Below are 70908 nucleotides of genomic sequence, written 5' to 3'. Positions count from 1 at the left end.
CTCTCGGGTATAATTAGGCCCGGTACGGTGACACAGTTTTGCATGTCAACATGCATAATTAGCATAAACGTAACAAACAAAATATTGACTCTTTGACTGGCTTACTCACTAACTGGTTGACTGACTAGCTGACATACGCAGTTAAGAGCTGTGCACATCATTATCCTTGCACACACAAAACCAGACAATGGAGAGCAAAGGATACAATGACACAGGCACTAGGCCAATTGCCTTGGGATGGAAGAGAGGGAAAGGGGAGAGTAGAGCAACAATTGGTAGGGATCTAAAGGCCGCAAAACGATGATTGGGACAATAATTCGTGGCATATATTATCTCTGAGCATGTGTGTGTGTATGTGTGTGTGTGTGTGTGTGTGTGTGTGTGTGTGTGTGTGTGTCAGAGCCCCAAAAAGTTGCCACAAAATGACAAAAGAAAACTTTCGTTGCGAAAATAGTTGGCAAATTAGTCGAAGCAACTGCAGAAGTCAAGAATAAAGCGAAAGAGAGAAGGGAAAGAGTTGAAAAAAATTCTAATTTTCCATATGAAAACATACAAAAAAAAAGCATAAATAAAGTTAAATATGCAAAGAAGCGACTCCGGAAAATGTTCCAAATGGCCAACGACAACTTGGCAACATTTAGCAAGCAAATTACAACAAAATTAACATGATAATGAAGTGGCACGACACAAAGCCTGGTCTGGGGTAGACTACAGTGTTAAAGGAGGAGCAGAAGGAAGAGAGTAGGGGGTGGGGGTGGGGGTGAATAACTGTAAACTGGCAGCTGTTTGCAGCTGACCAAATGACAATGACTTGCCAGAGAGAAAGAGGAGAGCGAACGTTACAAAAAAAGTCAACGACAATGTGCTCGAAAAAAATAGATATATCTCTATATATAGTATAAAGTATATATAGGGTTACACACACACACAGGCATAAGGACACAGAGATACTTTAGTCATATGACAAGCTTAATGTGCAGCAAGCTCTGTCTCTCTCTTACTCTATGTGTGCATAAAATACTTTTATATTTTTAATGATACTTGGCCAAAGCGGTAGGAAGTGTTTTGGTCTGCTGCACACACTCCAACACACACACACACACACACTCTAACACACACGTCCGTCTCATTTTGCAAGCAACGAACTTCGACTTGAAGTGTCCCTCTCTTTTAATATCTTCTCTGCCCCTCTGTCCCTTTGCCTCTCAGTCCTACATGACTTTCAACTCTTCCCTCCTCTTGCCTGCTGCCTGCCACATGACGTTGCAGCTTACTATCTTTCTCTATATATTTTTTTTTTTTTGGTTTTTGGCGCTGCTGCAAAAGTCGGAAACGTTTTTACGGTTAACAGAGGACATTTACATACACACACTAACACACACACACACACACACACACTCATGCAGAGGAAAGGAATAAGTGACATGCATATGCGTCTATGTGCACATTAAATTTTATTATTGTCATTTTCATAGCAATGTCCAAGCGAAGGGGATTTGACCCCTGCCCCTTCCCCCACACCACTTAGTGTTCCTTTGACTAGTAAGTTTCAAGTACTAACTGTTTGAATAAGTTCACGTATGTGCGTGTGTGTGTGTGTGTGTGTGTGCTGTGCCAACAGGCAGGCAGCCAAATTAGACTCAGCTCAACTTTGTTTGGTCACTTTTAATGCAAATAATGTCCGTCCGTCTGACTCCCTCTCTCTCTCTCCCCGCCTCTCTCTTTGTTAGTCATTCTCTGTCTGTTTGTAGAGCAGTTCATGTGTCGAAACATATTCATAATTAGTTGTCATTTCCATTTACTGCAGTTGCACATTCAGCTAACAGTTGCGATAGCAACGATGATAACACGATAAACAGGAAAGTGTCAGGCCAAAAAATTAAAAATCAAATATTATTAAGAGAGAACATTTTCAAAAATACAGCTGCAGCTCAAACATAACTATAACTATTAATTTGTTTAGTAAATTATAATATCTCATACTTCGTTTATCAATTTTCTTTAAATAATTTTCATTTTAAAAGTATTTAATCTCAAGTATAAACTTCTAACCAACTTCTTATCTCATGTAGAGAATGAAAGTTGGCTTAAGCACTTTATTATATTTCAAAATGAATTTTTGTACTGAACCGGAACCGAAAGGACAGAGCTATAATAGAACCTATTATCGAAATAGTTGTTTCGGAATTCAGAGCCGGAACCTATATTTCCCTTAGTTTGATTCCCTGATTCTACTGAAAACTTGCTTGAGAAATCTTGTCTAATTAAACTTCATAAGTAGCTTACATCAACTTCAAAAATGCTTTGTCAAAATCAATTAATTTAAATAAAAATATATTTAGTGGCAAATTAGCTGCCTTTCTTCTGTTTTGTCCTACCAGTAGCATCATCTTTTTCGGCCCCTTGGAATCGATGTATTTAGCTTTAATGGTCCAAGGGACAGTGGGTGTCATACATCATGTTGTGGCCTTGGCGTGCTCTCTAAATAGCATTTCATTAGCTCAAGTCCTTGCCGAGTTCCCAACGGCATAAAAAGAAAAACATTTATTTTAAATTTAATACACTACACACACACACACACACACACACAGACACAAATACACACTTTCGCACACATAAACACAAAGGAACAAAGAAAAGAAAGAGAGGCAAAAAATTGCAGGTCCGTTGCTTTAATTGGTTGATAGAGGGTAGCAATTTCTGTTTTTCTTTTATTTTTTGTGTGTGCTTTCTTTATTTTCTTTCTTTCTCTTTTTTTTTGGCAGCTCCTTTTTTGGCGCTGCTTCTGGACCGGCTTTAACCCATGGCAGGCAGTTGCTTCTGCAGATTGAAAAGCGCAAAGAAAATGCGCGAATTGGGGTTTGAGGCAGCTCGAAATATCAACACGCAGATGCCAAAAGTTGCCGCACATCAGCTCCTCTCCCCTCTCCCCTCCCCCTGTCCCCTCCTGCCTGCCCACACCTCAAATCAGCACAGATGCTGGCCTAGTTACCGCCTTTGTTTCTGACCGGATCCCGACCAGGCTCTTGGTTGCACAATGAATACCGCCACCGCCACCGCCACCGCCGTCGACGCCAACGCAGCTTTGTTTGAAATCAGCTCATTTTTAGCTGGTTGCCTTAGTGGACGCAGGACGAGGAGGGGGCGGTGGCAATGTGGCAACGTGGCAACTGGGGAGCCGGTTCGTTTGTGGCCTGGCCAGAGCCTTTGGCTCGGCTTGTGACCCGCTAACGCCACCAGGGGACAGGACGCACAGTTAGCACAACCATTCTCCTACTTTCTCCCTTTCTCTCTTTCTCTCCCTTTCTCTCTCTCTCTCCCTCTCTCTGTCTCTTATGTGTGCGCTGATGTTACGCTCGCTCTCTGGAGAGTTTTATCATTTTTTATTACATTGCTGGAGAGCGCTATGTATGCAAATGAAGTCGAAAGTTTCGCTTTGTATAGTTGCCTTTAGTTCGGGCCAGTTGGGAGTGCCAAATGAGTGAGGGTGTGAGTGTGGCCAAGTGGCAGCTGAACAAGCAGCAGTCGAAAACAGTTGGTAACAAGCATTGTTCAGTCCAACACTCTATGCACTCTCACTCTCTTCTAGGATACAATGCTAAAACATTCTTCTCTGGCTCTCTTTCGCTCTCTATCTCTATCTCTCTCTTTTGATATTACAAAAAAGTATAAATATAGCATATAGTTTATATGCTTTAATAGAAGAAAAATATTTTACAAGGGAAGACTGTCTTTAATCTAGCTCATTCTCTTTCTCTACAATCTTAAAATTTTAACAAAAACAAAATTTCTATACCGAAGTATAAAATGACTATCAAATTTTCAAAAATAATAATACCTTACATATGAAATTAGAAAACGTTTAGAATGTATATGAACATAAAAAGAAATAATTAAAATATCACCCACTTATACATTGGAAAATTAAAAAAATAAGGATAATGAAGGAAACCAAATTAAAAAAATTCTCCAAGTAATACAAAATATTAATTTAAAAAAATTTAGCTTTTGCAAAAATTTAGAGGACAAGTAATAATCATGACATTGTTTAGCAATATTAACAACGATTTGATAAATTTTATAAATTTTTTTAATAGTTAGCAATTGCTAGCTATCAGCTTTTTTTTAAGGGTATTCAGTCTTTGTTTTGATTTTTTTACTTTGCCCGCCCCTTTCCCATTTATTGATGCCATTACATGGATTTTTTTTGTGAACCGCCTTCGTTTTTTAATGAGCCTCCGTTCGAGTTGCAGCATTTTTTATTGAAACTTTTTTTATTTAGCTTGTTTTCTGGCTTGTTATGGGCTGTGCGTGATTTCACACGCTTCTTCGCAGTGCGTAGAGCGAGTGCGAGAGAGAAAGAGGGAGGGAGAGGGAGAAGAGAGAGTTCAGCATAAGCACTTTTATAGTGAAGAAGATATTTAATTTTGTTGCCTCCTTTTCAAGCGTCCTGCAACTTTACTCAATTTATTCAAAATCAAATGGGTTTTTCTCTTTTTATTTTATTTTATTTTATTTGCCACGCCCTCTGCACTGGCTGTTGTTCTTGTTGTGTATGTGTGTGTGTGTGTGTGTGTGTGTTTTCCCCATTGAAAGCCATTTCAATGGCCGTCGCTTTTCTCGCCAATTTTCTTTATGTTGTAGTTGGGGTCAGCTCATTGAATGTTTTTATTACGCCAAATGAATGGAAACTGCGACTGGACCCGGTCTACAGTTGTTGTTGCTGTTGTTGCTCTCTTATTTTCGCAGCGAGAAAGCCATAAAATTATATTACTTGTAAAGATTTTTCACAGCATTCTACTTTCCGCTTTTGCTGATACTTTTTGATTTTATTTCGCTTTGCTGAATTTCCGCTTGTAATTTTAATAACATTTTATAAGCAAGCTTTTAATGTTGCGCATTTTCTGCATTATTTTGTTAAATTTAGCTAAAATCGAGTGAAAAATTAAAAAGAAAAAAAAATGTAATAAACAAACAGAACGCTGATGGCAAATGGCAAACTGGCGACTTTCAATCAGCAAACAATTACAGTTTATTTCTTTCATATCAAATTATTTTTGGCAATCGAGCGTGAAGTCAAATAAGCAGGCTGAAGATCAAACACTCGACAGACAGTTGCCAGGATGTCGCTTCAGGCAACGCATCCCCCCTACCACAACCCCTCTGTGTATTTCCCTCCCTCTCCCTTCATCCACTCTTATAGCATTTGGACTGGCAAAAGGGAAAGTCATTGCAGGCGATTTAACAACTACGCTCGAGGATAAATATTTTATGAAATCGCATAAACAAATCAAAGACGAATCACAGACACAGCAACAACAACAGCAATAACTGCGGGAAAGTGGAAAAAAAAGCAAATCAAATGCGAAAGAGGGCAGCATATAAAATATATGAATGAAAAAAAAATCAAGCGCGCCGATCAAATATGACCACTCAACCGCGTTAAAGTACACACACACACACACACACATAGATAAATATATATATAGGCACAGAGTCATACGCACGTACACATACACTCATAAACATTAGCCCTTCGGCTAAACATTAAGTTGCCTTTTGCCAAAAATATTTGCACAGCTGTGGAGAGTGAGTTATGGAGAAGGGGGAAGGGGATGGGGAAGCGGCAGGGGCAGGGGGCATGTCCTGCCGAGGGTGAGCTAGTAATGTGTTTGTTATATGCTAAATCGCATAAAAAAAGAATAAGGAAAGACAGCAATCCAGACAGATATGCGCTCATAACAATAACAAGCAAAGCAACTAAACAACAGCTATAATAACAACTCCCTCCCCTCCCCCTTTAACAAACAACTCCCCCTTGAGAGCAACATGTTAGTTGCTTCATTCAATTCGCTGCCTAATGTCTTCCTGCCAAAATAGCCTTCGCATCAACAGTCAGCAATGTGAACCCTCAAGTTGGACTCCTTTTTTTTTTTTCTTTATTGAATTGTATTTAATAAAATATGTGAATATTGGCCGCGAGGGTGACTCCCTTAGCGAGGGTTGATCGAAACAACAAAGCGAAATTATATAAATAAATAATGAGACTGTTGTTGTTTGTGATTGTGGCAAGTCAAGTGGCAAGTATACATTTTTTTTTTTTCATCCACAGGTGAAAACTGAGTGAAAGGCGAGTCTATTAACAGCACCACAATACACATTATACTATAGTGTATAGACGGGCAATATATCACACAAGCAACTGACATAAATTGTGCACTCAAATGTCCGTTTGATCGGGCAACGTAACGACGTTTTCAACTGGGCTCAAACAGCTATCGCCAATGCCATTCCAATGTCATCCATCAATGCCAACACGTTTGCAACTGCGACTCTGCTGTCATCCAAGATATCGTGTGAGTGCCATATATATATATACGATTATAGTGTGTATATATAGACATATTGTAAATTGAAATTATTGCATATTGTAAAGTGGGGGGAGTGAGAGGGAGTTTGCTTATTTATGGCCAACTGCACTGCACTAATCGATGGCCACTAATGCAACTGAGAGTCCAAGCAATGCGACACTCAATACATTTCATCGCATGCTGCAATAACTTGGCCAAAATATTCAATTAAATGTTTGTCGCTTTTGCCAATTTATGTTTGCTGTCCATTCAATCGTTGCTCTCTCTAATGAGTTTTTGACATAGCTTACGGCTCTCATTACAATCCTCTAGTACGAGTATAACGACAATTCTATAAACTCGTAACAGCAAATGAGATAAATGAGCCGCATTTCTCAGCTGATATTGATAAAGTGCTCTGCAGTTGCAGTTGCAGTTGCAGCAGGTGCCACATAGTGTGGCACTAATTAGAAAGTGTGCAAGTTGATTAAGTCCTTTAGACAGCCAATATTATTGTATGCTCTTTAATTTCTGTAACTATTAACTGAATGGTTTAGTTTAAAATTATTTTCTTTTAGATATAGTATGTCAAAAGTCAAAGCTGCAAATTTTTACTTTTATTTATAAAAATTACCTAATTTTTTATTTATTAAACTACCAAATTTAAGTACGCTGTGAGATTAAATATACACTTTAACAGCTGTCCTTTCTGTATCTGCTGAATCTATCTTTTGATTGTTTCTAAACTCGTATATAACTTTATTTGTCGCGCTTATTTTTAGATCAGATTAATAGCAGCTTAATTTTAACTTCTCCTAAGAATTGGACATACTAGATTTTATTTTTTTATAACTAAATTTTAAGCTTACCTCTGCAAAAGTTTGAGCTTTCTATCTTTTAAGCGCTCTGATGTCAGAGCTCAGATAATTCTGCCCCTTATTTTGTGCTTTCAACTTGATGTAAGCCTTTAGCACCCATTTGATGGCAACAGCGTAAAATGGCTCTCAACACACATGGCCAAATTAGGTAATACGCGAAAAAGCAATAACAACAACAGCAGCAACAATAACAAGAGATTGGCTGAAATGAACTATAATCAAAGGCATTTTGTGTGGGCGCTGATGAAAAACCGCAGGTGAAAACACATCGACGGCAGGTTAATCCGTGAATAGCTGCGTCAGTCAGTCTGCCTGTCTGTGCATACATTAAGATAGATTACCGCACACACTCAAACACACACACACACACTTGTGTACAGTAGCAAATCAAGTGCTTGCAATGACAGCCATGAATTTGTATTAAAAGCAAAGCCAAAAGCTTTGAGAGTTGCCCAAATAACAGCAACAACAATAAGTGAGTTACGCTCAGTTTGCCAGTTAAATCCCCGAGTGGAGTATACACACATACACTCATACAAAGGGGGTTCGGAGAGAGGGTATCAAAGATTGGCTTACATGGGGGAAATTAACACGCCTAATGCGTTGTCTTTGGCATCGCACCTTTAAGTGCGCATAAATTATAAACAAGCTTCATTACGTTGCCAAATCTCGGAAACTTTTGGGGCGACGCCTGAAACTATGCAACGGATTTTGTGTCGCGACGCGACGCGACGCTAAGCCAAACAAGCTGAAAGCAATTGAAAGCAGTTAAGAGCATGACTCGCTGCTGCTGCTGCTGATTATAATAAATTTAACTAATAAAGCGCGTTAATGTTTAGGCATCAGTTAAAAGTGACAAAGGCAGAGGGCTTCTAGTTTTTGGAGGGTTTAGGCTGTCAAAAGATAGAAATTTTCTCGGCTGTTTTAATCGCTTAATTGGCACATTTGACAATTTAAAGTGTCAGCAACGCGGTTGAAATTGCTGGCACCAAAACTAATCCATGGCAAAGTCAGCGTGGAAATCCTATAATTCGATACAGTTTTCTCCGCATAATGATAACAATTAATTTCCAGCGATTTCAAATGTGCCACAAAAGGCGACTTGACAAAGTTTGCTATAAAATTGATGTGTGTGCGGTGAAATAGGTTATAAAATATGCAAGCTGCTTGTGAGTTGAAGTGAAAGCTAACACACACACACACGCATACACGCATACATATGTACAGCTGAATGAAAGAGAGAGAGAGGGAGACAAGAAAATGTCCGCAAGGCGTACAAAAGTTTTGCACATTAAACAATAAAAACTCATTAATAATGTGCATTTAAGTTTTAATTGAACTACTTAATAAGGAAGGGAATGGTAAGAGGGATGGTGGTAGGGAAGGGGCAGCAGAGGGGGTAGGCTTTAAAAAGACATGTAGCTGCTTTTTCTGCTTCTTCTACTTGTTTTTGTTATTGTTGTTGTTGTTGAAATGCCGTTGGGTCATGTCAAGCGACATGAAAGGAAATTGTTGTATGCTCTCATTATACATGGAAAATGGCCGCAAACAAATTGCACAGTTGCATCGCATGTGTGTGTGTGTGCGAGTGTGTGTGAGAGAGAGAGTTTATATTTGTGTGACTGTATTTGTGTTGTTTTCATTTTTATTTTTGTATGCGTCTCATGAATGCAGTTTGAGTTTATACTCAATTGAAATGTTGTTGTTGCATAGAAAGGTGCGTAATTAAAATGATGCTGCAGCTGCTGTTGTTGCTGCCACAGACAATTAAACGCATGCCACAAACAGTGCCACACAGAAAACTGTCGAACAATGAGGCAACAAGGTAAAATGAGCGATGAATTTTGTGTTTAATTGCGACAACAGACAAAAGTCTTTAAATTTATGGCCAGAAACGAGAGGCGAAGGGAGCAGACACGAGTTCTAATAGTCAAAAGAAAAGTGGCAGAGTTGTCAAGTTGCCGGAAATTGAATTCTAAAATATTTATAGTGGTCTCTCTCTCACTCTTGCTCTCTCTCTCTTTTTTTGGCTGTGTGTGGGTGGTTAAACAATTGAGTGTAGCATACTTTTTGGGGCAGGGAATGTGGCCAAGTGATTTATGCAGCATTTGGCAAATGGAACGCAACTGAAAACGAACTGAAAAACTGAATGAAATGCTACTTATGCATGCATGTCACAGTATGCGTATGTGTGTGTGTGTATGTGTGTGAGAGTATGTATGTGTCAAATTATACAATATGTATATAAAATTTGTTTGCTAAGCTCAACACAGGGCAATCAAACTGGCAAAAAAAACTTATTAGTGTGCGCATATGTTTGCCTCTCACTATGTGTGTGTGTGTGTGTGTGTGTGTGACTGTTGTAACACAATGTTTTGAGCCATAGATTTATTGTTAGCAATCAGTAGGATTTGCTGGCAGGATATGCGCCAGGACAGGACAGCACAGGACACGGTCGACATTGACTATCGAAAGTCAATTTCGGGTGCGTGTCACATGCTCATTTGTCCAGTTTATGGCCCAACATCATTTGCTCGACCATTTTTCGTCTATGATGCAGCAGGAGAGGGTGCTATGGGGAGGGGGAGGGGAGGGAGGGGGAGATTGGTAGGCGCCTTTTATGCCTTTCAATAAATTCACGCTTCCGGCCGCAGTGCCTAATACCTGTTTATTGTTGTTTGTGTTGACGTCGTTGTAGTTGTTGTTGTTGTTGTTGAAATTGTTGTTATTGTCGAACAAATGCAATTTTAAGCTGCAGCACATTGCATGCATTATAAATGAGCTAAAACAGCCGGCAATAGAAAGTTTAATTCAGTGTCCTTTTGTACAGGATACGACAACAAGCCAGGGATTACTTTCCACATGATGCCAAGTTGAGCCATAGGATCAGGAACAAACTAAGCCTTGTCTCAATTCAAAGCGCGTCATAATGACAAATCAAATGAGATATTTGCAACCAGCAGCATAAATTACAGTATAATGATATGACAACCCTGAACAATGTTTAAAAAGTAACTTCAATTAAAGTCAATAAAAAAAAAAAGCCAAATTTTTATTAAAATCTATTGTTTCATAAGATTTGACAGTGTTGGAAAACGGAGAAATGAGCAATTCAGGTGAAATAATAAAAAAAATTAATTTCACAAGTATTAAATTCGTTTACTTTACAGTTCAATGACTTTTCAACGGAAAATGATCGTAGAGTTCACTTTGAAGACAGAAAAAAAAATGATTTCTCCAAAGCGGGTTAAATCAAAAAAATTCTAACAAGTTGCGCGTATGAAAATTCATAGAGTTCCAACTGAAACACTTTATTAACTGGAAAACATTTGACAGCAAAAAAAAAAAAAAAAAAAGAAGTAGAGAAAAACTTTTTAAAAAAATAATCAAATTGTAGTTTTCAGCTGTCAGTTTCATGCGAATGCCATGTATATGGGACTTTGAAGAGGCGTCGCGCAAAATAAAAAAAAGAAATCTGTTAGAAATCCTATTTATATTTCGAAACAATAACCATTCAATTCGAGCTAACGACTGGGATCCAAGCTACAGCGCATAACGAACCAATTGAGCCGGACACGGACTCGGACTGGTATAGAAATAGGAGAAGGGAAGGGGACGGGGAAGGGGATGGGGGCAGGGTTAGGGCACCTTTTGGGGTGCAAGTGTTGTCGCATTTATTACCAGTGTTGCTGCTGTTGGCAAATATGTGGAAAAACAGGCATTGGCTTTAAACTGAAAGCATTCGAAATGGTCCTAGGTCCTGGCCACAGGCGCGACGACACAAACAAAACGTGCGACGCATACAAATAAACAAGGATCCAACAGGCACACACACATGTGAGTGGCACAGTGTGTGTGTGGGTGTGTGGTTTGCTGGTCAGCAATGTCGTCCAACGGAATTGAAACAAATGCCACAGCACTGGGCGTGCCTATAAATTTTTTACAAAATACGTGGGCATAGGTGCAGCTGTAGCCCTGGCTGCAGCAGACCATGGCACAAACAAACAAACAAACAACACAAAACCACGCACACACACACACACACACACACTCACACACAGCTATACAGCGAGTCTTCAAAAGGACAAAACTCGAGCATTGTTTAGGTTCAGTGTTTGGCTCGCAGACATCAAATGGCATTTAAATGCAGGCAGCATGTGCTAGAATGAAGCAAGCAGCAGAGCGACAGAGAGGGAGAGAGAGAAATAAATACCCCAGCAAGCAGCAGAGGGACAGAGAGGGAGAGAGAGAAATAAATACGCCAGCAAGCTACTCAAAGCAGTTCAACTAAAGTGTTTGAATTTCAACAAATTCTCTGCTTCAATACGTTGACAAATTTTCACAAAATTAATGATATTGTGTGAATACAGTTCTTCCCCCTCCACAGCCCCTGTTTGTCAATCAGTTTTGGCTTCATGCGCTGCCTGTCAATGCCAATTACATAAGAGTCAAGTCTGCCACAAATCACAACGTGCTCGCCGAAGCTTGACGCTCTCCAAGATTACCAATCTATCTATCTATCTATCTATCTATCTATCTATTTAACTGTCTGTCTCTTTTTCGCACTCTTTTGATATCACTGCATCTCTATCTGTGTTTGTGTCTCTGTTTCTGTTGCTGTCTCTGTTGCTGTAGCTAACTGCTTGATGCATGTGCTTGCAATCTGTTAAGGTTCATGTACATCATTTGTCCTGGCGCTAATGGAAATCCCTCAGTTGATGCCACTTCACTTCACTTAGCTGAGGCGTAGCTGCAGCTTCAACTCTTGATGTGCATTTGTCAAATAGTTGTGCTGCTTCAGCGACTCATGAAGTGTCCAAAATGTTGCACACCTTCTTCGCACGCCAACTTGGCCAACTTCTTTGGCAGTTGTTGCAACTCGTTGCCAAGTCCCCGGATAGCTGCACAAAAATTCATTCTGGCGTTCGATTAGTTGACGCGCAGTTGGCAAATACTTTGGGCCAGCACCTCTCCTCTCCCCCCTCCCCCTCCCACTCCCCTGTCTGACTCCTTCAAACTGGTTGTCACTTGGCATGTGATGTGGCCACGACTCGCAGCAGTTGCTGTTGCACGTTTTATGGCCACAGTGGCAACTTTATCCTTAACCCAAAACGTCAACGTCTGTTTCGTGTTCATCCTCGTTCTCATTCTCGTGTTCATCCTCATCCTCATCCCCATCCTCTTCCTGGTGACGTTTCTCACATGTTCGCTGCATTTCTGTTGCAATTTTTATGTGCTTTTATGCACTTGAGGCTGCTTCTGACTGCTGCCTGTCTATCTGCCCCCTCCCCCTCCTCCTCCTCCTCCTCCTGCCACTGACCTGCCTCACGCGTCAACACTTGCACCCAATGAACGAAAAGTGTTGCATCTTTTAGGCGTCTTCCCAATGTCTACTTATTTTTTCTTTTTTTTTTTTGAGAACTTATAAATTTGTTATGCGTCAAATTGAGCAAATTTTTAAGCATTTTGCCAAAGATGTTCAAGTTCTCAGTGGCGTTGAGCTCTTGATTGAGGTAATTCAGCAAATAAAAAGCACTTAGTATATTTATTTGCTAATTTTTAAAGTGTTCAAGTGTTTAAATTTACTATTTATATCAGCAAATGTGAAAATATTGTAAAAATATATGTATTTATATTGTAAATGCATGTGAGTCTTAATTAAATCAATAATATTAAATAATAATAATAACAAATTAATCGCTTATTATTTGTATTTCATATATGAATGCATATCAGCTCATTAGCTTTATTAAAGTACGCTCAATACATATAAAAAAAATTGAATAATAATACCAATTTCATAATTTTCTATTTTATTTTCCCTTTATATTTTAAAATTGCTATGAAAGCACATTAAAGCTCAGCTAATTAGTTTGATTATGCTCTCCAAAGTCTGTCCGATATGTTGCTGTGAAATTATTATTCTATATCTCACTAATTCGCTTATTCAACTTGCTTCAAAGTCAGTTGCACTGCATTCATTTGGCGAAAGTGTTTGGTTCATTAGAAGCTTTTAGCCAACTTTGCAATGTCAGCAGAAAGTTAAAAAATTGAATTATTATATTTTTTTTTTATATACATATATGTTTATTTTTGCTATTTAACTTTTGCGAACAGACGCTGAGAGACCAACATGAAGCGTTCTAATCAAGCATTTGACGTTGCACTATGCAAAGTTAACAGAGTATGTATAAGTGTGCAATGGAATGTATGTGTGTGTGTGTGTGTGTTTGGTTGTGTGTGTGCATAATCACTGCACATGAATTAAAAACTTTTCGGCAAGCGAAAATATTTTGCAGTTTAAAGCAATTTGAAGTCATTTGTAGCCAATTTACAAATGTCTGACTGCCTGCCATTGCATGTGCATGTGTGTGTGTGTGTGTGTGAAAGTGTCTGCTCTGTGTGTATGTGTGTGTGTGTATATATAGCTTCAATGCAATTACGATTCACATACACTTCAAACACGGCTTTTGTATGCCAATGCGCTTAGCCTTACTGTCGTTTAACATCGCCCTTTTATATCCTGTAAGTTTGCTAATGAGTCTAAAGGGCAAGCTGAACTATAAACTAAGCCAATTTGTTGGTTTAAAGAGATTTATTTTTATTTTAGCTTATAGTTTTTATTTAATGTAACTTATAGACTGCTTATGTGGTGTATTTAATGGGTAACTTTTAGTTGTGTATACCTTTCAAAGCATAACTTTTTTGTTTTGACTTAAATGAGTCATGCTAATGGCAAACCATTAGCAAAAATTTCGCTTGCTGACACAGACACATGTGAGCTGATTTGTCTATGTGTGTGTGTGTGTGTGTGTGATAATTAAGTTGCATTTGTTACTGTGTGTGTGTGTGTGTATTGGTGTGTGTGTTTGTTGACTGCAACTTTGCTAAATGAAAGAGAAATGCGATTTTGAAGGCTGTTGTTAAATATTTAAATGTATTCCTTGGGCCAAGGCATTCTAACTATTTCTGTTACCGTTATAATTGTTAGCACTGTTGTTGTGGTTGCTTGTTTTATTATTACTGTTATTATTTTTGTTGTTGTTGTTGTTGTTGCTATTACAGCCGCTGATTACACAGCGTTTACGTCAAAGCTTAATTGCGGAATACGCTAAAAATAAAATGGCTGAAAGTGTACGAGAGTTGTTTTTCAAGGCAATGCACCAGCAGGTCATTAGGCAGCCTTGACAAACGCTTTTAATACCCTGTAATTACTATAGGAATGTCTTCAAAGAGTTTATAATAGTCACTTTGGAAGTGAAGGTCGTGCTTTTTATTCAGAAGAAATATTAAGACGAATTTTCTTTAGCAAAAATATTTAATAGCTAAGGTTGACAGTCAAGGCTCTATATATAGTACATTCACTTCCAAATTACCTAAAATGGGTATCTGCCCAAATAATGGGATATATTGACATTTTAATTGAAGGCTTGGCCTAATTATATACTGTAAAAAGGCTTAAAACTCAACGACAAAAGCGATTAGATATTTTAAAATTATGTGTATAATAAATGACAACATATAGTAAAAGCTATTATTATTTTATAATTGTTTATTGATAAGGAAGTTTGAAAAATGACAGCATGCCAACAATATGGACATTCAGATGCACTTAATAATTCACTTTAATTTAACTTTTAATTGGGCTAATCAACACGCTAATAGCTAGCGCTATTAACTTGGCCAGAAACACACACACACACATGTTCTCTGTCTCTTTCTGTGTTGCTGCCTATTTTCATTGCGGGCAACATATTTTATTGCTATGAGTTTTGCAATGGAGTTGACTCCATAAAGTGCGACATAAAGTGTGGCAAAGAGAGAGAGAGAGAGACAGAAGAGGAGTGAGTGGAGTTAAAAGGAGAGAGAATTTATGTTGAGTGGCTGGAATGCCGTTGGCCGCTTGCAAAATTGCACTTTAATGACTAATTTGGTTTTTGTGCACGCCGCTGGCAAACAGTTGCCAGTTGTCAGTTGTCAGTTGTAGCGAGCTCTTGCATCGAGTTGGGTCCAGTTATAGTTCTAGTGTATGCAATTAACAAAGTGCCAGAGCGAGAGACAATATGTTCATGCTCCCACTCACTCACTCTTCCCATTTACTATGGCTGTCTTTCTCTCGGAGAATGTTGCACGTTTCCAAGTGTCGACGGAAGCGCACACTTGAGCAATGACGATATGACATTTCCTTAATGAAGCCAACAAACACGCACACTATCTATGTGTGTGTGTGTGTGTGTATCACTTTTCTCCCTCTGCTTCCGCTCTTCTCTCTCTCTTTCTCTCTGTACGCTGGCTAATTGTGTGCTTAGACAAAACCTACAAGACCCCGGGTCACACTGTGTGCGCTGTCATAAAACTTTATGGCAGCCCCAACCCCTATTTCCCCTTCCCCTTCCCCTTCTTCTTCCCTTTTCGACCACCTTTACAGACAAAGCTGAGCTCAGCTCATTTGCCCAGTTGGCCAACGTGGCGTATGTGTAATTATAATAACTTGCAAGGTTTTTGGCATCAGTTGTTCAGTTGCTGCATGTCATTTAGTCAGTTTATCAGTTTATCAGTTAGTTGTCCCCCCCTCTGCCCACCGTCTTCTCTTTCTGCCCACAAATTAGCTGTCAAAGCTTACATTTGCATTGTGTAAGCAGAAAACGCAACTCACCTGACACCAACAGCTCACTGGTGCTGTTGACCAAATTGTCCATAATTGGCTGAAACGTGTAGAACGTCAGTGTTTCCAATTTGTTGGCCTGCACATTGATTGACAGCAACGCCGGTGTGCCACGCAGCAGCCCATTGTCAATTTTCTTCAGCAAATTATTGCGCAAATTCAAAGTTTTCAAATTGTTCAGACCGTCCAAGGCACGCTCCGAAATGCGCTGAAAAAATACATAGAAAATCAAGAGTTTATAAACATAATTTCGACAATTGAAAGATATTAATTCAATATACCCAATAAAATACTTTTAAATTCTAAAGATGAAAATATTTTACTTTCTTACTTTTAATTAGAAATAAAATATGAAACTAACATCATTTTGAAATTTAATATTTTTTGTTCATAAAAGCTAGCATTTCTTTCAGATTCTCAACTTAAAATTGAGCTAGTTATTAAGCTGATTTTCAATTTTATTTTGCGTTAGCTTTTGATTTATATTTATTTACAATCAACTGTATATTTCGCATTTATAATATTTTTAAAACTTTCCGTTTAATAGATTTTTTTTTCTCTCAACGGTTAGAGCTTTGTTAAAACAGTATCAATTTCAAATTTTTGATATGCTTGTGCATTAAGCTTCAGATTTTGAGTTCAGCATTTAAATTTATTTATTCAAGCTTGAACATTGTTGTAATTGATTTATTTTGTAAATATATTTAAAAAAAAAATAATAAATAGAATAAAACTAGCTAAAATCTCGGTCATTTCAATGTCAGCACAAATGCATTTGCTTTAAAAATATACGAGTATCATGTTTAATTGTGTTTATGCAACAATATCATCTCTCTTCTTTTTTCACTTTTTCTGCCGTTCATCTTGCTAACCTCACATCTTTTTGCTTTTTGCCTTTATGTTCTTTTTTATGTTTTGCTTGGGCGACCGAGCAAGCAAAAAAATATTTGCTGCCATTTCTCCGCATTTCTGCGTATTATTTTCATTGTTTTTCCAACAGTTTTCACTGTTGGCCCCGCGTATTGTCATTGTTGTTATTGTTGTGCTCTCTGTCTTTGTTTGTGTATTTATTTATGCATATATACGAGCATATATGGTCATGTATGTCATATATACAATAATATGAACACACAAACAATACATATATCCACCATATGTAGATGCATGTTTTTTTTAACTTGTATGTTCCAATTCGTTTGTCTTGAATTTTATTATACGGCGCCGACGAAAAAAAAGTGTTTATTTTCGTGTAGTGAAAGTTGAGGAACATTTATTTATATGGCAATTCTGCCTTCCTGTTTGCCATTATTTAATATTCAATATGCTTTGTCTACTGAAATGGAAAAATTATGCATATTAAATGCCAACAATCCAAAGAGACATGTGCCGTTATTTATACCCCGATTTTCGTTCCCCTTTTCCTGCTGCCAATTGTGAAGACATTGAAAAATACGCGAACGTGTATCTCGGCCACAAAGTGAAAGAGCACACACACACACACACACACACACACACACACACACACACACGCAATTTATATAGGGAATGCCCCTAACCATCCTTGTGATATCACATATCTCGGTAGTTTGTTTGTTTGCCATGCTGATTGACATAAAAAAATATATTTTATTGCGATATTTTGTTAGTTTGATGAGCGACACTTGGCGTTTTTACGAGGCGCCGCCAATTTATCGGCTCGAACCAACACAAGAAAAAAAAATTGTTGTTGTAATTTATGTTCGAGTTATGTGGCAAGTACGTAAACAAAAGTTATGATCAAGAAAAATGGTGAACATGCACAAACACTTAATATAATCAGACGAATAAAGGAAAAACAAATTCGAAAATATTTATCAAACACAATTAATTTGTATAATAATATAATTAATATTGTTTGAAGCAAGCAATAATACCGAAAACGGGCTGGACCTTTGAAATTTGGAAAATTGAAACGGATTTACCAACTTTAAACTATCATAACTTTGTTAAAACTGGACCGATTTTCAAGCGGAATTCCATTTTGATTATGGTTTGGCGTCCAAAATCATTCTGCATTCAAATTTAATAAATTTTGAAAAAAAAAATATTTTCATCTAGATCATGGGATTGATGCTAAGGGTCCCCCCTTTGATATTTTGAAAATTCAAAATTTTAAATCTCAAGTTTTCACTTTTAATGAAGTCCTTACACCGTAATTAGTATAAATCAAGAGTTAAAACTTGATTTTGACACCTTTCATTTTTCTGTAAAAAATCATGCTGAATTTGACAAAAGTTTTGACTTGTATAGTTGCGAGGTCAAAGGTCTGACCAACTTCCAGCATTCATAACTTTGTCAAAACTGGACCGATTTTCAAACGGAATGCCATTTTGTTTATGGTTTGGCCTACTAAGTCATTTTGCATTCAAATTTAATAAGTTTTGTAAAAAAAAATATTTTCCTCTAGATCATGGGTTCGATGCTAAGGGTCCCCCCTTTGATATTTTGAAAATTCAAAATTTTAAATCTCAAGTTTTCACTTATAGTCAACTCCTTATATCGTAATTAGTATAAAACAACACTTTAAACTTGATTTTGACAATGTTCATTTTTCTGTAAAAAATCATGCTAAATTTGACAAAAATTTTGACTTGTAAAGTTGCTAGGTCAAAGGTCTGACCAACTTCCAGTATTCATAACTTTGTCAAAACTGGACCGATTTTTAAACGGAATGTCATTTTGATCATGGTTTGCCATCTTAATTCATTCTGCATTTAATTTTTTTTAATATCTTTAAAATAAATAATGTCCATTTTCTGTACTATAGTTTATTAGACTCAAATTAACTCACTTCGCTGTTTATCTATTTAACTCTGTAACTGAAACTTGCTTAGCTTTTTATGTTGTGTCAGAGAAAAAATACGCAAACCCAAAAACCCGAGCAGCTAAACCTTTTAACAGCAAATGATTTATGAAGTACGCAGAACAGACATAACACAAAAAAAATAAGAAATGAAAAGGAGAAGGAGAAGAGATGAGATGAGAAAAAAAGTGAAATGGATAACCCAAGAAAAACATGCAACGCAATTTGCTTTTATTGAAAACGACAAGAAAGCCCCAAAAGAGGCCAAAGGAATTTTTGGTAGCAAAGCAAAGTCAAGCCAAAAACATATGGCGACAGCGGAGAGGGAGAAGAGTTCCAGTTCCGTACCCGGAGACCGAAACAATGCGACACTGAGGCGATAACAAGCCCAATCATTATGGCTATGACTATGACTATGACAATGCCGGAGACAGAGGACAGAAGACAGAACAAGAAGCCACAGTTGGAGAAGATTGTCAGCATCAGCATCAGCTTCAGTACGAGCATCAGCGAAGATGCTGGCCAAAAACACTTGAGCCGCACTTGAGATGGCAGTGTGTGTGTGTGTGTGTGTGCGTGTGTGTGTGTGTGTGTGACACATATGCGAGTTGTCTGGGTGTGACATGATATGCGAGCACTTTGTAAAATGGAAAAATAAAACACGCAGCAAAATGAAAAGCAAAGACATTGGCGAGCTTCTAACAATGTTGGCCAGGATATGCAGGATTTGTGCTTATCGTTGTTAACCCACGCTTCTACAGCTGCCACACACACACACACCCAAACACCCATACAGTGAAAGCTAAGCGACATTTTTTATTTACACTGGCCGAGGCCATTTTTATGGCGAGACACAGACACACAGAAGGGTCCTTGCATATCAGATGGCCAAAAGGAGTGCCATAAATCCATTATTCCATGATTTGTTATTCAATATTTTGTAAGTAGATTAACTTGCAAGGCGCACATTTGTTTGCCACCAAAGGCGCTGAAAGGATAATGCCACAGCAGGACAACTTAGCTGTGTATCTTTGGCCGAGAATTAAGCTGTCTCTCTCTCTCTCTCTCTATCTAACTGTCTCTGTTTGTGGTCTAAGCCTTGTCTTGTGGCGCCCCGAAAACATAATTTACCAATCTATTTATCATATTAGCGCCTACTCGGCAAACAGCGGGCGGCAAGTGGCAAGTGGCATGTGGCAAGTAGAGACCCAAAACTGAACTGAACTCAGCTCAACTCAACTCAGCTGAGTGACCACTTAAATCACCACAAAAATGGACATTCGAATTGAATTTATGACACCCGGCAAAGTTGTTTGTATTTGTGTGTGTGTGTGTGTGTATTGCCCCCAAGGATGTGCTATTTATGACCTTGCCCCTTCTCCTACTCCCGCTCTGTTTCTTATGGTCAGTTGGCAATTTATGGCCACTTAAGTGAGCCATGAGATAAACTTGACCAAACTCGAACTTGAAGCACAATAAAAAATAAATATATATATTATTTTTAGATACACATTTATTCATCTATTTGAACTCACCTCGATGCGATTGTCATCCAGTTCGAGTTCACTCAGACTCCAGAGTTCGGCAAACACGGTGTCACCAATAAAGTTGAGATTATTGCGCGTTAATTTGAGTAAATTGAGATTTCCCAGTCCGCGAAAGATCTCGCTGGTTAGGACATTGATCTGATTGTGGGCCAAATTCAAGTAGGTCAAACGTGTCATATCCACAAAGAGTCCTTCGTGCAGCGTGCTTATGTTGTTGTTGTTCAAATAGAGACGCTCACAATGTGGCAAGTTGCGGAATGCATAACGATCCATCTCAAAGATCTGATTGTGCTCCAAGTTGAGTTCACGCAGTCGAACGTGATTGGCAAATGCATCCTGATCGAGGGCCATTATATGATTGTTGTTCAGTATGATGCGCTCGAGGAAGGGTAGATTGGCGAAGGCATAGCTCTTGACGATCTCCACTTGGGAGTACTCGATGACAATGCTGCTCAGATTCTTCAGGGGCTCAATGATCATGCTGGGTATATAGTCGAGACGTGCATTGTTCTGTATGACGAACTTGAGTTCGCGCAGACTCTTCTGCTGATAGAAGCGCGTCCAGGTCGTGTCATTCTGATGCAGTCCCTCCGAGAAGACCCAGCACTCGGCCTTCTGCACGGGAATGTGATTCTCATCCGGCGTGCAATAGCACATGAGTTTCATGTCACGTCGCCGTGTGCAGAAGCCGGTGCTGTCCATGGGTCCGTTATAGCCAGTGCTGCCTGTGGACGCACCGAATGCCGTTGAGCTGCGATAGTAGCCATTGTTGCTGCCATTGCTGTTGCCATTACTGTTGCTGGTTACCGCCGAGGTGGCAACTGAGGCGCCTGTGCTGCTGCCACGCCCCCGACTGCGACGCTCCTCCTTGTCCCGGGAGCGGGCGTCAAGCGGCGCGATGAGGCAGCAGCTGAGCATCAAGATGGCCAGAAGTGACGCCATTTTATGGCGCTGATGATGCGGCAACATTGAAGCCGTGTGCCTCACGTGGCACGTTGCGTTGTTGCCTGTAACGATGAAGCAAACCAGAATGACTCAGTCAATAAAATTTGTTTATCTGCCACAAAAAAGCAGGGTAAGCTTAAGCTAGAGTCATAAAACCAAGCACAGATGAAAAGTGTACAGCAAATTTCTCCCTTTTCACTGGAAATGATTGAAAATTTTGTAGCTACAAGTACGTTTCTTCCTCTCCCCCGCCCACCATCAATTCCTTTGATATTATTATTTTCTTATAACCAAAAGTTAAGAACTGTTTTTCACCAACTCAAATTGCGCACATCAAAATTTGTTGCCGCATTAAAAAGCAGCTGAGAAATTCGGTGAAACACCTCTTCAATTTCCGGAGTGTGGGCTTTCCCATTTATTTATTATCCTTAAAAGAAAATACGTCTTTCAATTGTGGAAGAAAACCCGTTTTCCATGCCATGCTTCAAAAGTTAAAACGCTCCATAAAAATGCTAATTAATGTTGTTAACTTTTTACTTTTCGCTCATATTTCATTTGTCTCGCTCTCTCTTCGCTGCTCCATCTCTCTTTCACTCGCTCCCACTGGTTTTTGGGCCTTTCTCATTTTCCGGTTTATTCGTTGAAAGGTTCATGACATTGCCGTTTTCTGTTGCTGTTGTTGCTGTTGTTGTTGTGCCTCCTGCTGACTTTTTGCTGCTTTCATTTGACGCTCTGCTGGCTTCCCGTGGCTACCCCCTCCCAATCGCTCCTCTCGGTGCTCCCTACTCCAACCCTTGGACTTGGACTACCCCCCATAAACAAATTTATTGCGCTCATAAATAACTGCAACACTGTCGCTGATTGTTCTCTCAATGGCAACGGCTTCATGAAGCGCCCCTCCACCCCTCCGCCGTTCCACCCTAGCTACCCCTTGTTGCCCCCTTGCCCCCTTGCCCCCTTGCCTCTTCTCAATTGCATTTCAAGTGTCATTTGGCAAAGTGCTCTCTAATTATGCTCGTATTTTTAATAAATTAATAAGTCACATCTGACATTTGGCATATTTTTCGGCTTGTCTACCCCTCAGCACCTCTCCTGCTCCGTGACAACCCTGCCCTCACTCTGGGATAATGAAGTGTAAATAAGTTATTGGCAGTTGTCAAGTGAGTCATCGTTATCGCAGTCAGGCAGTGATTTGCATAAAATATTGTCGCCTGGCTTAAAAGTGGGGCAAATGTTGGCAAAAAGGGGGGAGAACAGCGTGTGGGCGGTGTGGGCGTGGCATTGGCAAATCCCGAAGCCGAAAGTCATTTGAGTTATTGACTTTGGCATGCTTCATTACATTGATTTTTATTATAAATTTTAAATAAAACGATGATAAGTGTTTTGATTGTTGTTGCGTTGATGCTTAACGTTGGCTTAGCAACAACCAACAGCCAACAGCCAACAGCCAACAAACCAACAACATCCTGTCGTATCCTGTCCCTGCCTGTCACTGCCTGTCGTCTTGCCATGGCAAAGTTCAAGGCTCGCAAACTCAAGAGTTGGCTGTGTCTCACACCGCAGGATTAACTACTCAAAACACTTACAGCAGCAAGGACTTGATGACTTCAATTTAAATATCAAAGCAAAGTCAAAACTAAAATGCCATGCTCAACACACTCACACACACACACACACACACACACACACACACAACCACAAGAGCCGCAGCTGTGAAATGTAGCAGGATATGGGAATTTCGTTAGGTGGCATACTTTAAAGATATCCTTGGCATTTTTAAGTGTCCTGTCAAGCAGCAAATCAAAAAATCTATACACACACACACACACACACACATATACATTTCTCAGCGTGTGTATGTGTGTGTGTGTAATTAGATTTTCAAGTGAGAGACACACATACATGTGTACATTTCTATATACATAATTGTATATATCCAACGATGACAACAACAACCAATTACTCAACTGCCTGGCAGCATAATGGTAAGCGGGCAGAGTGGGGAGCGAGGGGAGTCAGAGCAGTTGCAAGCAAATGAAAAATCAATTTGTTGATTATGCATAAATCATAAGATTTATGCGACTTCTCACAGTATTCATAAGTCATTTATCAATGGCAAAAACTTTAGCCAGACAACAAAATGCGACCAAGCGCGACCAAAGACACACACTCACACACACACTCGCACACACACACATTGATTGGTTACACTTTACAAGTAATAAATAGGTTAATAAACTGCCAGAGAAATCCAATCGAAAATTATATAAATTTACTCGTGTAAAATTTAGAAAATGCACAGAATTTTATATGTGCTCATGATTGAAGCGTCTTATCAACGTAATCAAATAAACTGTAGAGTAAAGTGAAAACATATTAATGTTGTTGCCAAAGAAAGTATTTTCGATTTCATTTTTTCATTAATTTTACAGATATACCAAATTTTCGTAGAATTTTGGTTTAAAAATTAGAAAAAGTCAAAGCTACTTTTAAGCATATTTTAAATTCAAAAATATTAAGGAAAACGTATTGAATTATTATATTTGAATAAACATTATAAACAAATAAATTAAAGGAAAAGGTATAGTGGTCCTTCTTTATTATTCCTGATCAAATTTAAGTTGCTTCAACATATTACAAAATGTTTTTAAAAATATAAAAGCCGAAGCTTAAATGAAAGCCAATTAAAGCTTTTGCCATTACAAATTTCATTAAATTTCTTTCAAATGATTTAGCATTGTAATGAGCTATAGAGAAATAGGAAAGATAATTTAATTTTTTCAGATTTTTTTATGTTAAATATTCCAAAAATAATCAATAAAATACTTTTATCGAATATTTTTGGGACACAAATTGTTCGCCTAAAAATATGCAAAGCATTTATTTGGAATTTATAAATATAAAATATTTAAAAACAGTACTGTAAAGAGGAAATTCTTTTGAATTCTGAAGTTGAAAACTTGCAGCTTTGTGGTCTGATTATTATTATTATTGTTATATTATGGAAATGTTTTGGCAATATCATTTGAAGTGCAGCACAATCAGCTAAGGTAAACAACAGACAAACATAGCAATAACAACAGCAACAACAGCAACAACAGCAACAACAACAACAACCTTGACAACATGCAAAATTATCCAGCAGGCATAAAAGCAAAAATTGACACGCTGCTAGCACAAGTCCTTGATGTCCTTCCTTCCCTCTCTCTTATTTTCCCTCATTTCTCTCCCTGCTCAAGTGTGCAAAATTGCAACAAAAAGCCATTTGTCTTGCTGTTTATAATTTCGATTAAACTTTCAAAGTGCGAAACGCATATGTTTAAAGTGTGTGTGAGTGTGTGTGTGTGTGTGTGTGTGTGTGTGTGTGTGTGTGTGTGTGTGTGTAAACAATGCTGAGTATGTCTGCAGCAAAAGTGTGACGGAACTTGTCGACATCGACCCACTAGGAAATTGGAGCACAGCCGCAGCTAAGCTGTCAGCCCTGGCAGCGACCACACGAGCTTCCCCAAAGGAGCCAACAAGGAGACTCAATAGGAAAAGGAGGAAAGGAGGGAGTAGGGAGTGGGAAGCGTGTATTGCACATAAATTGTTGCCAATGCTTGAATGGAAATATTCTTAGCTTTAACAAACGTTCGATGCTCTGTTGTCCTGACTCGTCCTGGCTCGTCCTGGTTCTTGGTCCTGGCACTCGTTATGGCCCTGTTTGCTGTTTGCAGGCAGACAAGACAGGCAAGAAAAGTTTGCTTATCAGGCCGCATTGAATATAAACATAACAGCCAGCAAGTGGAGGAGGCAGCAGGAGGCAGCAGGAGACAGGAGTAGGCAGGAGTAGGCAGGAGCAGGAGCCAAGCAGACGCAACTGTGAGTGGATGAGTGTGAAATGAAGTTGTGCAAGACGTTGGCTGCCTCAATGAAGACAATGCCAACAGTCAGGCTAAAAATCTGATCTCGTTGCTCTCATGGCTGTTACTGACTCTATCTCTCTTCTCTCTCCCCTCTATCACGCTCTTGCCTAGCTGCCTGTTACTGCTGCTGTTGTCTGCGTGTGGAAATTGTTTTCAATTTTCGTTATTTGACAAATGGTGACACTTCCGCTGTGGCAAAAACCCCGGGCACCAGCAGGACCCTAACAATATGTCTGCCAGTTGGGGGCGCCTCGAGTTGCGTCTGTGTGTCATGAGGTTTTGTCAACAATAAGTTTATACGTCAGACAACGACTCGTTGTTGTTTATGACAAGCCCGTGTGCTCATCATCATTTCTCTGCCGCACATTATGAGAGAGAGAGAGAGAAGACTTCTCTCCACTGGCGATGTGAATAACTTTAAGCTGTGACATGGCACACATGGCCAAAACGGACGTGCTTGACTTTGACTGACTGGTCGACTGTCTGACTGACTGACTGGTCAGACCGTACAGTAACTATTCGCTGACAAGTCTCTCTCAGTGTCTAACCGTTTATTTGGTTGCAAATAAAAAGGGACAAAACAGTTGACGGCATTCCTTTTGACCAAAGTGCAGTCATGTCTCGATCTGAGTCAGACTTTGGCTCCTCAGTCTTGACAAATGGCTTACAAAGCTGAAGGCCATCAATCAAGCGAGTTATGACGTTCGCACGTTCCAACTTTCTACGTTCTTTGTGTCTGTTTTTCTTTTTGATTTATCTTATTTTTATTGAAATGTACAAATTTGATTTCTTTTAGTTGTGCTTGATGCATCTTCAACTTGATTTGCTTGCGTCACTGAAATGGATTACAATTGCCACTTGGCAGTGTCACATGTCAACAGCAGCAGTTTCTACTTCTCAGATACTCAATGAGCTCAAGAGCAGGGAACTAGACATAACTCAGCTCTATGTGGCTTATGAAAGGGTTCTTCAGCAAAAAGAAGAGTAATGTTTCTAAGTTAACCACTTAAATAAAGTTGATCATTGTACATAGTTCAGTTGTGGAAACACTTTCAATTTGTCGCTATTTGTATTTTTTATAAAGTAACAAATTGTCTGGAAATAAAGCGAAATATTAAGCAAACAAATGAAATAAGAAATAATGCAGTATAAACCTGAGACCGCAAAGATTAATTTATTTTTTAAATAATTATTGCTATGAAATAAATTATTAATTAAAAGTATCATTAAAATTATTGCTTAGAAATGAAACGGTTGCAACACTGAAAAAAAGGAACAAATTATAAAATCAAGAACATTCATCTTAAGTTTTTTGTTTTTAAAATAAGACCATGTTACTAATACTAAGAATATTCTTCTAAATAATAAAAGTTCTTAATACAAGATTAAAAATATATATTCATATAAAGCAATAAACAAAATATTTAATATTTTGATTTTAATTTTAAGAACATTTACTCTTAAAATAAGAATTTTGTCGTATTTAAAATATTCTTAAGTCCAAGATGTGTTTTCTTAACCTAAGAATTCTCTGTTCTCAACCAAAAATCTTAGTTTTGCGACCAAAATCTTGATTTTAGAACTTTTTTTTTATCAGTCTACTGTTTAGATTTAATTTAGTTTAATTTAGGTAAATTTTTGAATTTAACTCAAAAAAGTTTTTTAATACCTCAGCAAAAATACGTCAGCTTTCAACGTTGCCATATCATAATATTCGCTACATATTTTATTAAATTGATGAAACATCAACTTGCCAACTGTTACGTCATATTACTAGTGATTATATTTATTGACAGGGTTGTCGCACTCTATAAATATCTCACAAATTGCTTGCCATTTACATGTGACAAACGCGCCAAGTTTTTTCGACTGTCATTTCTTAACCCTTTTGCTATTGTTGTTGTTGGTGTTGTTGTTGTTGTTATCATGCGAAAAAGTCATTGCCAGCTGTCACATTGCTTGATTCCCCTTCTTTGCCCTTCACTGGCAAATCATGGTCCCCTACTCTAGTAACTTCTCTATTGCTCCTCGCTAAAAAGAGAAGCTTTGTCAAATCTGCACACTTTGTATGAGCTGTTATTGTCGTTGTTATTGTTGTTGTTGCTGCTTCTCTTGCACACTTTCGACTACTTTTCAGTTAGGTAGTTTTGTTTTTTGTATTTTTTTTTTTAAGTTTTTGCTTTTAGCATACCTGTCAGCAAAATAAAATGAAAAGTAGTTTCAGTGCAAACTTTCGCTCATCGTCGCCTGCTGCCATATTGTTGACACATATTTTTCGTAGCTAAAAAAGTTATATGCCAACGCCTGCCACGCCCCCAACTGCACTTGAGTCACCTACGCCCCCTTATCCTTTACCACCTCCCACCATTACTGTTGGCTGTCATTTCCCTACATTTTTTCACTTAGATTTCGTGGCTCGGCTTTTATTTGCCTTTTTGCTGGTTTTTCGCTCAAGTGTAAAGCTTTAACTTTTGATGCACAATTTGTTTGCCAGTCTGTAATCCCCACTCCCCTCTCTTTTACCCGTCTCCTCCATTTGAGAGTGGCAGCTGTTTAATGCTGAAATTGGCAGCACCTGGGTAAAGTGTTGACGGCTGGCTCGACTGTCCTGGCAGATAAGTAGTCCTTGGGCTTGCCGCTTCCTCAACATCCCATTTTTCCTCATTTTTTTTTATTTTTTACTTTATTTCTTAGCACTGTTTTGTTGCTTTGGCTTAAGTCGCTTTCACCTTTCACAAGGAAGTGGCAGAGAGAGATAGAGAGAGAGAGCGCGCTGGGAAATTATTATTTTCGTCGTCGACTGCAAGTTTGTTGCAACTTTTTTGACGCAAAGTGAAAATTTGTCATGCTCGTTGAGCAGCTTTACTAAGTATGTTCCTGTTGCTGTTGTTGCCTGATATAATAAATTCTTTCAGTTTAGCAGAATTGCTCACGAACACAAACATCAACACAAACATCAACACAAACACAAACACTACAAATACAAGTACAGACTAAATATCTCGCAGGGGGAAATTGTTGCCGAAAATGAGTCGTTCTCATCGTTCTCGTCATCGTCGTCGTCTGGGAAAACTTTTAACTCAACTGTCAAATATTTTAACAATTTTACATAAAACATTATGAAGATACTTAGCAAAAGCTGCTACTGCTCTCTCTCTCTCTCTCTCTAACTCTCTCTCTATATATATTTCACAGACTCATTTACTGAAATTCCGGCTTAACATTTGCTGTCTTTGTCTGTCTTTGAAATCACATGTCTGAGCTGCTGATTTTGAAAGTGAATTTGAAATTTAGCCTTGCTCTATGATACTTAAACTCTGTATCTCTCAGTCTCCCTCTTTTACTCACTCTCCCTCTTCTTTTTCTTTTCATTTTCAATCTCCACTTAATTAGTTAAGCTCTCTAGTTTACTTATGCTCCAGACAAATGTGTGTACTTTTCCTCTATTTCACTCACCTTTTGTTTAAGTGTATAAAAAAGGCCGCGTCACGTGCGGGCCTCTGGAAAACCGTAGATTTTTCCGCTGACTAATAGGATGAGCTGCAAGAAAATGGAAGAAAAGCAAAGGTAAAAATAAATAATTATGATAAAATCGGCAATGGCAGCTATAAATTTAGAAGTACTTTCGTTAAGGCCTAAAATAACATCTATTAATGGGGAGAACCTTGTTGTGTACCCTAAAACAGGGTAGTTAATTAGTCTTATGAAATGGAAAACGTAGTGAAAAAGGTGTGAACAGTAAAGATAAAATATATACATTATTTTCTGTTCAATTCGTGGCAGAAGTGTCTTAGTTTTTAATTAATTTGACTAAAACTAATAACATTTCCTAACATCGATATAACGTGTGAAAAAGGTGGATCGGAACTCTATATGATACAGCTGTCATAGAAAGTATTTGCCGATGTATTAATATTAATACTTTTAATATTATTATTACCATTCACTTGTATATTCTTTTATTTTGTATTTTTGTGACTGGTGAGCTTGAAAAATATGAGCAGCAGAAATCTAATTGCGTTAATTTCCAAGTAATTGTAGCACTGCTGAGTTGTTAGGAGACCAAATGAGGCCCACGTAAAAACTATTAACACACAGAGAAAGGAGAGGGGTGGAAGGACAGGACAGCAGTTGAACCGAAACCACACATGTGCGGGGGCGAAGTGTAGGCGTGGGAGAGACACTGGGAGTGGGAGTGGGCGGGGAAGTGGGCGTGGGCGTGGACTGGTGCGCGTTATTCAAATAGTTTTATTTTCCACACGCGCCACATAATTTTCTGCGTGTCCATTGTCCATGTGGGCAACCACAATGCGAACGACAACAACAACAACAACAACAACAACTACAACGACGACGATGACGACGACCCGAAGCAATTCCCCAGTCTGAGTTTAAATGTCACGGGGCAGACGCTCATACATGTTAAATATATGAAAGGTCTTTTGTTATCGGGGCATGAAATGAAATAATTGCAATTGCTGCGCCTACAAAAAAAAAACAACAACAACAAAAAAGGCACACACAACCACCAGCAGCGACAAGTGGCGCCACTTCCTAGAGCGGGCAGTAGGCGTACTCGATTAAGCTCCCTCCCCTTTTAATCTCAGTACAAACACAATTTACATATGCTTCTAATGTGGTTTTTTTCTCCGCTCTCCTGCAATTATAATCGTTTTCATATCTATCATCATCGCAGACCATTTTTTTACTCATTGTTGATAATTATGCCCGCATTATTTGGTTAATGTCTTTGGATGTGGTCACCGTTACAGTACTTATTCGAATTAAAGTCTAGGAATTTAATAAGCTTTATGCTTTTGCCACATAATGATACGTTGCAATTGCCTCACCAAGGGATTGCCGCCTGGAGTAACAGTTAAACTGTTGTTGTTTTCGTCATATCATAGCATTGGAATCTAAGTGATTGCCGTGACGAATGTCAAACAAGTTCAACCTTATGGCGGCTGCCCGGGGCAACCGACTAACTGAAACCAAAACTCAAAATACATGACAATTCGTTATTAAGTGGGTGTACACATAATAAACTTGTACTTCCCCCTACCCTTTGTATTATCTCTGTATATACAACTCTTTTGGAATATGCCAACACTCAGGGGTGAAAAATTGATGGAATATTGTTGTAGGCAACTGCTTAATCTCTTTAGTCGATCAGCCTCAAGCGTTGTCAATTTTTTCATTTTCAAGATTTACGTCCAGAACTATAAGACACATGTTCCGAAGATTCATGAAAGATTTTTTAGCCAGAGGGCAAAAGGTTAATTCAAGCCAGGTCTAGACTTTAAAATGAAACGAAATGGTTTATGTTTAAAATTAATTTAAATTTTCTACTTTTATCAAAGGTGTATTTTTCTCTATTATACTTAATTTTACTATTAAGTGTGTTTTATATAAATATTGAAAATAATTTAAATTTTAAGTTTTAAATTAGTTTAAATTCTCTACTTTTATTTAAGGTGCATTTTTCTCTATTATAATTATATTTACTATTAAATGTGTATTATATAAGTATTGAAAATAATTTAAATTTTTAATTAGTTTAAATTCTCTACTTTTATTTAATGTGTATGTTTCTCTATAACACCTATTTCTACTATTAAGTATTGTATAAATATTGAAAATAAAATTGATATTAAAAAATGTGTTAATGAGTTGCAAAAATGCAGTTTAAAATATCCACTTTAAATACACTTGCCGGGGTTAACCCTTGCTAATTACTTTTTAGATAAATAGTCACTTTACCAGCTGCATTACTTTTTGAATTAGTTTCCCCCTTAAAACGTGTCCCAATCTATTTAATAACTCTCTAAACTCCCCTCGCTGCTCATCCTCTTTTTTGGTAAGTGTATAAAGTGCACAAGTTTCTTGTGGTAGGAAGCGAAAGTTGCTCAAAACTGCAGCAACGTTTCCATTTCATGTGTGGCAATAAAAATTTAATATAATTACGCACAATTTCCAGTTGAACTTTATGACAGAGTTCTTTACACACCAACACACAAATACACACACTTGAGGGTGTAGTAGAAGTCGAACTGACTTTTGACAGCGTTGGGTTTTCCGCTGCTCGCTTTCCAGCGAGTTTATGAGTCGCCGCCAAGACAAACATAAACACTTGTGAGAAGCGATGAAGGAGACTCGATAGCAGTGTGGTATTTGGGGGGGGTGAAATGAAGGGGGATGCAGCTGATTTCATAAAGTGTAACAAGCCAAAGCTTTGAGCTCAACTGCTGCGACAAATAAGCGACATTGGAGCAACAGAAGCAACAGAGGCAACAGCCCCCAAGCGTTGCGGAAAAGTTTACAAGTTGCCGGCGGGAGGATGCACGGCAAAAGGACGAGGGTAGCCGTGCGGAGGGGGGGGGCAGAGTGTAGGGGTATCCGAGTGTTGTGGCTGCTCAACACACATCAACACACACACCAACACACACACTCGCTGCGAGTTAAATATTTGTTTCTGTTTCACTTGTTTACATTGAAGACCCCAAAGCAAAGTCGACAGGAGCTGAAGTTGAAGCTGTAGAATATCTGTCGCCCAGGACGTGCATTCTCCACATTTGCCCCCAGCAAGTTGTTATTTCTTAATATTGAGTGCTGCCTCAGTCGCTGGCTCTGCCGCTGCCTCTGCCACTGCCTCTGCCGCTGCCTCTGCCGCTGCTCATGATGTGGATGAGGATGAGAATGGAACAAACACGAGCCGCGGGCATATGTCAGGCGACTTAACCTTTGACAGGGCGCCGCGGTCGCCACGAGCAGCGCTGCAGCGACCAGAGTTGCCACCACTTAGCCATAAATTGAGTGGCGTTTGTCTGCTGCCAATGTAATCAGATCATTCTGTACGCTTCAACAAGTACGCGAAACTTTTATTTGATTTGAAATGGGAAAATCTTTGATAGAACGTGCCTCAAAAGCCAAGCAACAACAAAGTTTTCTCAACTCGGCGTTGACTGGGCAATTAACCTGTTGATAACATGTTTACTCAAGTTACTGACACACAGTCGCGATTAAGAATTTCCATTTGGTGTTCTTATATTTGAAATTACTTCAAAATTAAGTAATAGTTTGCTTGTTTCTACCAAAATACAGAGCTAGGGAAGTTTTAGAAACTCTTGATAAATGACTGTTTAAATCAAAGTTATTAAAGCAAAGTCACAAAGCTATTAAATTGAAGTAAAGATGAGATTTTTTTTAATAGTTTTTTAAATCTTTCAAAATAATTCTAAAATGAACTATAGTATATGTAGTAAAATATATTAATTTATCCGAAAGGATTTTAAAATTGTAATTTTCATATTAAATAGGTACGAAAATGTATAGAAATTTCAATTTTAATATTAGTTCTGCAAAATTTTAATCTAGCTAAAAATAGACTGAAATAGTAAAGCATAATTATTCTATTGCAAACTGAACCTTTTTTTTTTAAAGATATTAAAAATAAAGGAATAAATAAGTTATTGGTTTCTTGTTATTTTATTGATAAATTATAATTAATTTTGAAAGAATTTCAACAGTAATTTTATAGTCACTTAAAGAATTTAGAAAAACAACAGCTAATGCGAGCTTATGACTAAAATGGCAGACATTTACAAATTTACTAATACCATGGCATTTACGCTTAAAAGGTTCAGTTCTTTGTTTCTCTATCCATGCTCTGCTTTCTGCCAAATGTGTCAATTGGCGTTAATGTAATTATGTAATAAACTTGTGGTATTGGGAGGGGTACAACTGAGGCATTTGGCCCATTACCAGCTCGAAAAGCAGGCAACAGCCGCTAATATTAATTAGCCAGCGAAATCAGGCAGAAGGAGCAGCAACATCAGCAACAGTAACAACAACAACAACAACAACAACAACAACAAAAATAATACAAGAACAATATGCTGGTCACATTTCTGTTTACATTTTGGCCGCTTAAATTTTGCTCGTGTCGTCAGCTGGCCATTAAAAGTGCTATGCTAAATGGCCATAACAACTTCCGTGTGGCACACACCTACATCTATGAGTGGTTTTAACACACACACACACGCACACCCACACAGACATACATATGACTAGCCCCACCCATTTGGACTCTCATTTACAACAATAAACAGCAGCATAAAAGCCATGAAACTGATTTTTCACGCCATTTTCGTTTACATTTTTTGTTGTTGCTGTTCTTGTTGTTTACTTTCGCCTTGGCCCAGCCAGGGCTGCCAACGCATGTGTAATTAAAATATAATAATTTTTGCCGAACAAAGCAACAGTAAAAAACACAAAAAATCCGAGAAAAAAAAAAGCGAAAACTGAGAAAACAGAAGCTTGAAAATCGTTGGCTCTGTGTATTTATGATGGAACTTTCAAGTGGGCAGAGGGAAGAGGGAAAAGCTGTTATCCTGGGTGTGTAGATGATGTAGAGGGGGGCGGAGCGGGAGGTGTACTAGAAGCAGGGGTAGCGTGCTTCAAGGCAATGATGATCATAATGATCATAATGATGGCCACTCCACACGCACCTGCCACAGACTCGTTGTCCTGTGTATAAGTAAATATGTCTGTGATGTCCTTCACCTTTGTTTTTGCTCTCTCTTGTTTTCTGCTACTCTGATATTATTCTTGCCGCACATTTGTTACGCACCATAAATGAAAATACTCATATAAATATTTCATATTTTAACACAAAAACCACCCACAAAAAATGACAACAAGTCGCCGTGGCAGTTGTTGTTGCAACATCTTGTGGCACCACACCTCACTCCACCCGCTCAAACACACTACATTTCACTTTTCAGTCGGAAAAATTTCCGCCCATTAAATTGACATACGCGCATTTGCCATTCGCATTCATTTCCTCTTTCCATTTCGTATGCTGTTTTTTTGTTTTTTTTTTATTCTTCTGTTGTTTCTTGTTCTTCTTTTTGTGCTTTGTGTTTCTTTTATTGCTCTGTGTTTGCACAAGTTTTGTAATATTTCGGGTTTATGTTTACAGTTGGCAAACGCATTAAAATCACAGATTTACATTTTTTTCTTTCTCTCGGCCTTCTGAATTATTTAGTGTTGTCGCCTGTCGCGCACTTCCTCGCCCCGCCCCCTTCCAGTAACCCGCCCCTTTTCCAACTCAACTGTGCCAGGCATTTGTATTATTGAATTTGAATTTGAATTTGTACACTGGCGACAGCTTCGAGGCTTATTGTTTCAAATGTCCTCGTCGCAATCTCGAGAATGTAAACTGTTGATAGCCTGTACACACTCACACACACACACACTCTTAAGAGGGGGCTTAGACAGTGTGTGTGCCAAGTTGAGCATGGAAATTATTTTTTAATAAACACAAAGCACTCACAAAAGGGGAACACAGACGCATCCGCATTCGCATCCGTATCCGCATTCGCATTGCTTGGACTGTTGCAGGATATGATGGGATGGGATGGGATGGGAGTGAGATTGGAGGACAGGAATCGTTTGTTTTGTTGCTGCCTCTGATCCGTGTGCTGTTCAGCGAGTGGCAACAGCGTCGAGCGCAAAATAAATAAACCCACTTTAATATGCGCTCGTTATATTATTTTCTTTTCATTTTCTCGATTTTTTTTCTTTTGCTTCTGCTTCTTCTTCTCGCTTTTTTTAACATTCCCTTTGCTTTGGCACTCACTCTGCAATTTTTCCCTTTTTTTCCCTGCTGTTATCATGTTTTTCTTTCAGTTTTTTCTTATTTATTTTTTTTTTGTATTTTTTTTTAACGTGTTGTTTTCCCACCCTCACCCCCTGTTATTCGTGCCCCGGTCGGTTTCGCTTGTTTGAAGTGCCACGCTCTATTTAAAGGCAAATTGTCTGTAGTCCTTTTTACAAATATTGTGTTTCTTTCTTTTGCATATTTATCCGCTGCAGTCGACTACCTCTGCCCCCCACCTCCCCCTCTGGGGCATTTTGTTGTGGCACAGCCAAAAGACAAACTCGCTGAAAAAAGCTACGCAGCTACAGCTCCGCGTCTAGACATTTTGGAATTAGGTAAAGTAAACCGGGCAAATAGCTCTGTCTAAAAATGCATAACCCCGCCAAGTGGTAATGGGCGGTTGTCCGATAAACTCGAGACATTTAAAAGAGAGAAGGGGGTGGAGAAAGGGGCATGGGGCAGCTGAAAACTGGACGCTTGAATTAGCGCTTGAAGCAAGTGCGCTAACCTGTAGAGCAGCTGCAGCTTCCCTCGCTCTTTTATTGCAGCCACAATGCGGGTCAAGTCACTGGGGACAGCTTCATGTTTCGAGTGGATATTTTTACTGGATTGCATTACGCTTATTACCAAATACTAAATTGTCCAAGCTGAGTGGTTCCATTTAACCAGAACCTCGCTTTGGATTTTTTAGTTAGAAAATAAAATTAGAATACAATATAATTAAAATATTCTGTTTTTGTGACATTTATTTGCTTCTAACAACAGTTTTTTATTGAAGAGAACGCAGTCATAAAAAGTGACTGTCTAAAATTAATTTTCATATGCCAATGAGTTCTTTTCTGAGAGTTTATAATCAAATTTTCAGATGTTGCATATGTATATGTACAAAAATCAAATCGCAACTAATTGCTTCTTTTCCATAACTAATATAGAACTTATTTTTATTCCCATTTTATTTATAGTTTGCTTTGGCTAACAGTGTATATGGTAACCCTAATGTGGATATCTCTCAGTTAATTTCAGTGTAAATTTGTCACAACTCAACACTCTTCCTCTTTTCTCTAACAGACATTAAAACTAATGTTTAATTCCTATTTGATTTATAGTCTGCTTTGGGTTTCGAAGCATATGGTTACCCTAATGTGCATATCTCTCAGTTAATTCCATTTTAAATTAAAATTAACATTATCAAATCTTAACTATTATATATTTTCACTAACAAACATTTAACTAATTTTTATTCCCATTGGATTTATAGTCTGCTTTAGCTAACAGTGTTTATGGTAACCCTAATGTGCACATCTCTCAGTTAATTTCATTGGAAATTTGTCACATCTCAACATTCTTCCTCCTTTTTTTCTCTAACAAACATTAAAACTAATTTTTAATTCCTATTTGATTTATAGTCTGCTTTGGGTTTCGAAGCATATGGTTACCCTAATGTGCATATCTCTCAGTTAATTCCATTTTAAATTAAAATTATCATTACTAAATCTTAACTAATTATCTATTTTCACTAACAAACATTCAACTAATTTGTATTCCCATTGGATTTATTGTCTGCTTTGGCTAACAGTGTATATGGTAACCCTAATGTGCATATCTCTCAGATAGTTCGATTTTAAATTAAAATTATCATTATCAAATCTTAACTAATTATCTATTTTCACTAACAAACATTCACCTTATTTGTATTCCCATTGGATTTATAGTCTGCTTTGGCTAACCGTGTATATGGTAACCCTAATGTGCTTATCTTTCAGCTCAGTTCAGTGGAAATAATTCCCAGCAGCAGGAATCGTACTACAAATACACAGATCCATAAGGACGCCTAGTTTCAATTACACACGCACTTGGCAAATGTCCGGGTATTTATTTCCGGTGGAAGGGGGATGGGTTGAGGGGGTGTTACGCATAAAGTACAGTCGCTCCTGCCACAGAGCATTCCCTCTGCAATTGTTGCGCCTTTTATTTGTTTGCTGCTTTGTTGTTCTTATTGTTGTTGTTTATGTTGTTGTTGCTGTCGTCTTCGTCGTTTCGTGTCATTGCCTTTGTTTGCTTTGCAGCCTTTTGCTACCCTACAACTCCCCCTACACACACACTTTCTCTCTCTCTCTCTCTCTCTCCCTACTTATTCCCTCCTGCTTTTGGCAGACTCGTGTTTATTTTCTTTTTTATATTTCGAGCATGGCGCGCATTACAGTTACACAAAAGCGAAAGCGGAGCAAAGAGCACGGACACGCTGTGGCACGCATGTTGCGTCCTCGACCAACCCCTCCTGAGCCTGGGTCGCCGGAATCTCACCCCTTTGGCCTCAGACAGAGCTCGACACTCGTTAAAGGTAAAAATTTATTGTGTCTTATTATTATTTTTTTATTGACAATACGTGACGCGTACGCCAAAAAGGACAATCGCTCTCAGTAACTGTGTGTCTGTGTGTGACTCTGTGTATGTGTGTGTGTTTGTGTGTGTGTGTGTGTGTCTGAGGATCCTCGCTGCGACGCATTCATAAAATGATTTTGTCCAATCGATTCCCAGCGCCTTTTGTTATTTTATAATTTTCGATTGTTTTGTTTTGCTTTGCATTGCTTTCATTGTTGCTGCTGTTGTTGTTGTTGTGGTTCTTGTCGCCTATCGCTTATTTGCTTTGTTGTAGCCTTTCGTTGTTATTACGTTTATAATGCCGTTTCTTTCGCCGCTGACAACGCGCTTTTGTTCACTGTGCTTCTCCCTTTCTCTCTACCATTCTCTCCCTCTTTCTTATTTTTCCACTGCTCTCTCACCTTCTCCCTTTCACTAGCTGCCCGCATTGAACAGAACTTGCTGTGCGTTTCGCTGGTCAATGCCATTAAAATGCGCTTAGACCTTCAACTAGCGCTCTTAATCATTGTTTGCTGTGGCAAGGACACAGCTATGTGTGGCAAGCAGTGCACGAGGAGGTGGTGGCAGGTGGCAGGTGACAGCTAAAGTGCCGCAAATCGAAGATTACGGCAAACAATTAACTTAATCACATCTGCTTTGCTTTATTTCGCTGAAACTCAATAAAGACATTGTGCATACGCCACGTTATCGTTCTTTCGACGCACTGCAAAGTTCTACAACAATTTGCTGCTTCCCTTTCAACACACACACACACACATAGAGAAAGAGAGGAAGAGAGAGGGAGACAGACTGAGTGGCAGACAGGTCCTCGACGACAAGCGTTTATCTATGGCAGCAAAAAGTTTTCGCCCAAACCGGTTTCGGTTTTGTGCCCGAGGTTAAGTTTTTCGTTTGCTTCAATTAATTTTCATTTGTTTACTAATCTAACAAATTAAACTAACGGTAAAGGTTTTCTGCCGTTTTACGTTTGGAGCGGAAATTGAAAGGATTTTTGATCCCTGTGGGCAACGTTTTGACTTTGTCTCTGACTTGGGCGCTGCCCTTGGAAAAACTTCTGTTTCCGCTTTGCTCCTCAACATTGTCGGTGGAAATTTTAATCATAATTAAACTGATGTTTGGCCAAATAATGAATGTTATTCCGCGGGCTCAATCGATGTGTTTACATAACTAAATGAGGTTTTGAGATACGGTATCGTTTTTGGTTTTAGAATTTCTATTTCGATTTCGATTTCGATTTCAATTACATTGGAATTTGTAATGCAAACTGAAATGTTTAGCTATTTGAATATCTGTATCTGTATTCGTTGCAGCTAAATATTCATTCAGTTTTGGTCGTTTCATTCGTTTTGCAGATCTGCTATCAATTTATTCAATTCACATTTCCTGACCCTTTGACCCTATTGCTTATCTGCTCTGCTTTTCCATTTCCTTTCGCCCAACGAATCTCGTACTCGTATTCGTATTTGCAGTTGTTAAACAAAACCAATTTCGGTCTCTCTCTCTCGCTCTCTCTTCTCTCTAACTCACTCTTTTTGTGTATTTTCGATGCTAATTAATTTTGCAATATTCATCTTAACTTGGCCTAGACACGCGCCCACACACACACACACACACACACAAACACATACTCGATTTGGACCCTGAGGCATTTGTTGGCTAGCCAGAAAATATTTTTGTTTGTCTTTCAAAAAATATTCCACTCTCACTTTATTTTTGGCCCGCAATTCTGCACTCTTCTGATGTTACCAGGAATTCCGCTTTGATGTGGTAGACTTGTTGGCCAACTGGCCAAGCAGCCGCTTCTAAGCAGTTGAATTGCCACTCAAGTCTTTTAGCCAAGAGTTGAGCATATGCAACATTTTAGGCCATAAATTTGGTTGCAAACTTTCGGCTTTAATTTGAGAGATGCCAAATTAATTGCGCCTTAAAAAGTGCTCTTCACATTCCCTTCTTTCTCTCTGTATTTGCTACCTCACCTTTTTCAAATATTTTATGTAAAAATTCTTGACATTTCAGCTCGAAGGCTCGTTTGGTTGGGTTCGCTTTTAGTTGCTTGACTGCCTGTCGCGTCAAATGTCGCGCCGAAAATTATAGCTCTGTAAAAAAAATGGCAAATAGCAGTGTACAAGCTTCACATCCTGCACTTGGCAGCCCAGGACCCTGTGATCCTACTCACAGCTCCACATCCTCATTCTCATCCTCATGCTTATCCTGATTCCCATCGTCGTCCATTGTGTGTGGCCAACCAAACAACTTGGGCATTTTTCCGGCTTTTCTTTTCGTTGACGTTGACGTGGCGAGTGTTGTTGTTGTTATATATGTATGCAGCCACGCCCACAACACTCACACACACACACACACACTGCCTCGTTTTATGTATTCAGTCTCAGTGCGCTCACTTGACTTTAATTCTTTTTTCACACGCCCACTTCGCGGCTATAAATGGGCGGCTGGCTCTTACAGCTGGCTGCACGGCAAGTGCAATTTTCTAACAGCTCTTAAGTTGCACCACCACCAACAACACCGCAGCAACAACAGCAACAACAACAAATCTACAACGACCACAACATGGTTTGCATTCGCATTCAGATGAGCATGTCAGTTGAAAGGTGCGCCAAGCTTTCTCTCCTCTCTCCTCTTTCCTCTTTCCCTCCCCCTCGCTCCCTTTCCTCTCTTCGCTTATCCACTTGTTTGGCATTGAGTTGTAATTGCTGAACATGCCAAGTTTTCTACAATTTTATGTAGATTTAATAGCTTCCTGGCCGCTCCTCGTCCGCACTTTAGAATTTTCTCATTTTTCGTTGTTGTCTCACATTTCATTTGCTTGCGTGACATTTCATTTGTGTGGCACTCAGATTTGAGATAATGCTGCCATAAGCCATTCCTGATCCTTCTCTTCTTTCGCCATATAAGCTATATAATTGCCCGCTTCAAGATAGCCCAAACCAATCGAAAATTTAATTGTTTCCAGCTAAACTGTTGCCCCATTCACCTTGTGTCGGAAAACCTGCGGCCTGCAACATGTCAGCAACAAGCAACAATCGCGTGGAACTAAACTTTTTCCCTGCAAGCTGCCGCTGTCGTTTGGAAGTTGAACTGAAACTCAACTGAAATTGAAGTTGCAGCTGCCGGAAAAGCATTTCGCAAGCACGACCAATAACTTCCGGCACTCGACTTTGGCGGCAATTACAATCGACTGACATGTTAATTGGCAGCCCGACCCGAGGGCTATACCTCATCGATAGCCACTCCTCACTCCCCACTCCCCTCTTCCCTCAACACTGCCCTCTCCTACTCTTCCAGCTAAATGCGTCAATTGATTGGCAATTCTTTTGTCCCCATTGTTGCACGCCGCAACTCACAAGCCGCAAGCTGTCAAAAGTTTATGCAACAATTGAATTAACTTTCGTTCAGCAAGACAATTTGCAAATTTCTAGCATTTATTTAAGCCAAACATGCCACAAAATGTGTCCTGTTTATTTCGATAAAACTTGCAACAAAATGTGTCCAAAATGCTAAACATTTTTTTAAAGAAATATATTCAATATAGTACGTTATATATAATTTAAAAAAAAATGTTATCATTCTTTTTTTTCGCATGATGAATAAAATTTGTCAGCCTTTTTCTGTTGCCAGTTTTTATATAAGGTAAGTTTTAAATTAAAAACTATTTCATATTAAATAAAATTTATTTAATTTTCATACAAATCAAGCAAATTAATGTTTTTTATATTTAGTTTTATAATGAATAGATTTCCCAACAGTTGTCTCCTAGCTAAGGTTTTCTATTTCTTATACGTACTTTTATTTAAAACTATATTTTATAAAATACTATTTTTAATAAATTACTTAAGCATTTGTTTATATATCAAAGAAAAATTTTAAGTCATCTGTAAGCTTAAACTCAAATATTAAGGGCGGGTATATCAATATCTAGTTAAGGGTTTTGATAACTATATCAGAGATATTTTGACGTAAAATGTATAGAAATTAATGTCAAATTTAAAAATATCTCTTTGATAAAATTTAAAGAGACATTGAAAAGCCGGCCATTAATGTTCCCTACATTTTTTAATGCTTTAAATAAAATAAATTTACTTTCAATTTCTGCTTGCATAATTTCTCTATTAATAAATCCGAAATTTATCTAAAATTGCCGATACTCTTAATTGAAATGTTTATATTTTAAACACACACAAATTGATATTTAACTAATTTAATGTACATCATATTTATTGTTATTTGTATAAGCTACTTTCGTTTTCCGCTTAAATAACACAACCATAAATTTAACCAAACAATTATTTGGAACATAAACATATAATAATTATGATTAAATTTAATCACGACACAGCTAGATTTTTCAGCTATTTTTCGACTAAGTATATAAAAATGAATTTATTTTCTGACTTTTAGTTCCCCTTCGTTGGTTTTCTAATCTTGGCCAAGTGCATACTTCTCAGCAAATTGGCAACATGAATATTGGCATTTCAGTCATATCACTGCGAGCAGTTGCAGCTGCAGCTGTAGCTGCCATTAAGTATCTGTCAGATACTTTGGCACACATTTTGCATTTCACTTGTAATTGCAAGCAATTCAATGCAGCAGCTGGATAAGTGAAGTAGCAAATGTAGAAGAAGTGCCAGTTGCAGTGGGAGTAGGGGGGCGTGGCAGTAAATACGAGGACGACAAACAACAGCGAAAAGTGCTGCATGCAGCAAATGGTGGCAAAGAGGGAGGGGGAAGACGGGGAAGAGGGGAAAGGAGCATCTCTGTGTGGCTGTAAGTGGAGCACGCTAAAAGCAGTTTTAGCCCAAGAATAGTCGCGACTTTGCTGATGAGTCGCTTTAAGGGGGCGTGGCCATTTTGCCTGGTTTGCCCAGCAATTGACGTTGCGGTTGCATTTAGCATTTTCTCAAGCAATTTGTCTCTGTGCGCTTTTGCTTTCTCTATCTCTATCTCTATCTCTATCTCTATCTCTTTCCTTTTGCCATTTCCCTTTCGCTTTCGAGTTCGTTGTTCGAGTGAGAAGTTTGCAAAAGTATCTACGACTTTATATATACAGATGTAAATGTATCTGTGCAGCTTGTGCGTTTTGTTTATGGCTTTTTATTTGCTTACGACTAAGCCCAGTCAGAATGACTGTGTATGTGTGTGTGTGTGTGACTGTGAGTGTGGCAAGAAGGAAGGGGCTAACAGTTTGGTTTGCTTCTGTGTTTGTCTCTGCGGTTGTAAATGCATTTTTCAAACAAATTGCAAATCATTGCCTAACAATAGTTTGCCAGCAACTACTGTGATTCACTTTCCCTTTCACACACACACGCTATCTCTCTCTTTCTCTTTCCATCTCTCTCTGTCTGTGTGGCTTGTGAATCTCTGACCACAATGACAGTGATTTAGTTTTTGGCTCGAAGCATTTCACATACGCAGTCTATTATATTGAGGTTGCTTCATTCTGTATTCTGTATTCTGTATTCAGTTTCTGTTACGGGTTAAGGTTGAACTTTGGCCTCCAAGTTTAATGTACAGTTTTAAAAACGGAATTTGAGTAATTTGTCAGTGGATGCCACTTGGGGTCACATTAAATTACATTTATGCCGTCTCAAGTGTCGAGTTCTGTCGGCATCTATTTTCGTTTTCTTTTCTTTTCTTTTCTTTTATTTTTTTGATTTGCCAAATTGAATTTAGCCAAAGTTAATTTGCTGAGCGAACTTTCTTATGTACTCGTACAACAAAAAAAATGAAAAGGACTCAAAGCAACACGCTGAATTATTTCTCATTTCATTTTCCAAGAATTTTCAACATAAGTATCTCAGCAAGATCTGTTTGCTGCTTTTCATTTCAGTTTGTTTGTTTGTCTGTTTGTTTATTTTTATTTGAGCCAAGTGGCAAATTCTAGGCTATTTAGGGGCGTTATGCTAGTATCTAGAGACTTTTGGCCATTTTCATTTCAACATTTTCCGCGCACTTTCCACAATGTTATTTGCATGCGCTGCCGTCCATTGACCCACAAAGCTGAACATGGCCATAATGCGCCAAAAACCAGGCTGCACAAATATTAAACTTGGCTTTTGCTATTTATTTAACTTGCGCATGAAGAACTTACTTGCTATGCGAATGATGATGATGCTGATGATGAGATACTTGAGATACTACTTTTCGCTTAATTTTATCTCGCGTTTCACTTGGCCAAAAATTAATCCGGCTTAACGGCCACTTGAGTTGAGTCTTAGATGTTGCTGTTTTATTTCAGTAATTGCACACTTTAAAGTTGTTAACTTGTTGCACAAATTGATAGCACTTACTAGCACCGAACGCCTTGAAGCAGGCAACACTTTGTTCAACTTGCGTATCTGTTACTTTTCTCATCAATTCTCGGTTTCAACTCTGTTTCTGTTTGCTGTTTATATTTAAGATTAACGAGTTGCACGCACGGCGATAAACGACACTACGACACTCGACAATCCGAGGATAACAAATTTGTATTTTTGTGGAGCAACACGTTGTTGACACAAAGACCGCCTAACGAAGACTAATGATGACCGTTTGTTGCACGTCTCTACGTTTGGGGCAAGCCACCGTTGCATGCACGACGAATGTTAAATACGAACTGATTGCTTGCCTGCTACCAAGTATCTATCAGATACGAGCAATCGCACCAAATACTGCTGCACGCAACGATGTCACACGAACAGCAAGCGTTTGTCTTCGGCTCGCCAAGCGAAGCAGCGCAAAGAGAGAGAGTATGAGAGAGAGAGAGAGAGTGGAGTGTGCGAGCGTAAGCGCTGGGACTGAGTGGGAGTGCAACGTTCTGTGAGCGCAGGCAAAGAGAGCGTAAGACAGAACACACGAAACGAAATGGAATGAAATGGAATGACACTCAGCTGCGTTGCTGCGCTGCTCTGCCCCCACCCCCGCAGCACAATTGAGATGTTAAACGTTTCATTTCAGCTCATTTCATTGCTGTCTTTAGTTTGCACTTTAGCTTATCATTCGCAACTTGGACTCTTAACTGTTGCTTGCTTTGCGTTTCGCTTTCAGTTTCCGCTTGTTTGCCTGTTCCAATTTCGCTTTGCGCCTGCGCTCAATGCGCTCAATGCTCTCTTTGCTGCTGCTCTTGCTTTCAAATTGAAAGACGTCTTTCAATTCAATTCAATTGAATTGAAGTGCGCTGCGTTCATTCCATGACCCGGGAACATGTTTCACATTTCAGTTTGTCTCTCATTTGTTGCTGTTGTCGCTTTAAAGCGTTCGTTCGCCTGGCTTAAACTTTTCATTTTGGCCATTTGTTCTTGTCTCTGTTGTTGTCGTTTTTGCTGTTGTTGTTGTTGCTGTTGTTGCTGTTTGTTTCGTGTTTCTGTTGTGGCGCGCAACAGGTTCAGTTACAGATTGCAACTGCTTTCAGCTTTCAGTTTGCTGCCTTTGATTTGCCCAACGTAGCGCTCTTTTTGGGTGGCAACACTTTTGGCTAGGGTTGTCGCTTGTCTGCCTTGCCCGTGTATTTATTTATTTGCAGTTTGCTTTTTTTATTTGCTTGTTCTTTATGCAAATACGAGCACAAAATCGTTTGCAGCACGCTTTGACTTTGCCTTGACTCAGAGCCTGTGTGTGTGTGTGTGTGTGGTGTGTGTGTGTGTGATGTGTGTGGTGTGTGTGAAATCGTGTATAAATGAATTTGCATATAATTGTTTGCATGTTGAGTGCCTTTTAATTGATTTTATTGGTCTGCACAGCAACAACAATTGCAGTAGCAACAGCAACAACAACAACAGCAACAGCAACAACAACATTTCTCATTTAATCAAGTTAACTATCTCCGTGGCCAGTTTATTTACTTGTAAGCACTATTGCCCCAACGATTGAGTTCATATGATTTAACAATTTGCGTCTCTTATTTATGTTTGGACTACTAATACCCTGTAAACAAACTATTCACAAAAAAGGGTATATCACATTTTATAAACATTTAAGAAAACTTACGCACTCTGAAGAACAGGAAGAAGAGGAAAGCAGCAATTTTTTAACCTTTAATACTCTTAATAATTATGAAAAGCAGTAGAGATAAAATGATATGCCCTTTCCAATAGTTTATAATTAAATGTTACATATAATTTTGATTTTTAATAATTTAAAATTCTATTTTTGAACAAAATCAAGTGAAATTACTCAACTTTTATTTTAAAATGGAAAAAGGTTATGTAAGCGGGCTTATCACACTTGATAATAGGGTATTAACTAGCCTAGCACACTCACTTATTACCAGTTATTATACAAATAACCTCATACATACATAAATATGTTTAAATTATGCAGTTTATAAGCTGCATTGTTTTATGTAGGTCGTAAATTGTGGCCTCAACTCAGTTCACATAATAATGATGATGATGATGATGATGATAATAATACATAATAATACTACTCGTATTTGAATGAAAATCGATATTTGAGATTATGTTGCTTAAATGTTAAAAATCGTAGCATTTAAGTTTGAATACGGCTCAATTTCACCGTAGATTAAAGAGATTATAAGAAAAGTGCAGAGAGCGTGACAGTGGGACAAATTGCAAGACTAATTGATAGATTAACTGGTGTTTGCACTGTGCTCAATATGAGAGATAGAGTGAGGCAGAGAGAGAGAGAGAGAGAGAGAGAGTGATGTTGCAATGCATAAAAAATGGTTATTAATTTATTTTGCCAACAAGCCGTTAATTAGTTAACTGAAGTTAGAGCAAACGTGTTGACCACTTTTTGGAAAAATGTGAAATGTAATCAGGAAAATTGCAAGGATATTTGGCAGGCGGCTAGAAACTAATTTAAAACAGCCACCAACTGTAATTAGGCGCTAATGAGTTATGCCACCAAAAGTGGCAAGAAAGAGACCGAGAGAGACAGAGAGAGGGAGGGAGAGTAACAGTGGGTTGCCAAAGCAACCACTAGAGAGAGAAGGGAAGAGAGAGAGCTGCTTTAGCTGCTAATCAAAAATTGCGATTCATTTGGCTGCCATTTGAATTGTGCCACAAAAAGTTGCACGGCTGCCAGCGGCATTGGCAAGTGGGCGTGGCACTAGGCGAAAAAGCTGGTGTCAATGACTGCAGCTCGCCAGTTGGCAAAAGGTGATAATAATCAGACAGGCAGTTTTAACAAGACACACGCACGCCTCCCTCCCACTGCCACGCCCACTCAGCGGGTATGCTGCACAGCTGAGTGGGTGGGGAGTGGTGAGGGGCAGGGTTGTGTTGATGCCATGGTAATCCATCTTCCATCTTGACAATGGTTGCTCTGGACAGCAGTACCACTAAGCTCTCTCTCACTCCCTCTCTCTCTCTCTTCCTCTGCCTTCCGCTCTCTTTCTCTCTCTCTTTGTCTGCGGGGCGTGCTCAACACTAAATCCAGAAAGAAATCAGATACAAATATCTTTGGAGCTCACTGTGACTACTAACTGTAAGCACCAACTGTAACTGTCCCTATGTGTGTGAGTTGTGTGTGGGTGTGTGGGTGTGGGTGTGTGTGTGTAATTATGGTGGCATCGCAGAACATGTCGTTGACAAGCTCAAGTTGGAACAGTCACTCAGTCGGTCATATCAAGTGAACTGTTTCAACACACACACACACATACACACACACACACTTTAGCAGAACTACTACCATTAAAGCCAGACCAGAGATTGGACCTGTGGGTGGGCCATAAAGCAGGTCCGCATGTGTCCAAGTTCGTAAAGTTGATTCATTCATTGCAGAAATTTATATGGCCATGACGCGTGCGTGGATGGAGCTTCTCCCAAGCATCTAAAGCGCAACTATAAAAGAGCTAAGAACGGGATAGTCGAATGGGCTCGACTAAGAGATACCTTGGGTTCAAAAATAACATAACCTATCGTCCAAAGGCATTAATAATAGTGCTACTCATAAGAATATTATTTCACTAGCATTGAAAAAGTAGTGTCTATAAAATTATGCCAAATTATTAAAGTAAAAAACTAAATTTAACAAGCATTTTTCTTTTGGCATGAAGTTGTTTTAAGTAAATCTTACGTTAATTATTTAATAACTTAAATTATTTGAATACAAAAAGAAAATAAACCAATAAAACTTAATAAACACAAAAAATTTAAGACATAATTTAAAGAAATACCATTTTCGGAAAAGATTATGACAGACTAATTATGTTTATGATGTAAAAGACATCAAACTTCTAAGTTTGAACGGTCTAGCTCTTTGCAGTTTTTATTCCAGTCGCTTTATAGATGGACAGACAGACGAAGACGTCTTAATCGACTTGTCTTTTAAACCAGACAGGACTAGAATATGTAACTTCTTTATGAGCAACTCCTTTCGTAGAATATTTAGACTAAATTTATCTGCGTTTCGTGTAAAGAAACTTTAATATCAATTATTGAGACTCTAGCTCTTAAAGTTTTTAAGACTTAAGCAATTTTATAGACAGCCAGAATAAATTTTCAGTCAAGGCTCAAAAGTATAATTTGAGTGCCTCCAGCTTCTGCCTGTTACATACATTTGCATGCAGCTATAATACCTCTTTCTAACCAATTTCAATGTGAGCAGGGTATAAAAAAAAGCCAGATACAGCTACAACTAAAATTAACTACAGTGATATGGGAATCAGGATGGGAATCAGGATGAGGATGAGGATGGCTATGAGTTTGAGTTTGAGGCTGAGGATGAGCTGATGCTGATGCTGATGATGCCGCTGACAATGACAATGGCAATGAGGATGACGACGACGACGACGATGACGATGGAGCTAATGCCGGAGGGATGCTGCTCCCGCTGCCCGCTGTGCGCTGCAGGCAGCCGTTTTGAGTCAAATGATTTATCTCACAGCTGGCTGGAAGCGAAAGGGAAAGAGAAGCTATCGCTGCTGCCATGGCTGTAACTGTAACTGGAAGCATCACATCTTGGCCGCCTATTTGCTTATTTGCCCGTGCTGCCAATTAGACGGTCATATGTCAGGGACCCTGAACATTGAAGCTGCCTTAAAGCCATAAATGCACACGTCACAAATTCAATAGGAACTGACTCAAAACGGTATCAACACTGAGAAAATTTCCAAAAGTTTTATTATTTAACGCTGAGCTGCTTTTTTCTTGCGTCTTGCTATTTTGGCCAATTCCTGATCCGTCGGCCGACGATCGCTATAACGGGTCACCCAGGCTTCGGCTATGCTATAGAATTTCTTACGATCGTTCACAAATTGACTGGCAATATCTGGAACATAGGGATTATCGGGCTGCGGATCATTGATGGTTGCCAGCAGAACATTTAAAATGGTGTCCATGCGTGAGGTGGGAATCCAATGTTCCACTTCCAAAATGGGCAGACAAACCTGACCACGCTCATTCACATTGGGATGATAGATCTTGGTGTTGATATGCAGACGCGGTGGCTTAAAGGGATAATCCTTGGGAAAGTCCATTTCCAGCTTGAAGGCGCCCTTATCAAAGGGTGGAGTATTGGGCATTAAGAGGGCATTCCACTTAAAGATGTTGTCCTTTTCCGGTTCCAACAATTGCAGCTGTTTCAGCTCTTTTAAACCCAGCATTATCTTCAGATCGTTCTGCATGCGCTTTGGGCCATCCATAATGGGCTCCTCCTTGGCCATGATTGTGCATTAAAGTTTACTGTATTTAACTGTGTTGACTACAATTTTGTTCAATGTTTTTCTCTCAGTGTACTGAGGGAGACTGGAAGTAGACATAATGCTTGCGAGTAAGTAAAAAATTCTTTCACATTGACATTAATCCCCGAAATAGCCGCTAAAAGAGACATTGAGAGAAGGAGAGAGGGTGAATAGGAGTGAGGGAGAGAGCGTTCAGCCTGATGTAGACAGGCTCTGACAGGCAGCACATTAGGATCAACTAGGAAAACTGTGAAAACTGGATGAAAGCACGGATGAAAGCTTTGCCCATTGGCCAATACAATTCCATAGCTCGCCGTCTAAAGCCGATGGCCAAAAAAAAAAATGAAGGAAGCAAAAGTTGTTAGCCATAACTTCAGTCTCCATCCTGGTCATGTGTCCTGCCTGCTTTGTCCTGTGCATTGAATTATGCACTATGGAGTGTCGTTTCGCGTTGCTTCTCAAAAAAGCAACATTGATTGACATGTTCTATCAAAGCGAAGTCTATACACTTGTGATTTGATAGCCATTGACATAAAAGTTTTCAATTAGCTGAACATGTTGCAACACATTAGCTGTGGCAGCAACACGATGAAGAGAGTCCCTGCCACAATTTCAGCGAATTTCCGTGCTCATAAATATGTAAAGATTGCCAAAAAAGCATCATAAAAGCCCAGTCAAAAGGAAAGCAGAGGCGAAGACAGATGAGAGGACCTTTCCTACACATTCTCAGGTCTCTTCCCTCCTCCAATCTCATGTCTTCTCATATCTCTTTGCTTTTTGCTTTGCTTGGCTCCGATGTGAAGGTTGATAACAAAAACATGAAAATTAAATATCAAAAATATGCGACGCAAACATACAACAACAACTACAACTACAACACACACACTTTGTGCGTGTGTGTAATTATTTATGTTGTTTGTCATCATGATGTAAATGAAACCAAGACGATGGCAAACTCTTGGCCGGAAACGCAGCATGACGTGATGTGCCGGGAAGCTCAAGCATAATTAGGATATACAAATACATACAAGTGTATCCCCATACGTGTATGTATGCGTGTGTCATGTGTGTGTTGGTGTGTGGGTGTAGCTGTGGGTGTATGTGTGTTAAGAAAAAAATCTTGTGCTTCGTGTATACACACTATATTCGCATTTCAAATGACCTGTAAAGCAGCAAGCTCTGTCGATCCTGGTAGATTTTAATACGTGTTACTGTAATTTTAGCCAATCGATGAATAAATATCGATAGTTCGATAGATCAAATACAAAATTTTATATTGAAATATGTTTCCGAGTTGTAAATAATTTTCTATAACTCTGCACGTAAGTTAACCGATTATTGTGTTATCGATAACTTTCAGTACAATCGGTATCCGCTCATCAATTCTCCAGTATTTTTATTTTATATCGATAGTTACACTTAATCGATTATTCGTATTATCGATAACATAAAACTCTACCAAGATGAATAGTTGGCATGAAAAAGATACTTAAGTCGAAAAAAGAACATTCTTAGAATACTTGTTTTAAATCGATTATTTTTTGCTATCGATAACATGTTCAATTTAAAGAGTCTAAAAAGAGAGCATAAACTATTTACCCAATGTTTGTCTCACAGCACTACCAGATAATAAACTCGATTAATCAGTATTATCGATAACATGTCAGTGGCCTTAAATGCCCATTCAATTTCTTGTGTAGCTTGCAACAACAAGATAAATGCCTAGTCCAAAAAACAACAAGTAGAAGAAGAAGTAATGTGGCAACCAAGGCGTCTGACAGCGCTGCGGGATGCAGAAGGACGCCGCTGGCTGAATGAGAGATGGGTAGCCTCTGGGGGTAGATGGGAGAGGGGTGAGACTGATGGTGGGGAGGGGGTGTGTGTTGTCAGTGATGCCATCAACATTGCCGCCATACTTTTAGCATAAACAGCCGGAAGCGGAAATGTTGATGACGCTGTGCGCTGCCGCTCATAGATCTTTCCCAGTGTATTGGTGAGTGTGTTTGTGTGTGTCCTGGTGGCAGCATCATCCGCGCCTGCTGTCAGTGCCACTCCCAATCTCAAAACCAATCCCCCCTGCCCCCACACAGTCCTCGAACGCGTCTGTCATTTGTTTAGCTGTCATTGCCGGCGTATTGCCGCTGACAGCTCTCGTTTGGGGCAGAAGAGATGAGCAGAGTAGAACGAAGAAGAGAGGAGGCAGATGGGAGATTGCCATTTTCGGGTGTTGTTGGCGCCAAGGCGCACAAAACTTTCCTATTCCAATGAAAAATCAGTCGAGAAATTAGCCGTCGCCGCATTAAATCTAATCTGATCCGATTTTCTATTACCAATTGGCTGCTTTGAGTGAGGCACACACGCTGTGCAGCAGATAACTCTGTGTGTGTGTGTGTGTGTAAGTATCTCCATGTCTGCCGCTTTCTTTCCTTTACTTCCCTTTCCCCGCCTGTCCGCATGTGTGCATTTTAATCTTTTTATCGCACTCAAACACTTTGCGCCTTAGATTTGTTGTTGGCTTTCACGCCTTTTGTTCCTCGTATCCAGTTCTTTATTAGCCACGCCCCTACGCCCTAATAAAGGACGGCGCGAAAAACGTCGCGTGCGGCTTTTGACCTTTTCTCGTTGCCTCGTCGCTTTTTTTTCACTTCCATTTCCATTTCCATGTCCGGCTTGTCATCGACCCTTTTAGCTGCCCACCGCTTTCGCCTTTTGTTTTCGGGTGTCGTTTTCGGTCTGTTGAAACCCTGATATATGAAGCGATTAACATTAAAGGTGCCTAATTGATTTGGGCCAGCTTCGTTGTTGCCCCTCCCTTCCCTCTTCTTCACTCTGAATGCTTGCAATTTTCAATGGCAGTTAAAGTAAATTTTCATTAAGAAATTATCGCTCGTGTTGCTCAAATTTAAATTAATTATATATGGTTTATCATAAAGTAAATGGCGGCATGAAACCATACGACAACACCACACGCCGCAGGCAAGACACACCCATCCACCATACACACACACACACACACACACACACACAGAGACACCCACACATGCAACAGATTATTTATGCCTTCAGTGAATGAACCGCATTGACGACAACGTTAACGATGGGCCACAAGGAGCTGCTGGAGGGGAATGAGGTGCTGAGGGAGGCAGCAGGAGCTGCCAGAGTACTCGTATAATATTAAATTGCATGAAGTAAATAAGACCAAAGTACACACACACACACACACACACACATACACACGCAGGAAGTGCTCCTTGTGCCTATCACAGTGCCTACAAAAATATTGCGCAGGGCAGCAATTCAGCTGAAACTTGAACCACTTGCCAAATGAGCTGGAACTTTGAGGTGTACTGACTAAACTAAGTCGTAATAATGCAAATTATAGGTATCAAAATGTCTTATGGTAAAAATTGACAGTGATAAAAAAAAATTAGTGTTTTAATTTTAATGCAGAATAAGAGGTCAAAACAATACAATATTGACAAACCGCACGAAAATCGATTAAGATTTGACAAAGCTATGAGAGTTTGAAATTATGAAAAACTGTCAAAGGAAAATATGGAGACATAAGGACAGTGACCAGTGAAATGGAAAAAATTGACAGTGAGGGCCAAAAAATTATATTTTCCAATTTTGATGCAGAATCAATATAGAGCTCAAAACAAGATAAAATTGACATTCCGCATGAAAATCGGTTAAGATTTGACAAAGTTATGACGGTTTGAAGATCTGAAAAACTGTCAACAGGAAAGTATGGAAAAATAAGACAGTGACTGAAGGTAGGGAAAAAATTGACAGTGAGGGCCAAAAAATTATATTTTCCAATTTTGATGCAGAATCAATATAGAGCTCAAAACAAGATAAAATTGACATTCCGCATGAAAATCGGTTAAGATTTGACAAAGTTATGACGGTTTGAAGATCTGGAAAAGTGTCAACAGGAAAGTATGGAAAAATTAACAGTGACTGAAGGTAGGGAAAAAATTGACAGTGAGGGCCAAAAAATTATATTTTGCAATTTTAATGCAGAATCAATATAGAGCTCAAAACAAGATAATATTGACATTCCGCATGAAAATCGGTTAAGATTTGACAAAGTTATGACGGTTTGAAGTTCTGAAAAAGTGTAAACAGTAAAGTATGGAAAAATTAACAGTGACTTAAGGTAGGGAAAAAATTGACAGTGAGCCCAAAAAAAAATATATTTTCCAATTTTGTTGCAGAATCAATATAGAGCTCAAAACAAGATAAAACCGCATGAAAATCGGTTAAGATATGACAAAGCTATGACGGTTTGAAGATTTGGAAAAGTGTCAACAGGAAAGTTTGGAAAAATACAACATTGACTGACGGTAGGGAAAAAATTGACAGTGAGGGCCAAAAAATTATATTTTCCAATTTTGATGCAGAATCAATATAGAGCTCAAAACAAGATAAAATTGACATTCCGCATAAAAATCGGTTAAGATTTCACAAAGTTATGACGGTTTGAAGATCTGAAAAGTGTCAACAGGAAAGTATGGAAAAGTTAACAGTGACTTACGGTAGGGAAAAAATTGACAGTGAGGGCCAAAAAATTGTATTTTCCAATTTTGATGCAGAATCAATATAGAGCTCAAAACAAGATAAAATTGACATTCCGCATGAAAATCGGTTAAGATTTGACAAAGTTATGACGGTTTGAAGATCTGGAAAGTGTCAACAGGAAAGTATGGAAAAAACTAAGCTAAACTTATATCCATGAACGAGTATTCGAATTAGATCAAATGACTGTCGCATGAACTTCTTTTAAAACTGGTTCATAGCTGTGAACCAGCTGCGAACCAGTTCTAAGACTGCAAGTGGCTTTTAGCTGGGAGTCTTTGCTATTGAGTGCGGATTAATCAGGGCTCACTTTGTCATAAATAATGCAAACTGAGCGTTGCACACACACAGACAAGTAACCAAAGAGGCAGACACACACACACACACACAGACTTATATATACACGCTGTGGGGCATTGCTCAATATGCAGTTAGCTGGGCTCAAACGTGGTGCAATTACTGCAAACTGCGGCTTTCGCTCAGGTCCCGTTGCCTGTGTCGCCTGAGCTCCTATCGTTCGCTGCTGCCTTGCTGCATGCCCCATTCCGCTTGCCTGTTGCCTGTTGCCTGTGTCTGGCTTTCAGGCAGTCAACGGCAACGTCATTTGTACTTAATGACTTTTCAACGTCGTGTGCGTGCAGCACCGTCAGTTTCTTCTTCTTAAGGCTTTTTTGGGCCGTTACGCTTATTGCATTAAAACGCTGCCAGCTGCGACGTCGACGTCGACAGCGACTGCGACAGCGCGCGGCAGCGACTCATAAATAAAACATGCAACGCAACGCGCTTAAAAGTAGGCAACATGATGCGTGTGTGGTTGCAAGTACCTGTTGCTGCCACGCTTAATTGCGAAACAAGTTGCCTGAATTTGTGACCAGTCTTGATGACAATTTAAGTGAAGTGAATGAAGCAGGGAGAAGGGAGTAGGGAGAAGGAGAAGGAAAAGGTCACTCACTCCAGCCTGCTGTAGTCAGGTGGTTTATGTGTTATCACTATGACCCACATCAGAGCTTAGAGCGGCTTATCCGTCCTGGCCGCTAAGTAACTAAGTGCTCGTAAGTAAAGCTCATATTTCGTACTGTAGCCAGTGGCAACTTCAAAGCCATCATCAAAGGGATGTTGCCTCTTCAACATAGCCCCAAAAAAAGAGAAGAATGCTAGAAGAAAATACATAAAATAAATCGCTGAAACATCCAAATCAATGGGCAGCCACACGGCAAACAACAACAAGAACAAACAACAAAAGCTCTTGTGCTCGTCTGCTTATCATAAAATGTTTAATAAAACACATCTGGCAGGCACTGTAAGGTCCTCACTCACAAATATATTATTATTATATATGAGCCACAGCGGGATTTGCTTGGGAAATGTAAAATGGGACCAAACGAATGCCGAGTGAAAATGATTTAAAATATTTCTTTTGACAGCGGAGCAAAATGTTTTTTTTAGCCTTGTCTTCCCCTTGCGTAAGTACTATGCCAGCATTTTGGCTCCATAAGTATGGTAGCCCTTTTGGCTATTGAGGCTTTAACTACGCCAGCCGGCAGATAAAGCAGTGTGAGGCCATTAATAATAAAGCCAAATCTAAAACGAAATTCAATAAGCGTGATTTGAACGATGCCCAGACTTCAACTTCAACTCCAACCCGATCCGATCCGATCCAATGGCTATGCAACCGGTCAACAAACAAACCCCTTTCTCTTTCCTCTTTCCCCTTTCCACCTTCCCCATCTAACGTAAGTTTACGCCCCGTCATTTAGTTTCGCCTAGTCCGTTGTTCTCGTCCTCGGCGGGTTTGGCAAAATATTTAAGGCGGTTGGCCTAAGGATGCCAATAAATCAAAGTGGAAAAAAGGTTGCCGAAGAATGTGCGGCATGTGTAGAATTTGCTTTTGGACCACACACACACACACATGCACACACACACACACATAGACGGCCACACACTCTCAAAGAGTTGTCTGTTCTTGGAAGTGTGAAAATTATTGAGTTTGAGTCTCTTTACTGTCTTTTGCAGAACAACTAAATAATTTATTTTTCATTTTATATCAATAAACAATCAATTTGACAGACAAATTGTATTCAATTAATTGTAATGTTTATTCACTTGAATAAATAAAATGCTTGCAAATATATTTATTGTGTTTAAACGACGTTTGGAACTATAAAAAATTTAATATTTTATAGTAAAACAATTGGTATATATTTCTTAAGATTTTTATTGAAAAAAATTAAGTTCAAATTTAAAAAAATATGTATAGTGGCACTAAAAGACACATTAAATTCGAAATATATAAATTTTATTAATATTAATTTTTAGTATTAACACAAATTAAAGAAAACAATCTAGAAATATAATAAGAAATTTAAATGAAATTAAATAAATAATTTTTATATAATTTAAATGTTGGCTTCGATAGACTTAAAATAAATGTGTGCCTTGTATACATAATCCTACATCTATACAACAGCACAGTTACATCTACACATACATATACAGAGCCATAGACAAGTGTCAGAAATCTATAAGCAAGCATTTGACCAGCGTGCAACGAGAGGCCATCAAAAGCCCGGCAAAGATGCATGCCACGAGCTGCAAACGACTCGCTTCACAAAGAGTTAGAGGAAGCAACAAGGTGGACAGGGGTAGGGAGAGGTGGGAGAGGGGGGAAAGAGGGGGGAAGGCGTGGCGCGTGCTAAGAGCGCAAAGCTTGTAAGCGGCTTAAAGTTGTACAAAGTTTTTCAAGCGCATTCGCCAGTCACCAAAGGCGGCAACGATGGCGACGTTGAAAAAAGTTATGAGTGGCTGTGGATCATGCACACAAACGCACACACACACACACACACAACAGGCACACACACTGTGTGTGCGAGACACAGACAAAGGCATATGTAAGCTGGTCGCGGCTCCATTGCAAGTCCAAAAATGAAAGCTTCGAGTTGTGCCACCACCAAGTGGTAAAGTAAAGTGTGGCGCGCCCCACTGAAGCATGTAAAAGGATTAAGTTCGCTTAATATCATTGATGAGCGTCGTCGTGCCACATTCACTGCTACTTCTTCTCCCTTTCCCCTTGCTGCTTTCTTTTTACTTCCTTTTCTTCCTTGCCTTTGGCCAAGTGTCTCTAATGCGGCCGTTCTATGTAGACTTTGTTACAAGAGCTCAGATTTGAGCTGAGCTCTTCAGTCAATAGTTGTTGAACTGAACTGAAAGCAGCTGCTGCATTCTCAACATGCAGCATGCCACATTCATGCACAAGCCTGGCGGCAGCAGTCTGCCATTTCCCATGCCACCATGCCACAATGATATGCCCCCAAGGTCACTCGCGTGGCTAATTAAAAATTCAACAGCCGACATTTCAAAGGGCAATAAACAATGCAAAGCAAATAATGTTCTGAGCACTTTCACCAAGTTAACTTTCAGCAACTTTATGCAAATATCTTCCAAGTGCGTAACGTCCACAAAGAAGAAGCAAAAATGAATAAGAAAAATATCAACAAACAAAACAATACACAAATGTAATGAATATTTACGAATCTGTTAGAACAACGCCAAAGTGCAAAACATGTGCGAAATCTCAGAAATATTCCCACACAGACAGCGAGAGAGAGAGTGTGAGTGAAAGCGGAGATTGCCTTTCGTATTTACGCTCGAAAAATTACAGAAAATTTTCATTTAATTATGAAACGACTTGGCCTGAACAAGGACTTGCTGCCAACTCCTTCTTCGCCAACACGTGCTAATTAAAAGTAAAAGTTGTGAGCGTTCAGCAAGGTGTGGAACAGCCCTCGATAAGCAATTTTCAACTAAGGGTAATCACAACTCTATCTTTACGCTAGCGACTTACCCTTATGCCACACACACACACTCGTATACACACCCAGGCACACACACACACGCACTCTTGGGTGTCGTTAGAGCTGCAATGAAAAACATTGATGTACTTCAATTAGTTTGCTGTAGTTGTTGTTATAGAGTATCTAGAGAGTTTCTAAGTATGTTATGAATCGTTTAGGAAGCTGGTAACACTGTTAGTAATCATTTTGTAGCCAAGTTTAATTTTGAGAGGTATTTCTGAATTTGACAATATTAACTTAACATTTTACGTCAAAATATCTGTCAGTTAGTAAACTAAGAACTAATGAAACAGTAGAAAATTAACCTTGATATATATTGCTAAAAATATATATATTTTTTTTAATATTTGTAATATTTTCTTTAGCCCTTAATAATTATATTTCATATTGACTAAATACCTATTCAGAATATTTTGCAAACTAATTTGAAGTCCTAATCGTTTTAGATATAAGATTGGTTCGGAATATTCTAAGAAAGGTGCATTTTAATACTTTCTAGATTAGGCTTAAATAGTTGAGCTTATATCAACTAAGAATTTAAGATTAAACAATTTATAAAATGTACATTATGTAAAAGATTTAAATATTCAAATAGTTGCCTACATATTCTCTACACTTTCTTCAAGTTAAAGGCAAATTAAATATATATTTATATTTGTGACATTCATTATCCTTTGAGTAAGGGTATTTCCACTTAAGTGTGCGTTTTAAATTTCTCAATAATCATAGTAATTGTTGTTCTTGTTGTTGTTGTTCTGCTTGTTGTTGTGCAGACAAACATGAAGTCATTGGACAGTCATTTCAGCGTCATAGTCAAAGTCTTGTCATCGTCAAGTCAACATGAATGGGGATTCCCCTCACCCCACATCAACATCGTTTGCCTTGATTTCTCATTGCCAGAGCAATGGCAATTTGCGAAGTAAAGCTGCTCATATTTACAAAATGTCTAATGAAAATATTTTCTTCGAAGCAGATACCCCCAGATATCCGGCAACAGATCCAGCTCCAGCTTCAGCTTCAGCTCCAGCTCCAAAGTCGGCTCCAAGAGGCAGCTTGGCTGAAGTGGGAAAAAATCAAATTAGCTGCATGAATGACGCTGGCAAATGCGCTTGCCGGATTAACAGGGTGGCCAGAATGTCTACTGTGTGGCCAAGAGAACGGGGACAGATGGGGGCGTGGCAACTGCTACATCAATGGCAGTTTTTATATTTGCTGCCTTGGCCAAGTCAGAGGAGGTTGCAGTTGTTGTTGCCGTTGTTGTTGCTGTTGCCGGAATGCCTGCTTTGTGTGATTGATGCAACTTCATGTTTGTGAGCTAATTGCTGGATTAAATCAAGAAAGAGAAGACTGGGCAAAGAGATAGGGAGAATGAGAGATCTCTTATCGCATTATTGCGTTATGCTATTGAGTTGCTTGCAACTTTGTTGTCATAATTATTTCGCAAAATGCGAAAAAGCTTGCCCCTAATGGCCAGAGATAGACATAGAGATAGAGAGTGATTTGTTAATATGTATGTGTGTGTATATCCTTGATATCCTTTATGCATGTACATGAGTGTTTGTGCCCCCAATCGACAAAATCTGAATCTGAAAATCTCAACTTTTAACTCTTTTCTCAATGGTTTTGAATGCTGCATGAGCCGAACAAAAAATCAGATAGCGCATTTAAAATAAGTAGAGAGCACAAAGCGCACGACTGAGCAGATGAGCACAAAAAAAGAAGCAGCAACAACAACAACGGCAACAACAACAATAACAGCAACATCAATGGCAGAAAAACATTGCAGAGGGCGACATAGAAAAATAGAAGAAAGAGAATCAAAAGGCAAAAGAAACAAGCCAGAAGCACAGCTGCCAGCGGGCAGAGGTAACAGGAGCGGAACTTACAGGAAAAACTGAAAACTGAAAAACTGTATCAAGTAACTGAGCCGCGCCAGAGCTGCATAGTGAAAATGCAACTGTGCGGAAAACTGTGCGAACATTTTCATTTTCAATGCAACTCTTGGCACACAAACAGCAGCAGAGAGAGCGAGAGAGCAAGAGAGACACACATTGGTAACAGAAACAGGCAACAGTAACAACAACTAGCAAATAGACAAGTTTAAGTACAAAACGCGGCACACACACATACGAATCCGGGCCAGAATAAAAAAACTTACACAAATAGAGAAAAACTTACAGCGAATCGCTTAGAAAGCAGCAGAAAAAAGAAAATTTGTAGATGCAACGGACAAAAGCATATGGGCGTTGCAAAAGTCGCCCCCAAGTGCAACGCGTGCACCTCTGACTTGCAACCGAGAACCGAGAACTGAGAACTGAGAATTGAGAACTGATAACTGGGGACTGAGTACTGAGAACTGTGTCGAGTGCCGGGCTTTTCTTTCAATTTGCAACATTTGCCGTTGCCGTTGCCGTTGCACGTAGCCCAAAAATAACTTCCGACAACGCTGACTGATTTTTTTTTTCTCGCTGCGAAATTGCAGGAAACGATTCTATTTAAAGTTGCCCAGAAAGTCCAACAAAGTCTATCCGCTAATGGCAGCCACATAAATAGATGTGACTTGCCAGAACTCGGTGAAGGTTAAAGTACTTGTATCTATGAGATACAATTTCGATATGTATCCTTTATCGTTTAAAAAAGTGGTTAGTTCATGAAGTAGGTAACCCAGCGCTGTGGTTTTGACTCTCTATTTATTTATACATATGTATATATAATTTACAAAAAATTCAATTAGCCACGCTGTCCGAAACAGAAGCCCCAAACACAGTCAATAGTTAAACCATTCCGATCCCCAGTTACCACCTCACCACCTACCAACATTAACAAAATAAACTTTCTCAGCTGCCAATCAGCCAGACTACGGCCAACGGACAGTTGTACAGCTACTCGTAGAGAGAGAGAAAGAGAAAAAGAGAGAGAGTCTGAGAGAGTCCGGGGAAGCCTTTAATAAACCCACATAAAACTTGGCAGGCAAGCATTACAACAATGGCAACACACAGTTCACTCGATTGGCACAGTGGTGCCACAATTAATCCCAAAACATAACTTTAAACTTTTGCTATCAGTGTGAAATATTCAGTAAACATAATTGACAGACTAAGCTTAAGAGATGTCAAAAATCAAGAGCATATTATGTAAGCTGTGTCTATAAATAAGATTTTTACTAAGAGAAGCTTGTCAGTAATTAAGTTAAATATATATATTATAAGAATTTACATTGAAATTCTAAGAATTGAAGTAGTTAATAAAAATAATTTAACCCTTATTAAAAATTGTTATAATACTAGAACATACGACTGTTGTATTTACCCATTTTGCTGTTCTATCCTCCTTAAACTTGCATAACATTATTTTTTTTTTTAAGTATTTATTATAAAAATATTTTATCTATGTTAATGTTTCTTTTTTTCTAAGGGCCGTTTTCACATCTTGCTAAGGCTGGTTTATTTCCCCATTTTTTGCAGATTTATCTCTCTAAAAATTTGCGTAAAATTATTTTCTTTAAAGTTCTTATTATAGAAATATTTTCTCTTTATCAATGTTTCTCCTACCTAAAAACTTACATAGAATTTTTACAAGAAAGCTCAACTGTATACTGTTAGAATAATAAAAATAATATTATAATTAAAATTAAAAAAAAAGACTTTGATTTAATATATTTCCTTTGCAAGTAGTTTCTCGTCCTTTTTATTAAGTTTAGCACGCTTTTCCGGTTATTTTACAGTTGACTAGTAATAAAAGCTTCCACTGTGCACATGAACCATTAGCAAGACTTTGTTTAAAAAAAGAAAAAAAAAATCACAAGCTGCGCTTCAATGTTAAATGAATTGTTGTCTTAACTACTAGAAAAGCAGAGGGGTAAGATAGAGGCGGGGACGTTGCTCTGTGAGTGCTCATAAAAATGTGGTGCGAGGTGTGGTGGCCAAAAAGTTAGCAAAATTCATTTTTGGAAAAGTGCAAAATAAGGTAGAGAAATACACAAAAAAAAAAAAATAAAATAAAAATAAAAAAGTAATAGAAGAAGAGTAGAAAAAAATTGTGGCGGTTAAAAAAAAAAGTTTAAATAACTTTGGCAACTAAATTTAAGTTGCAAGTGTGAGAGCCGCGGAGAGAAGGGTGGAGAGAGAAAGAGACTAAATCAACGGGGTGCTAGTGGAGAATCTGGCCAAGAGTCGTGACAAAGTTGGGGGCCAGTTGAGTTGTAGTTATTGTTGTTGTTTCTGCTCACTGATAAAAACTGCAGCAGACGCAAAACTAATTTGCGTGGTTATGTAAATTAGAGTTGGAGTTGGAGTTGGAGTTGAGTCTGCGATAAACTTGTTGAGGGTGAAGAGCGTTAAAATAAAAAAAATGCAACTTGCACAATGCGTAAACGAACTAGTGAAAAGGGGTGGAGGGAAGGGGTGAGGCTGCCAGGACACCTAGTTTGACCCCAACGGAGGCCAACTGGCAAAATGCAGCTAAAACACAGTCGTCGACATCGTGTCTGTGGGCGTGGCCAAAAGGCATTCGGTTTACCTGTCTTGTTGGGTGTTGTGTTTGTGTTTGTTTTTGTAGCCTTAATCCGAGACCACAGCACAGATAACAGAATCGTTGCACAGACAAAGATGCCACAACCTGCCTGCTCCAATGCCACAAGCTAACAACTAAATAATGTGCAGAAAATTTAGTGTCGAATCGTGAGGCGAAGGCAACAGAGAGCAGCAGGGGGAAGAGGAGGGGAACGCATTCAGATACTAGACAACAGACAACAGATACACATGGCAACCAGGCCTGGCAGCCAGCTGAGATAATTTTTCGTCGAGCTGCAAACACACACACACACACACAGACAAACTGGAAGTTATTTAAAAGCGTTAAGGTGGCTGCCAGGAGGTAGGCATAATTTGGCCAAAAGCTGGCAGAGACATGAGCCCAATTGTGAGTCGAGGCTATGAGCATGCAACCAACAGACAAGCATACATAAATACATACATACATGCATACATTGAGGTCCAACTGCTGCATTGTTGTCTTGGCAACCACAGCAAACGGTAGGAGCTTTAGGATACATAGGAACAGCAGGAGCCGCTCCTGAACTCGGCACCTAAAGTCATATTAATAATTTTGTTGGGATTTGAACTTGCCTCTATGCTTCTTGCCCCTAAAAAGAGCCGCAACAACTTGCTGCAGCTGCAGCTGGTGCAACAACATGCACTTACCAATGTGAATATGAATATGAGTGCGAGTGTGAGTGTGAGCATGCGAATATGTACTATATACTCACTGACTTGTCTCTGGGGCTGAATGCCATACTTCTCCATCTCGGCTGTGTTTACATTTGCAATGCAAACGAAAAACTGGCAGCAAATGCACAAAAATTTCAATGCTTGCACCTGTTGTGTTGTGCATGTGTGTGTGTGTTTGTGTGTGTGTGTGTGTGTGATATTGAATGGACTTTGATTTTGCCGTGGATAATTCTCGTATTCCTCTCCAGGCAAATGTGAAAATTCAAAGTCATGATTGAGCTAAATGAATGGACAGATTATGACCATGTTGAGACTTCCCCCTTTTTATTAGCATCTCACATTCAATTTTGAGAATTTTCAATAGCACTTTAAGCAGCTTTAAAAAGCTTAAAAGTCTATGTTTTCAGTAGACTTTTTTTTAATGAAGTGTAAGGCATTTCTTTTTATAAAAGTTGAGCAATTAAGAATGTAGGATAATGAATTATTGTTGTTAGATATATTAATAAATCTAGCTGACTTTATTAAACTTTATTTCTTTCAAAAGTCATTTAATCGATTTAAAATTTTGTTTTGTAAGTATACTAACTTTAGTTTTGAAGATATCTCAATCCAACTAATTAAATTCAAGTTAAAGAATGTATCAGAGATCGAAGCCAACAAATCCAACTTATTAAATTCAAGTTACAGAATGTATCAGAAATCGAAACCAAATTTTATTCAGAGTACAACTACAATATAATATGCTCGCTTAAAAAAATTTAAAATTAAAATTAGTCTACACCAGAATCAAGTTTTTTAAACAATTCAAAAATAGTTTTTTATACCAGTCGCAATCGTTCAACATAGTTTACAATATTAATTAGCTTCGTCTAATAAAAGGGGAAAAGCTATAAAGACTTTCATGGGAATATAATCAAAAAAGGGACCAATTGAAATTGAAATGCAGTTCACACATTTGTCTTGCCGCTGTTTATGAGGCATGCAGCATTGACGCAAATATTTACAGAGTTTCCCACAGACACAGACATAGACACACGAGTCTACTATATTGAATTGAATACTGTGAAGCGATACGAGTGTACTCATGGAGTCACAGATACTAATTAGTTTGTCACCCCAACCTCAGCAGCGCAGTGACTTCAATGCTGTGGGACATGTGATATTTTTAGTGGCGGCTTGTTTACAGTGCAACCACCATTCCACACCACTCTGCAACACACGTGGCACAGAGGGAAACTCTAGATTTTTTTTATTTTTAGCAGACGGCAGTTGGATGTGATTCGATGCGATGCGATTCGATTGGGATGCGATGCGATTCCATTTGACTGCTGCCTGTTAATGACATGCAAATCAACTTTGGTGGTCCTCTGACCCTGCCACAGGACAGACAAGGACAGACGGTGAAGGGCGGGGCAGGACAAACCCGGGCTCAAATCTGAAGCGACCCTCTCTGTTTATGTTTTTTTGACAGTTGATTGTTTTATTGAAATACGCGAACGTGGTCTTGGGTGTGAGCCGTAGGTGCCAGACCAGATGTAAATTGTAAATATTTACTATTTACTTTGCGGCGCTGTGAGAGAAATCATTAAATCAAGCGACAGCCGATCTGCTGGGAAAGGCGAAAAGCGTGCGGAAAATGCGTTTATCAATTCCACAAGCCGCGATAATCAATGGACCGCAGTTCCCAATAAAATAATAAATATAAAATGTAATTAGAATTTTTTTATTATTAAATCAAATAATACCAAAGAACAACAGCCAAATGAATTAATATTGATGCAAACTTAATTGAAATTTTGACATAGAGCCGGCAGCTGATACTCTTTTTCCTACTGTCTCTATAGCGCAAAAATTCAGTAAAAAGCGCTCGCCCGAAATGAAATCAAATAAATCTCTGAACAAACGGAAAATCTCTGGCTAAGTTTTTCACACACAAAAATCACAAAAATGCTGCAGCAACAATCAAATGAAAACTAATGGCCAAAATGTAAAAGGTATTTAAAATGTTTGCCAAATGCGGTTGCAGTGGTCAAAATGTGGATACAAAGTAAATGAAAATATTTTCACGCATCACAGACAAATCGCATTTTTTACCAAAAAGCCTCAAAAAAAAAAAAACAGAGAAAGACAAAAAACTGTAGCAAATAAATTATTTATTTAAATAAGACAAAATTGTGAAACATTCCCAAAAATACGAGGGAAAAGTGTATAACGAAATGATAGAATATGTTTAAATAATTCATGTAAATGAAACGTAATTTATTGACTAAATTGATGAAAATAAGTAAATAAATATTTTTATTACGAAAAATATTTGGTTCAATAAATTCTTTTTATATTTAAGTGAAGTTTCACTGTGTATCACTTTACAAAATGGTTATATTCTTTAAAAATGAATATACAAATAACACAGCTACCCTAACAGGCAACAATATATTGTAGGTAGATCTCTGATTTTAATTAAAGTTGACTAGACAATTGTATAAAGTAATAAATAAAACAAATGAAACGAATAAAACAAATTGTGGTTAAAGTTTTTTTTTTTTTTTATTTGTTTTGTTTTTTATGTTTCACTCGAATTTGCAGCAATCTGTGGAAATAAACATAAAAGTCTTGTGCAATCTCAGTGTGGGGTTTTTTAAAGCCAGCATTTTGTTGGCAGTTTGGAATTGTCAGTTGAATGGGAGACGAGCTTTATTCTTGATATTTAACGAGCGCTACGGGGCGCTTATCTATTTGTTAGATGGCCGCGAGTTAATGAGAAAAATGCATACGCATAAAAAGCATAAAAGCGACGTCTAGTTCCGACACATAAACCTGGCAGTTCTGCAGAGCAGAGAGAAGAATAGGGAATGGGGAATGGGGGATTCTCCAAAGAGCTTCAACAATTTGCCATGGCGCACTTCACTCGAATTTTACGAGCTTGTCGAGCTTCTGATTCTCGTTCTCCTTTCCCATTCTGGATGCCCAGACAGACACATAAAGCAGACGCGATCTCAGGCGTAATAAAATCGTAAAAAACACAAGTCCAAAAATGCCAGACAAAACCACCCATTGTGTGTGTGTGTGTGTGGGTGTTGTTTGCTACAAATTGTACACAAATTAAATATTTTTAATTTCAACTTTAATTATGGCACAAACCGTGAGAGAGACAGAGGCCGTTGGCCAATTTATGACACTTGGCGCCATCGCCGGAACATCAGTATTTCTTTTTTTTGTTTTTTCTTTACTATTTATTAGTCGAACAAGGCGCTGGCTATTTATGGCCAAAATGAGTGTGAACCCGGCCAATATGGGGGGCAATGTTTGGGTACAGCAACCGCTGCAGTTTGCCGCAAAATCCGTTGAATTATTTTGGTTTCTGGCTGTGATTTGGCAATCGAGGCTTTTCAGCGCTTCTGTCCAATCTAATTTATCTCGTGTGTGTGGACAGTTGATACCCTGTAACTATTCAAAATGTGCATCAAATGGGTATTTTAGTTTTGTGAGCGGTAGGGAAATACATGTGTATACTATAATGCCCAAAAGTATTTATTCAATTCATCAGGATAAAAATTCTTTTTTAGAATATATTGTTTATGGATTTTTAAAATCTTATTAAAAGTCTGTTGTTCTTAAACAGTTATAGACCGAGTATCTCTTAGTCGAGCTGACTACAATTTTATTTTATTTTTTTCTCCGAGTTGGACACGCGTTGGAGGCGTTGGGGGCGTGGCGTGGGCTTGCGGCTTTTGGCTGCACGCTGCACGGTTGCAAGTTGCAAATAAATTTAACCAGCAGCCGACAACGATTTAATTTGCGGTTTTTTTAGCACAAAACGACGCGCTCAGAAAATTGATCAAAACTTATTTGCGGCATGTGCCCCAATTGTTGTTGTTGCAGTTGTTGTCCATCTTCATTTTATTATTGTTGCTGTTGTTGTTAGGAAACAAATTGAAATGCAAATTGTTATTGGAAAACTGAACAACGAACAATTGAACAATTTATTTCTATTTGTTGACTTGGCTTTTAGCTATTGGCCATCGGCTTTTGGCCAGGCTAAGAGACACTGCATCGATTCGCTTAGCCTGTTGATGGATAGCAAATAACGCTTGTTTATCTCAGAATAATGTGCCTCAAAGTCATTCAACTTGCCACATTCCGTTGACTGGGCCAACACACGTTGTAAGCGTTGCCAATGCTTGGCCAGAATTGTTGCCAACATGAGCAGCTCCTGAAGATTACTATTAACATCATGGTGAGTCAGCAGAATGTCTGATGTTTGTTGCACGAATGCAGCGTGCAACTGTTGCAGCTGTGGCACACTCACACAATGTTGCAAGTGCTCATCACATTGAGCTGCCGCTTGTTGCAACTGCTTCGTCTTCAAATGTTGCGCCAGGCTCAATTCCAGATCTATCTTTAAGTTTAGCAGACTTGCAACTGCCACAGGATCGCAAGGCAGCTCTGGCAGCTGTTGCAACTTGCGTATGGCAATATTTAGTTGCAACAGCTGACGGCAGGCAATGTTGTAAGTCTGCAATTGAGAATCTGTGATGATGCAAGACAAAGCAGGATCACAGCTGTAGAGGATTGAAAGCTGCTGCAGATCTGCAGAGGGAAGTGTTACAAGGAATTGATGTCCTTGCAGGGTATTTTGACTGTCCACGATGCTCTGCAGCTGCTCAGTGGCAGACGGGATTAGTCCCTGCTGCAGTTGCTCCAAGGCAAGCTCGATTTCTGACCCAAACACTCGAAAGTTGAGCAACAAGTAAACGGAACGCAGATCTCCAAGCACTTTAGCCAGTTGCAACTCCACACGTAGCAGGTGCAACACAAATGCGTTGATGAGCAACACTCGCTCCTCCAGAAGCCGCTCCAGAGAGAGACAGATGAGCTGGTGGAACGGCGTGTAACTCACACAATTCTGACATTGTTGCAGCAACTCATCAATGCCACAAATGAGGGGCTGCTTGAAGTCCAGCAAGGACTCCTTATAGTAGGCGTAGTACAAGGAACGCAGCTGCTCGTTCTCTGTGGACTTTAGCTGCTTGAAGATGTCCGGTGCAGTGGACACTTTCTTAACCGCTTTCAGCTGATAGGACTTGAGTTGTTGCAACACACACTTGACCAGCGTGTGATGCAGTGATTTCTTTAAAAGACAGCGATGAATGCCCACAAAATCTGACAAGCGCCTGGAATCGTAGAGCAGGGCAAGTGAAATTCCGGCGGATTTAATGTGCTGCTCAATAATACCAGAGATAGAACAATTCTCCAGAGAAAGCTCCCGCATCACATATTCGGAGTGTCCTTTGAACTCCAGTCGCATGGCTGGAAACTCTTCCAGGCAGTCCTGAAATTCACCCAGTTGCCACCAGCTGTCCAGGAACTGACAATAGACTTGCAACACGTGCAACAGCAATGCTGCGGCACTGCCTCTATCCAGCTTAGAGTCCGCTGTGATCAGTGTGAGCAGATTGCAAATGATGCGCTGACTGCGAATATGTGTGGCAAGTATCTGCTGCTGTGGCTGCCACACGTAGCTGGCAACGGACAAGTGCCACAGCAGCTGCAGCCGTTGAAAGCTATGCTTTGTGGCACGCAACAGGCAGTGCAATGTGGCCTGCTCCTTGCCACTTGCCACACGTTGCTCAAAGTGCGTCAACGATTCCACAACGGGTTTAAGCAGCCGACGCAAGGCGGCCGTGAGGCATGTCAAAGTCTCCATTTGATGCTCGTGGCAATCGATGAACAGTTGCAACAGTTGCATGTACTGCAGTGGCCTGAGAAACTGTTGCAACAGCGCGCAAAGACTGTTGTTGCAAGTGGCAGTCGATCGCAGCTGTATGAGCTGATCGACCAGCTCAAAGTGACGACAATCGCAGGGTTGAAAGAACATGGCCAGCAACTCCTGCAGCAGGAATGCCTCCTCCCCCAGCTCCTCATCCTGCAGCGGACGACGCAGATAGTCCGCAAAGGACACGGCAAAACTGCCCAAAGGATGCGTCCTGTTGAGCTGCACTGAGTTGTCGGCATCATATTCCTGGTTGCATGGCTCCTGCGACTCCTGTTGCAGTTGCATGAGTGCCAGCCAGAAACTTTGTCTGGCAGCCTGATCATCCGCCTGCTCCACCTGCCCCTGCCCCTGCCCCTGCCCCTGCCCCTCGTTTACCAACTGTTGCTGCTCCGTTGAGGAGCCCACCGAGTCCTGGGATGTGTCTATCGATAAGTCCAGCGATAAATCCAGCGACAGATTCATCGAATCAGACAATGAGCTGTTGCCAAAGCTGCGAACTTCCAACTCCAAGTCAAGTGGTCGTCTTACCGAGTTCGACCTGTAGTCGCTGCTATTGGCTGGCTCCTCCCGCTGCTTATAGGCCATGGCCAGCGACTCCAGGAGATTACTACGCCGTAACATGATCTCCTTGAAATTAATGCGTGCTGTGCGAAATGCTTTAAAGTTCACCGAGAGCATGAATTCCAGCACTGAGTATTTGAGGTCCTCCGGACAGTGTTTATCATCGACAACCACTAGACTCAGCATCTTGATGGTTTCACCCAGCTCCTCCAGTTGCTCCAATTGAAATCGCTCCACAAAGTCCGCCATGTTGCGCAGGACACTCTCGGATTTGCACGGCGGTCTATTGTAGTTGGTCAACATGTAAACGCCGTAATTCACACATTCTTCGTATTTAACATGATCCTGCTCCTGTTCCTTGGAATTCAGCAAAAGATTCACCAGCTGTGGCACATTGCGAGCGATGATTTGTTTCATCATACAAAATATATTCGGATAGGGATATAGTTATGTACGATATGTGCTCACATATATCAAAGGCAGCTCAACAACTGGGAATTGAAAACTGAGATTCCACGCCTGCTACGTTGCCACGTTGCTTGCCACAACCGGCTAACGGTTACGGATATGTGCAGCTTACGTCTACTTTAAGCAGCCAAGACCTCAGTCCGTAGTCTGTACTCCGTAGTCCGTATTCCGTAGTCCGTAGTCAATAGCCAACGGCTTAGGTGCGCTTAAGGAAAATTCGAACATGCAAATTCCTGTGGCATGCTGCAACGGTATGCAGGGATACCAATCCAGCTTCAGATACCAACACCGACACCAACATCGACATCGACACCAGCAAAGAACTTTGACACCGCTGACCTATTTCTAACCCAGCATCAGTTGCATCAACCACGTGTGTGTGTGTGTTAGTGTGTGTGTGTGTGCTTCAATGTTCAATAGCCTTGTATGTAGAATGTGCGTACTTTGCTTTATTTTATTGTCTGACAGGATAAATACCAAAATATTGAATATGCACAGCCAGCCAAAGGGAGACACCAAAGCAACTGAGCAACCAGAGCAACTAGAGCAACCAGAGCAGCAGGAATATCCTTGCAACGGTGCCACCAAGCGTCCAGCATCCGGACTCTCTTGGTGTGGCAAGAGGAGCCTGTCAACTGTGCCACCAACAATAACTCAAATGCAATCGAGCATATTTGTTGCAGAGAACAAATAAACCCAGTTACCGGCATCGACAACAACAACAGTAACAACAACAACAACAACAACAAGCTAAGTAGAGCCAACTATGGCACAGTGGTTGAGAGTCAACGAAATAACAAAGTAAAACAATGCAACAACAACATGTTTTTGTATAAAATCATGGCAAATTGAACAATAATTTTGACTTGTAAAGTGGCTAGATCAAAGGTCTTGCCAACTTTCAACTTCCATAATTTTATCAAAACTCAACCGATTTTCAAGCGGAATGTAATTTTTATCTTGGTTTAGCCTCTAAATTCATTCTGCATTCAAATATTATTAATTTTGTAAAAAAAATTATTTTCTTCAAAATCACGACTTCGATGCTAAGGGTCCCCCCTTTGATATTTTGAAAATTGAAAAATTTAAATCTCAAGCTTTCACTTTTAATCGACTCCTTACATCGTAATTAGTATAAAACAACACTTTAAACTTGATTTTGACACCTTTCATTTTTCTGTAAAAAATCATGCTAAATTTGACAAAAATTTTGACTTGTAAAGTTGCTAGATCAAATAGTGTCCAACTTCAAACAGCCATAACTTTGCCAAAACTCAACCGATTTTCAAGCGGAATGTCATTTTATTCATGACTTGGCCTCTAAATTCATTCTGCATTCAAATAAAATTAACTTTGTAAAAAAAATTATTTTCTTCAAAATCATGAGTTCGATGCTAAGGGTCCCCCCTTTGATATATTGAAAATTTTAAATTTTAAATCTCAAGTTTTCACTTTCAATGAACTCTTTATATCATAATTAGTATAAAACAACACTTTAAACTTGATTACGACACCTTTCATTTTTCTGTAAAAAATCATGTGAAATCGATCAAAAATTTTGACTTGTAAAGTTGCTAGATCAAATAGTGTCCATCTTCAAACAGCCATAACTTTGCCAAAACTGAACCGA

General features: G+C 39.1%; 3 protein-coding genes across 3 annotated transcripts in view; all 3 read right to left on the bottom strand.

Moving 5' to 3' along the window:
* The window catches only part of LOC117788309 (connectin), a 24795-nt gene extending 3544 nt beyond the window's left edge, over positions 1–21251 (bottom strand). The window contains exons 1-2 of the mRNA XM_034627039.1: positions 20271–21251; positions 15885–16101 (exon numbers count right to left, since the gene is read on the bottom strand). Of these exons, the coding sequence (XP_034482930.1) occupies positions 15885–16101; positions 20271–21251 (1198 nt within the window). The remainder of the gene's footprint in view (positions 1–15884; positions 16102–20270) is intronic.
* Positions 21252–48227: 26976 nt separating this feature from the next.
* On the bottom strand, positions 48228–48847 carry LOC117787957 (ubiquitin-conjugating enzyme E2 L3). Its single transcript, XM_034626596.1, has one exon. It carries the CDS (start codon positions 48793–48795, stop codon positions 48259–48261), a length of 537 nt encoding a protein of 178 aa, XP_034482487.1. The 5' UTR covers positions 48796–48847; the 3' UTR covers positions 48228–48258.
* A 17638-nt stretch (positions 48848–66485) lies between these two features.
* On the bottom strand, positions 66486–69227 carry LOC117786939. The gene has a single exon (XM_034625368.1). The coding sequence runs from the start codon at positions 69225–69227 to the stop codon at positions 66486–66488; it is 2742 nt and encodes a 913-aa protein (XP_034481259.1).
* Positions 69228–70908: the final 1681 nt, after the last annotated feature.

This window comes from Drosophila innubila, assembly GCF_004354385.1.
Source record: "Drosophila innubila isolate TH190305 chromosome 3L unlocalized genomic scaffold, UK_Dinn_1.0 0_D_3L, whole genome shotgun sequence".
NCBI lineage: Eukaryota > Metazoa > Arthropoda > Insecta > Diptera > Drosophilidae > Drosophila > Drosophila innubila.
Note: the sequence above shows the minus strand (reverse complement) of the source record. Positions and strands in the feature narration are given on the sequence as shown.

Bases quoted from the DNA above. Each gene is read 5' to 3' on its own strand.
- LOC117787957 (XM_034626596.1), bottom strand. From the start codon at position 48,795: ATGGCCAAGGAGGAGCCCATTATGGATGGCCCAAAGCGCATGCAGAAC.
- LOC117786939 (XM_034625368.1), bottom strand. From the start codon at position 69,227: ATGAAACAAATCATCGCTCGCAATGTGCCACAGCTGGTGAATCTTTTG.